This window comes from Neophocaena asiaeorientalis, unplaced genomic scaffold, assembly GCF_003031525.2.
Source record: "Neophocaena asiaeorientalis asiaeorientalis breed wild unplaced genomic scaffold, Neophocaena_asiaeorientalis_V1.1 scaffold406, whole genome shotgun sequence".
In the NCBI taxonomy this organism is placed as follows: domain Eukaryota; kingdom Metazoa; phylum Chordata; class Mammalia; order Artiodactyla; family Phocoenidae; genus Neophocaena; species Neophocaena asiaeorientalis.
Window position 1 is genome coordinate 862,898 of NW_020173381.1, and position 62,380 is coordinate 925,277.

Genomic DNA, 62,380 nt, shown 5'->3' on the forward strand with positions numbered 1-62,380 from the left:
GACCTGGAAGATAAAATAGTGGAAATAACTACTGCAGAGCAGAATAAAGAAAAAAGAATGAAAAGAATTGAGGACAGTCTCAGAGACCTCTGGGACAACATTAAATGCACCAACATTCGAATTATAGGGGTCCCAGAAGAAGAAGAGAAAAAGAAAGGGACTAAGAAAATATCTGAACACATTATAGCTGAAAACTTGCCTAATGTGGGAAAGGAAATAGTTAATCAAGTCCAGGAAATGCAGAGAGTCCCACACAAGATAAATCCAAGGAGAAACACGCCAAGACACATATTAATTAAACTACCAAAAATTCAATACAAAGAAAATATATTAAAAGCAGCAAGGGAAAAACAACAAATAACATGCAAGGGAATCCCCGTAAGGTTAACAGCTGATCTTTCAGCAGAAATGCTGCAAGCCAGAAGGGACTGGCAGGACATATTTAAAGTGATGAAAGGGAAAGACCTACAGCCAAGATTACTCTACCCAGCAAGGATCTCATTCAGATTTGATGGAGAAATTTAAAACTTTAGAGACAAGCAAAAGCTAAGAGAATTCAGCACCACCAACCCAACTTTACAACAAATGCTAAAGGAACTTCTCTAGGCAGGGCACACAAGAGAAGGAAAAGACCTACAATAACAGACCCAAAACAATTAAGAAAATGGTAATAGGAACGTATGTATCAATAAGTACCTTAAATGTAAATGGCTTAAATGCTCCAACCAAAAGACATAGACTGGCTCAATGGATACAAAAACAAGACCCATATATATACTGTCTAGAAGAGACCCACTTCAGACCTAGGGACACATACAGACTGAAAATGAGGGGATGGAAAGAGATATTCCATACAAATAGAAATCAAAAGAAAGCTGGAGTAGCAATTCTCATATCAGACAAAATAGACTTTAAAATAAAGACTATTACAAGAGACAAAGAAGGACACTACATAATCATCAAGGGATCAATCCAAGAAGAAGATATAACAATTGTAAATATTTATGTACCCAACATAGGAGCACCTCAATACATAGGGCAAATGTTAACAGCCATAAAAGAGGAACTGACAGGAACACATACTAGTAGGGGACTCCAGCACCCCAATTTCACCAATGAACAGAAATAAGGGAACACAAGCTTTAAATTATACATTAAACAAGATGGAGTTAATCGATATTTATAGGACATTCCATCCAAAAACAACAGAATACACTTTCTTCTCAAGTGGTCATGGATCAATCTCCAGGATAGGTCATATCTTGGGTCACAAATCAAGCCTTGGTAAATTTAAGAAAATTGAAGTCATATCAAGTACCTTTTCTGGCAACAGCGCTATGAGATTAGGTATCAATTGCAGGAAAAAATCTGTAAAGGATACAAGCACACGGAGGCTAAACAATACACTCCTTAATAACCAAGAGATCACTGAAGAAATCAAAGAGGAAATCAAAAAATACCTAGAAATAAATGACAATGAAAACACGACGACCCAAAACCTATGGGATGCAGCAAAAGCAGTTCTGAGAAGGAAGTTTATAGCAATACAATCCTACCTTAAGAAACAGGAAGCATCTCAAATAAGCAACCTAACCTTACACCTAAAGCGATTGGAGAAAGAAGAACCAAAAAGCCCCAAAGTTAGCAGAAGGAAGGAAATCGTAAAGATCAGATCAGAAATAAATGAAAAAGAAATGAAGGAAATGATAGCAAAGATCAATAAAACTAAAAGCTTGTTCTTTGAGAAGATAAAGAAAATTGATAAACCATTGGCCAGACTCGTCCAGACAAAAAGGGAGAAGACTCAAATCAATAGAATTAGAAATACAAAGGGAGCAGTAACAACTGACACTGCAGAAATACAAAGGATCATGAGAGATTACTACAGGCAACTATACGCCAATAAAATGGATAACCTGGAAAAAATGGGTACATTCTTAGAAAAGCACAACCTTCCAAGACTGAACCAGGAAGAAATGGAAAATTTAAACAGACCGAACACAAGCACTGAAATTGAGACTGTGATTGAAAATCTTCCAACAGACAAAAGCCCAGGACCAGATGGCTTCACAGGCGACTTCTATCAAACATTTAGAGAAGAGCTACCACCTATCCTTCTCAAACTCTTCCAAAATATAGCAGAAGGAGGAAAACTTCCAAACTCATTCTTCGAGGCCACCATCACCCTGATACAAAAACCAGACAAAGGTGTCACAAGGAAAGAAAACTATGAAAATGACTATACTACCCAAAGCAATCTACAGATTCATTGCAATCCCTATCAAATTACCAATGGCAATTTTATTGAACTAGAACAAAAAATCTTAAAATTTGTACAGAGACACCCAAGACCCCGAATAGCCAAAGCAGTCTTGAGGGAAAAAAATGGAGCTGGAGGAATCAGACTCCCTGACTTCAGACTATACTACAAAGCTACAGTAATCAAGACAATATGGTACTGGCACAAAAACAGAAATCCAGATCAATGGAACAGGATAGAAAGCACAGAGATAAGCCCTCACACATATGGTTACCTTATTTTTGATAAAGGAGGCAAGAGTATACAATGGAGAAAAGACAGCCTCTTCAGTAAATGGTGCTGGGAAAACTAGACAGCTACATTTAAAAGAATGAAATTAGAACACTCCCAAACACCACACACAAAAATAAATTCAAAGTGCATTAAAGACCTAAATGTAAGGCCAGCCACTATCAAACTCTTAGAGGAAACTGAGACAGAACACTCTATGACATGAATCACAAGAAAGATCTTTGTTGACCCACCTAGGAGGAATCAGACTCCCTGACTTCAGACTATACTACAAAGCTACAGTAATCAAGACAATATGGTACTGGCACAAAAACAGAAATCCAGATCAATGGAACAGGATAGAAAGCACAGAGATAAGCCCTCACACATATGGTTACCTTATTTTTGATAAAGGAGGCAAGAGTATACAATGGAGAAAAGACAGCCTCTTCAGTAAATGGTGCTGGGAAAACTAGACAGCTACATTTAAAAGAATGAAATTAGAACACTCCCAAACACCACACACAAAAATAAATTCAAAGTGCATTAAAGACCTAAATGTAAGGCCAGCCACTATCAAACTCTTAGAGGAAACTGAGACAGAACACTCTATGACATGAATCACAGCAAGATCCTTTGTGACCCACCTCCTAGAGAAATGGAAATAAAAAGAAAAATACACAAATGGGACCTAATGAAACTTAAAAGCTTTTTCACAGCAAAGGAAACCATGAACAAGGTGGAAAGACAACCCTCAGAACGGGAGAAAATATTTCACATGATGCAACTGACAAAGGATTAATCTCCAAAATTTACAAGCAGGTCATGCAGCTCAATATCCAGAAGACAAACAACCCAAGCCAGAAATGGGCAGAAGACCTAAATAGACATGTCTCCAAAGAAGATCTACAGATAGCCAACAAACACATGAAAGAATGCTCAACGTCACTAATCATTAGAGAAATGCAAATCAAAACTCCAATGAGGTATCACCTCTTACCAGTCAGAATGGCCATCATCAAAAATCTACAAACAAGGGCTTCCCTGGTGCCACAGTGTTGAGAATCTGCCTGCTAATGCAGGGGACACGGGTTCGAGCCCTGGTCTGGGAGGATCCCACATGCTGCGGAGCAACTAGGCCCGTGAGCCACAACTACTGAGCCTGCCCGTCTGGAGCCTGTGCTCTGCAACAAGAGAGGCTGCGATAGTGAGAGGCCCGTGCACCGCGATGAAGAGTGGCCCCTGCTTGCCACAACTAGAGAAAGCCCTCGCACAGAAACGAAAACCCAACACAGCAAAAATAAATTAATTAATTAATTAACTCCTAACCCAAACATCTTCTTTAAAAAAAAAATATCTACAAACAATAAATGCTGGAGAGACTGTGGAGGAAAGGGAACCCTCTTGCACTGTTGGTGGAATGTATATTGATACAGCCACTATGGAGAACAGTATGGAGGTTCCTTAAAAAACTAAAAATAGAACTACCATACGACCCAGGAATCTCACTACTGGGCATATACCCTGAGGAAACCATAATTCAAACAGCGTCATGTACCACAATGTTCATTGAGGCTCTATTTACAATAGCCAGGAGATGGAAGCAACCATGTGTCCATTGACAGATGAATGGATAAAGAAGATGTGGCACATATATACAATGGAATATTACTCAGCCATAAAAAGAAAGGAAATTGAGTTATTTGTAGTGAGGTGGATGGACCTAGAGTCTGTCATACAGAGTGAAGTAAGTCAGAAAGAGAAAGACAAATACCATATGCTAACAAATATATATGGAATTTAAGGGAAAAAATGTCAAAGCCCTCGCACAGAAACGAAAACCCAACACAGCAAAAATAAATTAATTAATTAATTAACTCCTAACCCAAACATCTTCTTTAAAAAAAAAATATCTACAAACAATAAATGCTGGAGAGACTGTGGAGGAAAGGGAACCCTCTTGCACTGTTGGTGGAATGTATATTGATACAGCCACTATGGAGAACAGTATGGAGGTTCCTTAAAAAACTAAAAATAGAACTACCATACGACCCAGGAATCTCACTACTGGGCATATACCCTGAGGAAACCATAATTCAAACAGCGTCATGTACCACAATGTTCATTGAGGCTCTATTTACAATAGCCAGGAGATGGAAGCAACCATGTGTCCATTGACAGATGAATGGATAAAGAAGATGTGGCACATATATAATTTTTATAAAGCAGAAACTCACACACCATTGTAAAGCAATTATACTCCAATGAAGATGTTAAAAAAAGAAAAAGAAATTTCCTGGTGATTCCTTCCACATATTGCCTGCCATATACAAGTGTATCTGTATATTCTTTTTATTTCCCTCCCACAAATGGAAGCCATGGTTAAGACCACAGACTGTGGAGTCAGACTGGCGGTTTGGATCCCCAGCTCTCCTAATTACTGGCTGTGTGCTCTTCAGCAAGTCACCTAATCTCTCATGCCTCAGTTTCCTAATTTAGGAAAGAGGGATAAATAATATTATTTACTGCGTAGGGCTGTTATGAGAATTAAATGAGTTGCTAGATGCTAAGCACTTAACACAGTGTATGGTACATAGTAAATGCTATATAAATGTTAGTTTCAATTTTTTAAAATTTCATTGAGATATATTTTATGAATCATAAAATTCATCCATTTCAAGTGTATCCAGTGACTTAATCAATCATAGAACATTTTCATCCCCACAATGACGTCCTTCATGTTCATTTATAGTTAATCCCTGTTTCAACCCCTAACCCTAGGCAACTGTGAATATACTTTGTCTCCATAGATTTGCCTTTCCTAGACATTTCATGTAAGCGGAATCATACAATATATGGTCTATTGTTTCTGACTTGTTTCACTTCACAAAATGTTTTTGAGGTTCACCCATGATTTAACATGGATGTAGTATATTCCTTTTTATGGCTGAATTGTATTCCATTGTATGGATATACCATATTTGTCTATCCATTTGCCAGTTGGTGGACATTTAGATTGCTTCCAATTTTTGACTATTATGAAAAATGCTGCAGGAAACATTTCCATACAAGCCTCTGTGTGGACATATGTTTCCATTTCTCTTGAATAGATAACTAGGAGTGGAATTGCGGGGTTGTATGGTTGTTTTATGTCTAACATTTGACAAACTGCCAAACTGTTTCCAAAGTGGCTGTGCCATTTTACATCCCCATCAACATCCAGCGACGGACGGTTCCCACTTCTCCATATTCTCGCCAACATTTGGTATCGTCTGTCTTACAATCATTCTAGTGAGCACAAAATGGCATTTCACTGTGGTTTTAATTTGCATTTTCCTAATGATTGTTGATGTTAAGTATCTTTTCATGTGCTTATTAGCCATTCATAAATCTTCTTTGGTGAAAAGTCTGTTCATTTCTTTTGTCCATTTAAAAAACTGGGTTGTCTTCTTATTAACTTGTAAGAGTTCTTTGTGTATTCTGGATACAAGTCCTTTATCAGATATGTGTTTCATAAATATTTTCTCCTAGATTTGTTTGCTTTTTCATTTTCTTAATGGTGTCTTTTGAAATACAAAATATTTGAATTTTGATGAGGTCCAATTTATCATATTTTTTTCTCTTATGGACCATAGTTTTGGTGTCACGTCTGAGAAATCTTTGCTTAACCTGAGGTCCCATAGATCCTCTTATATTTTCTTCTAAAACCGTCATATGTTTTTAGCTCTTACATTTAAGTCTGACTGGTTTAGAGTAAATTTTTGTGTATGGCCTGAGATAAGGCACTAAGATAATCTTTTTACGTGTGCATGTCCAGTTATCCCAGAACCATTTGTTGAACATTCTTTCCCCCAGTGAATTGCCTTGATACCTCTGTCAAAAGTCAGTTTACTTTAAGCATTAGGATTTGTTTCTGAACCCTTAATAATGTTTCATTGATCATTATGTTTATCCTTATGCCAGTACCACACTATCTTTCTTGATAACTATAGCTTTATGTTAACTTTTGAAATTGGAAAGTGAGGGTCCTCCAACTTTTTTCTTTTTCTCAAGATTATTTTAGATATTCTGGATTCCTTACATTTCCATATGAACTTTGAGCTCTCCTTGTTAATTTCTGCAAAATTCTGCTGTAATTTTGTCAGGGACTATATTGAATATATAAATCAATTTGGGGAGAATTACTGTCTTAACAATACTGAGTCTTCCAATTCAAGAACATGGAATGCCTGTCCATTTATTTAAATCTTCTTTAACTTCCCTCAGTAATGTTTTGTAATTACTAGTATACATGTCTTGTGCCTTGTTTGGTAAAGGTATTTCTAAGAATTTTATTCATTTGATGCTACTGTAAATAAAATTACATTCTTAATTTGAGTTTTGGATTGTTTGCTGCCTGTGCACAGAAATGCAGTTAATTTTCTTTACTGATCTTGTATTCTGTGGCCTTAATGTACTTCTGCTTTGTTTTGTGTATTCCTTAGGATATTCTATATACAAGATTATGTCATATGAAATAGAGATAGTTGTACTTCTTTCTTGCCTTATTTCCTAGAACATCCAGTACAATGTTGAACAAAAGTGATGAGAACAGGTGTTCTTATCTCTTTCCTGATCTTAGGGAGAATTTTCAGGCTTTTACAGCTAAGTATGATGTAATGCCCTTTATCAGGTTAAGAAAATTCCCGTCTATTCCTAGTTTGTTGAATGTTTTTATCATGAAAGGGTGTTGTATGCTGTCAAATGCCTTTTCTGCATCTACTCAGATGATCATGTGGTTTTTGTCTTTTTTTTCAACTGAGGTGATATCTTACATTGATTGATTTTCATGTGTTGAACCAACATTACATTCCTAGGTTAAATCCCACTTAGTCACGGTGTATAAACCTTTCTATATATTGCTGGATTCAGTTTGCTGGTATTTTATTGAGGATTTTTGTGCTATATTCATAAGTGATATTGGTCTGTGGTTTTCTTGTGAAGTCTTTGTCTGATTTGGGTAATACTCGTCTCAGAATTAGTTTTTCGGTGTTTTCTCCTATAAGTTTGTGAAAGGTTGGTATTAATTCTTCAAACGTTTGATAGAATTAACCAGTGAAGCCATCTGAACCTGGGTTTTTCTTTGTAGAAAGTTTATTGATTACTACTTCAGACTCTACTTTTTATAAATCTCTTTAGATTTTCTATTTATTTTAAAGTCAGTTTTGGTAGTTTGTGTCTTTCCAGGAATTTGTCTATTCATGTAGGTTATCTAATTTGATGTCATACAATTGTTTATGGTATTCCCTTATTTATCATACTTTTTTCCTGTAAAGTTGATAGTATGTGTGGTCTTTCATTCCTGATTTTATTCATTTGAGTCTTCTCTCTTTTTTCCTTGGCCAGTCTAGCTAAATGTTTGTTAATTTGTTGATCTTTCCAAAAACCCAACTTTGGTTTTACTGATTTTCTCTATTGTTTTTCTATTATCTAAGGCAATTAGTTCCACACTAATCTTTTTTTCTTTTAAACAAAATTTTATTGGCATATAATTGTTTACAATGTTGTGTTAGTTTCAGGTGTACAGCAAAGTGAATCAGTTGTACATATACATATATCCACACTTCTTTAGATTCTTTTCCCATATGGGTCATTACAGAGTATTGAGTAGAGTTCCCTGCACTATACAGTAGGGTCCTTATTAGTTATCTATTTTATATATAGTAGCGTGCACATGTCAATCCCAATCTCCCAATTTATCCCTCCCCACTTTTCCCCCCTGGTAACCATAAGATTGTTTTCTACATCTGTAACTCTATTTCTGTTTTGTAAATAAGTTCATTTATACCATTTTTTTAGATTCCACATATAAGTGATATCATATGATATTTGTCTTTCTCTCTCTGACTTACTTCACTTAGTATGACAATCTCTAGGTCCATCCATGTTGATGCAAATGGCATTATTTCATTTCCTTTTATGGCTAAGTAATATTCATTGTATATATGTGCCACATCTTCTTTATCCATTCCTCTGTCGATGGACATTTAGGTTGCTTCCATGTCCTGGCTATTGTGAGTAGTGCTGCAATGAACATTGGGATGCATGTATCCTTTTGGATCATGTTTTTCTCCAGATATATGCCCAGGAGCGGGATTGCTGGATCATATGGTAACTCTATTTTTAATTTTCTGAGGAACCTCCATATTGTTTTGCATAGTGGCTGCACCAATTTACATTCCCACCAACAGTGTAGGAAGGTTCTCTTTGATCCACACTGTCTCCAGCATTTATTTGTAGACTTTTTGAGGATGGCCATTCTGACCAGTGTGAGGTGATAACTCATTGTAGTTTTGATTTGCATTTCTCTAATAATTAGTGATATTGAGCATTTTGGCTATCTGTATGTCTTCTTTGGAGAAATGTCTATTTCAATCTTCCACCCATTTAAAAATTTTTAAAATTTATTTTTGGCTGTGTTGTGTCTTCATTGCTGTGTGTGGGCTTTCTCTAGTTGCGTCGAGCAGGAGCTACTCTTTGTTTGCGTTGCATGTGCTTCTCATTGTGGTGGCTTCTCTTTTTGTGTAGCATGGGCTGTAGGCACATGGGCTTCAGTAGTTGTGGCACACCAGCTCAGTAGTTGTAGCTCATGGGCTCTAGAGCTCCGGCTCAGTAGTTGTGGCACACAGGCTTAGTTACTCTGAAGCATGTTGGATCTTCCCAGACTGGGATCAAACCCGTGTCCCCTGCATTGTCAGGAGGATTCTTAACCACTGCGCCGCCAGGGAAGTCCTTCTGCCCAGTTTTGATTTTTTTTTTTTTAAATTGAGCTGCATGAGCTGTTTGTATATTTTGGAGATTAATTCCTTGTCGGTCACTTCATTTGCAAATATTTTCTCCCATTCTGTGGGTTGTCTTTTCATTTTGTCTATGGTTTCCTTTGCTACACAAAAACTTTTAAGTTTAATTCAGTCCCATTTGTTTATTTTTGTTTATCATTTTCATTACTCTAGGAGGTGGGTCTAAAAAGATCTTGCTGTGATTTATGTCATAGAGTGTTCTGCCTATGTTTTCCTCTAAGAGTTTGATGGTGTCTGGCCTTACATTTAGGTCTTTAATCCATTTTGAGTTTATTTTTGTGTATGGTACTAGGGAGTGTTCTAATTTCATTCTTTTACATGTAGCTGTCCAGTTTTCCCAGCACCACTTATTGAACAGGCTGTCTTTTCTCCATTGTATATTCCTGCCTCCTTTATCATAGATTAGTTGACTATAGGTACATGGTTTATCTCTGGACTGTCTATCTTTTTTCATTGATCTATGTGTCTCTTTTTGGGCCAGTACCATACTGTTTTGATGATTGTAGCTTTGTAGTATAGTCTGAAGTCAGGGAACCTGATGCCTCCAGCTCCATTTTTCTTTCTCAAGATTGCTTTGGCTATTTGGGGTCTTTTGTGTTTCCATACAAATTGTAAAATTTTTGTTCTAATTCTGTGAAAAATGCCATTGGTAATTTGATAGGGATTGCATTGAGTCTGTAGGTTGCTTTGGGTAGTATAGTCATTTAAATCTTTGCAGTGTTATATCATTCCTTGGCTTGCTTTGGGTTTAGTTTGCTCTTCATTTTCTAGCTTGTTAACGTGAAAGTTTAGGTTATTGATGTGAGATCTTTCTTCTTTTTAAATTATAGGCATTTAAAGGTATAAATTTCCCTGTAAGCACTACTTTAGCTGCATCCCCTAAATTTTGATACTTGTGTTTTTATTTTAATTTAGATCAAAGTACTTTCTAGTTCCCTTGGAATTTCTTCTTTGACCCATGAGGTTTTTAGAAATGTGTTGTTTAATTACCAAATAGTGTTGATTTCCTTGATTTCCTTCTTTTGTTGATTTCTAATTTAACTCCATTTTGGTCACAGAACAGCCTTTGTATGATTTAACTCTTTTTAAGTTTGTTAATACTTGTTTTGTGGCCTAGCATAAGTCTATCCTAAACAATGTTCCATGTGCACTTGAAAAAATATGTATTCCACTGCTGTTAAGTACAGCGTTCTCTAGATTTCTGTTAGGCTGATTTGATTGATAGTGTTGTTAGTCTTCTATATCCTTGTTGATCTTCTGACTAGTTTTTCTACCCATTATCGAATGTGGGATATTAAAATATACAACGATTATTGTTGCATTATCTACTTCTCCCTTCAGTTGTATGTTTTAGTGTCATGTATTTTGAGACTCTTTTGTTAAGTGCATGTTATCTCTTCCTGATGAATAGACCCTTTTATCATTATAAAATGTTTCTCTTTGATTCTAATTACAATTTTTGTCTTAAAAGCTCTTTTGTCTACTATTAATATAGCTATTCCAGTCTTCTTTTGTTTACTGTTTGCATATCTTTTTGCATTACTATTTGTATATATTTTTCCATCTTTTTACATTTAAACTATTTGGGTCTTTAAATATACTTGTAGACAGTATATAGTTGAATTATGTTTGTTTTTATCCATCCTGTCAATCTCTGTCTTTTAACTGGAAAGTTTACTTCATTTATGTTTAATTTAATTGCTGATAAGGAGGGGCTAACTTCTGCCATTTTGCTATTTGTTTTCTGTATGTCATATCTTTTTGTACCTCTGCTCTTCTGTTACTTCCTTCTTTTGTAATAAAAGGATATTTTCTAGTGTACCATTTAAATTACTTTGTTGTTTCTTTTACTATATGTCTTTCAAGTTATTTTCTTAGTGGTAGGTCTAAGGATTACAATTAATATCTTAAAACAATGTAGTTTAGATTAATACTAACCTAATTTCAAAACTATTCAGGAGCTTTGTCCAATATAGTTCCTTTCCTTTTGAGCTATTATTGTCATAGAAAGTACCTCTTTACACATTTTTAGTCTACCAACACAGTTTTATAATTACTTCTTTATGCAATTGTATTTTAAGTAGGGTAGGAGAGGACAAAATTTACCAAAAAGTACATTTATACTATCTTTTATATTTACCTATATAGTTACTTTTATTCATGGTCTTTATTTATTTGTTTGGATTTGAGTCACTGCCTAGTCCTTTCATTTCAGACAGAAGGATTCCCTTTATTATTTACTGCATGTCATGTCTGCTGGTAAAAATTCTTTCAGTTTTTGTTCATCTAGAAATGTCTTAATTTTTCCTTCATTTTTGAAGAATAGCTTTGTCAAATATAGAGTTTTTGGTTGACAGTATTTTCCTTTCAGTTCTTTGGCTATGTCATCCCTCTGCATTCTGGCTTCCATGGTTTCTGATAAGAAGTCCATTGTTAATCTTACTGAGGATCGCTTGTACATGACGAGTCACTTCCCTCTTGCTGCTTTCAAAAATCTTTCTCTTTGTCTTTCAACAGTTTGACTATGATGTATCTGGGTGTATATCTTCTTGGGTTTATCTTAATTAGAGTTTGTTGAGATTACTGGATGTGTAGATTAAAGATTTTCATGAAATTTGGGGAGTTTGTGACCATTATTTCTTTAAATATTCTTTCTACCTCCTTCTCTGACCCCTCTTCTCCTGGAACTCCCATTATGTGTATGTTGGTGTGCTTGATAGTGTCTCACAGGTCGGTGAGGCTCTGTTCATTTTTCTTCATTCCTTTTATTTTCTCTTACTCAGACTGGATAATCTTAATTGACCTATCTTGGGTTCTCTGATTCTTTCTCCTGTCAGCTCAAATCTGCTGATGAACACTTCTAGTGAATTTTTCATTCAGTTATTGTACTTTTCAACTCCAGAATTTCTATTTGGGTTTAAAAAAAATCTCTCTTTTCATTGATATTCTATATTTGATGAGGCATCACTGTCTTACTTGTCTTTAATTCTTTAGACATAGTTTCCCTTAGTTCTTTGAAAATATTTATAACAGCTTATTTGAAGACTTTGTCTAGTAAGTCCAATGTCTGAGATTCCTTAGGGAGAGTTTCTATTGACTGCTTTTTCCCCCTGTATATGGGACATATTTTCCTGTTTCTTTGTGAGTCATACTTTTTGTTAAAACCTGGACATTTTAGATAATATAATTTGGCAGCTCTAGATCACAGTCTCTCCCACCCCAGGATTTTTTTGGTTGTCACTGTTTCCTTAGTCAGTTTGTTTTTGCTGTTCTTTTGTTTAGTGACTTTTCTTGACTACTTCTATTGTATTGCCTCTAGTGCGTGGCCATGCAATTCTCTACTCAGTTTAGCGATTAGATGATGATTCATCAAATATTTCCTTAAGTGTCTTGAATCAATAATTTGTCCATCCTTTTCCTAGCAGGGCATGTTTGGGGTGGGGATCTGTACTGACTGGGGCATGCCTTCAACACTCAGGCAGGCAGTTTACAACTCTGCCTTAGTCTGTACTTCTGGCTTGCATAGAGCCTTAAGGTCAACCAGAGATGGGAGTTTGGTGTCCTCTCAGGTCTTTCCTAGGCATATACACTGTGCTGCACATACACACAGACTTCTAGATCCCCAGGATTATGTCAGAGCTCTTTAAAGGCCACTATTGGTCATATCCTTCTCTAGATCTTTTTTTTTAATTAAAAAAATATTTGTTTTTACAAACCCTTGTGTTGAGGACTGACTTTTACCTAGATCATTTTTATTTTTATGTTTCTGGCGAGGCTCTTGGTTGCCCAAACTCTTATAGTTATCTCAGGCAGCTGTGATTAACCAATTGCTGCTGACTGCATTCAACAAATGCTCTGCAGATAGGGCTTGTCCTGTGGAGCAAGCTCTGAGTCAGGTCAAATAATGAAAACACTCTATGAATGGGACTTTCCAGGGAGCTGTGAGACAGGTTAAATAATGACAATATTCTGGGGATGGGAACTTCTGAAGAGCATCAAACCCAGTTTGCTCTCTCTGGTGGCTGTAATGCTGTTGTTGTTTTCTTTACAGCTACTCTGCTTGTGAGTTTGCTGTTTTTCAAGGCTACTGTGGAACTGGGACGAGGGAAATGGGAGTAGGTCAAGTTAAAAATGCCATAAAGTGTTCTTATAGAGGTTAAACAGTTTTTCTTGATTAAATGCCCCTCAGATTGCTTCAGGCCTTTGGGTAATTTCCAGATTTCTGAAAAAGTTGATTTTATAATTTTGCCAGTATTTTTGTTGCTTTTATGCTAGAGTGGATTTATAGAAGCCCTCACTTGGACATTCTAGAAGTCCTCACTCGGATGTTCTAGAAGTCCCACATGGTTAGCTATTATTTTATTATTCAAGCTTCTCCTGAGCTTTATTCCCATTTAATGATGCCTCTTGATTTTTCTATATCAGGTCATACAGACCTTCTGTATTGTTCAAGAGTAGGGATGAGACATATTTATTTAACAAGGCCCTATCACTGGACCATTTACTTTTTTTCCCCAGTACAATCAATGCCACAAATACTCTTTTGAATTATCTTTTATATATATTGCAGGTATATGTCTTTAGGTTAAATTCCCAACTGATATTGCCAAATTGCCCTCAAAATAGTTACACAAATTACACTATCTCTACTACTATATCAAAGTGCCTTTTTCACATATATGTGCCAACACTGAGATTCCTAATTTTCGCTAATTCAGTAGTTCAGAAAATAGTGCCTCATTTCATTAATTCACTTATTTATTTTTAAATTGGTTTTAATGTTATATATATGATTAAGCAGCTTAGTATAAGGCCGACTCTCTGCTTACCTCATACACATGGTTTGAAAGGTCCTTTGGATTGAAGCTTTGTTATAATGAGCAAGAGGAGAGGAAAAAAATGTTGTAGATGTGGGAGCATCACAGAATATGCCTTATTACCAAGGTGGATTTTCCAGTGGTTTTCAGAAGCTGTCTGGGGATAAAGCCATGAATCAAAACCTGCTTTTGCCATTGTTTCATGGATTTGGATAACTTTACACCATTAAAACGCATTGTGATTGTTGGAAAAACTGAAGTTCTACACCCTGGAATTTGGCAGAATGACGGTGAACGCAGCTCCCTCTTGTAAATTGTTATGAGGCACTGGTAAGCTCTGACTAGAACTTATAGCTGCTTGTGTACATTTAAACTAGCTACTGGTGACCTTTTTCTTCCACAGGTGCAACTAGAAAGAATTGCACATGCTTTGGGCTCACAAATGTTTTGTAGAGGATATGAAAAGAATATTATTATGTCCTGGTTGCTTTAAAAGTATTGTATGAGAAAAGTGTAGAGAAGGAAAGAGTGATGTTTAAAGTGAGGTTACAAAGACAGGGGAAAAAAAAATCAAAGGTCTACAATGGAGGGCCTGATATACCTAAATGCCAGGTAAAGTTCAGAGAGATTTATTATGACAACTGTAAAGAAAACATCTCCCTTGTCTAGGCTGATGTCTTCAATTATATTTATTGTCTTTTGGGCATTAGCATGGTTTCCAAAAGCCATGCCAAGTTTGGTTAATACATAGCTTATTCTTTTACATCTTCCATATATGGCCATTCCCAGACTATGGATATTGTGCTATGAAATCAGGTCAGTATGTAGAGGAACTGAGTTGGGAGCATGCAGGAATTAGGGGTGGAGGGGAAGATGGGCAGCCCTCACTATGCTACCACCATTAACTCTGTGGTGACCTTGGAAAATTTGCTTAATGTCTCAGTTTTCAAATCTCTTGAGTGAGGCAAGGAATTAGCAGGGAATATGGAAGCATTATAAAAGCATTATGGTGGGTTTTACTATGATCACATACTCTTCAGGGAAATTGAACTTGATCAATTAAGCCTCTGATAAAGGGCTATACTTTAAACCTTTTTTCTCCTCACAATAATTCTGTAATTCTGTGCCTTAGTGAGTAAAATAAAAATCATATAATCACATAGAAAAAAAAAGCTAGTACTTTCCCTTTTAAATGTAGATAGTTAATATAACATAGTGGTTTGGTGCATGGGCTTTGGAGCCAGACTGCCTGCCTTCATATCCTGGCTCTGTCACTTACAGAGTCTGTGACCTTGGGCAGTGTCTCAGTTTCTTCATTTGTAAAAGAAAAAAAAATAATAGTTCCTACTTCATACACAGGCTTAATGTGAGGATTAAATTACTTAATATAAGAAAAGCACTTAGTACTGGGCAGATAGAAAACACTCAGTCAATATTAGCTATTATTGTTATTATAACAATAAAATTCTCTCATTTGCCCAAGCATCTAACAAGAGCCAGGAAGGCAAGTAGAGGCAGAGAGTTGGTATGTATGGGAGCAACGAAACCAGAGGCATTCCTACAGTCATACTAGGGAGGTCACGGTTCTGATGATGATGTTGCTGACGTACAAGTCAGGAATTATTCATACTATCAGGGATATGTCAATGTTATTCAGAATGTGTTCCTTGAACCACTTGCATTAAAATCACTAAGGGAGGGAAGAACTGATAAAATGCAGATTCCAGAGCTTCATCCCAAACCTACAGAATCAGAATTTCTTGTCCTTAGAACCAAGACTACACATTTTAAACAGGTACCCCAGAAACTTCTGATGCAGGCTAAAGTTTGAGAACCACTGGATCAGGCTATATTTAGATATGGTTTGGTCAGAACACAGTAAGCAGCTAGTAACACTGACAATAATGTCAAATGGTAGTAATATTTGAATTCATATTGAGCTTGACCCAGGAGCTGCTCTGACTTCATTTGCTTCTGCTCTCAGGCTAATATTTTATGTAATTTTGGAACTCAGGTGGCAAGATATCCTGTTTCTGGGCATGATAAACAAATTTTTAATTCCTAGTTCTATAAGGCTTTTGTCAAATAAAAGTTTGGCTGCTGGCTGTAGCTCTCCATTTTACCAGTAGGGAGCACAGTCAGTCTATTGATCTTAGGCTTGGTGTAAAAAAGAAGTCTGAGATGGCCTCTTCTCTATTTTAGTATGGAAATCTTTTCCTGGGGGTTGGATAATAAGAGAAAAGGGCCATTTCTGTGTGGGGTAGGAATGTGACCCTCTGGGTGCAATTGTTCATTTTTCAAAGATGACACAGAATGAAACTTTTAAAATGAAAAGTTTTATATCTGAAAAATGTGGTCTCCTAGACATGCCACTCTATAAAATGAAATAGAGCCCTTCTTTCATGAGAAACATGTCTTCCAATTGAGTCCTTTGGAATAGGTGTGAAATGTAGAGAAATGTGTAAGAAAAATTATGAGATGTTGAATTCTTCTATTTTTGAAAACACCGTGCTTTGGCATGTAGAGTTAGACACCTGGAGGGAAATACTTGAAAGCTTGATGAAAGATAAATTTCAAATTTCTGTGGTTCGAGGTGTTTTTTCTCAGCTCCTACAGACCATTTAGTTATCACCTAAAAAGAAACTGTAATGACAAGGGTTTGGGGGCTTTGGGAAAAAGCTAAAACACAGATCAGCTTTCCCTCCCCTCCTCCCAATCCCCCAAAGTCAAAATATCTGAGACCATGGTAGCAAAAAACCCTCAAATGAAAACCTTTCTCACTGTTTTCTGTACAACTTCTCATAAACTCAAAGGGAAGGATTTATTCATTAATAAAACGTAGACACTAGGAAAACAAGTTTTAGGAAAAAATTGGACTGAAAATCAAGACAAGTAGAATTTCTGTGAAAAAAATCTCTCAAGACTTGAAGTGGGCTTCATTCTTGAGGTGGCTAAACATAACAGTGCGTCAGAACACTGGGGAATGTTGGTTAATATTTATTGAATGCCCACAATGAATGTGCTGTAGGGAATCAGTTTGTGTTGGTTGGCCTGAAGACTGTGAAGAAGTTTCAAACTAATAAATTATTTTCTTTATTTTTTCTCTGGTGGCCTAAATAGTCATCGTAGTTTCTCTGAATATAAAGGCTTATGCTCCTGGGACTGGTCTATAAATTGGTTACAGCCTTTTATATCTCCAAAGCCATATTCATTGGGATGATGGATGGGATCCACTGATGGGATAAAAAATGAAGATTCAGAAAAATAAGTGTGGATTATCGGCTACTTGAAAGCAAAGGGAAATTTCCCTGGGTGACAGTAAAATAGAACTTGTTTTTTCTGGCTTTAGACTCTCACATCTGCTCTGTATATGATGTGGCATGAAATTTACTCTGCTCTACTAGATACATTTTAATTCCCCAGAATGTAGAAGATGAACTTTCTCTAGTTAGTTTATCTGTCAAAACAAAACTTCTTTGATGAAAAATATTCATTATATAAAGTCCTTCCTCCAAAAACTGATGAGGAGTTTTGAAAAGAAAAACCTGTCCCCATGCTTTTCTTCAAAACAGTGCTCTATTTTGATTCCAAAATAAGAGCTATAGTGGTTTGAAAGTATTTTTCTTCTCTCCTCTTTCCAACCAGTTCTAAATCTCCTTGTACATCTCCTCCACACTTTTTCTGGTAAAAATGAAAAACAAATAAAAATCTTGCAAGAGATAATGGTAAATAGAATTATTGGCTTTGTGACATACTATCTTTGTTTATAATCTACAGGCTACAGCAAGTGCATTCCATTGTATCAACTTAGATATGTGGGGTTAGTCCTCAGCAAAATTGTGAAGTAAGCAAAACTGGTTTTGGCTCTCTCCCTACCCTCAGCCTTTTGACCTGTGGTGTCCTGTGGATGCTTTTTCTTAACATGTTCTTTTGTTTCCCCATTAATATTTTTGGTTCCCTTTACGTATGACCACATTCTTCAGAGAAATAAGTCTCATAGACTTGTTTGTGATCATATGGGAATGGGTCTTCATTTGTTAATGTTTTACCACTTTCTAAGTAATATTTTCATTTAGCAGAGATTTTGAGAGACAGCAACTTAATGCAAAAAGGATGACTTTAATAATAGGGATTCTAGATCCTGTAACAAATTACTTTGTGTGGCCAATATTGGCAACTGCCTCCCCCAGCATGACTTCTCACTTCTTTCTCAGTAACAGAATCATGATTTCATTTGGTGTGATAATGTGCCCAGAACAAAGACTATTACGTCTCCTTTGAAGCTACATTTGGCCATGTGGCTAAGTTCAGGCTGACAACATGTAAGCTGAAATCTCCTTAAAAAGATAGAGGGTGGCTTTTTGTCCTGACCAGCTTCTTTGTGATGACAATCTGGAATGTAAACATGATGACTAGAACTGGAGTTAGCTCAGATCATGAGTTGTCCTTGAGGATGGAAACCATACACTGAGGATAGTACGTGGACTACCTACTTCTACCTTGTTTCAGTTATGTCATTTGGGGATTTTCTGTTATATGCAGCTGAACTTGATTTTAAGGGACAAACATCTTTTGGAAATCAGGGCTTTGTGGTATCTCTTAACAAAATCGGTAGGTTAATTCTGAGAAAAACCTCACTGTTGGCTTTTGAAAGAGATAAGTTCTCGGTCTCTGAGAGAATATGGAGAATTCTTGCTCTCCTGAATCCTTCCGAAAAAAAAAAAATCTGTCTTATACTTTCTTAATTGTTTAGAGGGCACAGATTTTTTTCATTCCAAATATATTGTGAATGAATAGACAAGAAAGAGGATAACCTATCTGCCATGGCACAGTATCTAGCAGAGTGAAATGCTGGGTTCTTCTTATCTTGTTGATCATATTAGTGTAACAGTTACCCTAGATTGACATGGCCCTGATAGAAAGACACTCTCACACAGGGAAGTAGTCTGGAGGAACAGGATATGATTTAGTATAACCCAAACATCAAAAGCTATTATTGGGAACATGGGGGACTTACATCACGGTGGTACACCAGACAGATACACAGGGCTAGAGCAACATTGCTGTGAAGAGGCAACCCCTACCCCAAGGGATGGATTTCAGTGGACACAGTGAATTTGTGGGTCAACATGCCACTTGGGCCCCTTTGCAAAATAAACAAGCTTAAGTCCCTGTGTTCTATTTGTAGCTAGTCACATTGCTGCTTTTCACTCTCTGCTTCAGCAACTCAACCATAACCAGGGCCTGGACTCTAAATCCCCTACCTTTGGCAAATGTCTTGTTCTTGGCTCACTGATGATTGATATGGGTATGAGCTTGAATTGTGTTTTAGTAGCCAACATCTCTGTAAGACCAGCAGAAACACTGCTGTCAGTGGAAAGTTCAGAATGGCAAATGATAGCACCAGCAGGGAAGGATAAATATAAACAATATATTCATATAACTGTTAGAGTTCATCTCAGCACTATGGACTCACTGGTGTTTATTTGTTTGTTTTGGTTGAGGGATTTATTGTGGCTTGGTTGGTTTCCCGTGGTTCAATGCGCCTCTATCTTTCTGAACCTCTTTAGCAAGGACAATAGGTTCGAGTGTCAAATAAGTGCATGGAAGAAAAAATAGGCAAATGGGACCCAAATATCAAAGCAGTAAGTATTCAATGACTATTCACTCATTAGGCTACAAATGCCAGAGTTGATTATTGATCTGAATTGCAGTACTTGGGTAAGTAGCTTTCAGGCAAATTAATTAAAGATACCAGAAGAGACTTAGAAGCAGGATTTTTGAATGAGCCACGGACAATAATTTTTGTGTGTACATTCATACCTGGTTTTTAATATGGAACCACTTTTCTTTCTTGTTAGGGAACAGCATGTTTTCAGCAAAATTAAGCCATGGAATGAAACTTCTTCAAAAAAGGAAAGCCAAAATGAAATCGTTTTTTAAGGGTATAAATAAAATAGATCCACGCATTTCCTGACAGCCTGGATGAGAAGGTCCATATTTATCTCAGTAAGCTTTCAGCGTTAGACTTTAGGAGCCAAAGTGACAGTTTTGGGCTCAGCCAGACAGTGAGCCTTATATATAAAGACTCAAAATAGATTTCCTTTGCCCCTCATCCTGCCAAAGAGCCATTTTAGGTGTGCAGGAAGGCACTGAGCACAATAATGCGTAGTGCCCTTCTGCTGAGTGGGAGCAATGGATAACTTCACCTCACCTGACTCATCTTGATTGGAATTTAGATTCCCAAAGAATCTAAAAGGTGATGTGATAGTTCCTGTGATTTCACAGCAGATGTGGTTTTTTTGCCTTTTTTTTTCTTTTTTATACATGGAGTCATTGAAAATTGAGAAGAAAATGCAAAAAGCCTGCATTTGTATAAAGGAAATAGATAATTGAGCTGTGGGCCATCATCGATGCTTTTGATCATTCTGGGATTAGAGGAATTCTTCATACTTGTAGAAAAAGACTGTGTCAAAAGATAAGAAGTACAAAAATGGATTTAAGTAAGATAAGAACTTTCATTCTGAATTTCAACAGAACTCAAGGCCAAGTTTTTGTAATGACATTCTGAAGAGTCTTATAGCTGTGCTCTCTTTTTCTTCTACCTTCTTCCCTCTCTTCTTTATCATTTCTTACTTTCAACTAAAAAATTAAAGACCACTTACATGCTTTTGATACTGTGCTGGGTTCTGAACAGAGCAAAATGGGAGAGAGTATGGGCCCTTTTTAGAAAAGAACTTGCAGGTTAAACTCATATGTAAATGGTATGTGCGTTGTGATATATTAACTTATATAGGCATAGAATAAAGTAGAGAAGACTGAGGTTTCATGTTTAGGTAAAAGGAAAATGGGATTTTTAAATCTCTTCCAATTAGTGAGAGAAAACTCTGTAAAGGAGGTGGGATGACTGCACAAATAGAGCATGAAGCTAATGTACCTGAGATAAGCAAAGGGAGAGGGTAGGGTAGTAGGAAGTTAAAAGGGATGTGGGATGGTGGTTAAGGGTGGTTTGAGGAAGGACTATTTGATTGCAGGTGAGGCCTGATCTTTAATGTAGTAAGTACCTATTATGGACTTTCAGAGAAGGAAATGGCATTCATAAAATCTATAAGTGAAAAATCAACTTTGTGTAAAAGCATTTATTCTCGTTTCAGTCTGTAGCCGGGGAACTTCAGCAGGGAGGAGGTTGTAACAGCTGTGCAAAGAAATAACCTGTGGCCTGGACCAGAGCATAAATTGAGGGGTGGTTTAAGAGGACAAGCTGGAAGTATTTGGTGAGCGACTGGAGTAGAAGACAGGGATACATTAAGACTGGGAGGGAGGGAGACGCAAGAGGGAAGAGATATGGGAACATATGTATATGTATAACTGATTCACTTTGTTGTAAAGCAGAAACTAACACACCATTGTAAAGCAATTATACTCCAATAAAGATGTTTAAAAAAAAAAAGATCAGAGGAAAAAAAAAAAAAACTACTGCAAGGTCTCTGGCCTGGGAGGTCGGAGCTCCTTTGGCATCATTCCTTGTGATGAGAGGCTGGCCTTAGGGAAGGGTGGTGGAAGGAACAGAGGAAACTCTAGCTTCAGTGGGGTTGGTCTGAGGGAAGTATAAGGCATGATATAAGGAGTCTATCTGCACATGCCTTGAATAAGGGGCAAAAGTCTATGATGGGAGAGCGATACCATACTTTCTTCTTGTCCAACCTGGCCTAGGCCTATATGAAGTGACAGACTCATGTGTTTGGGTTTGTTTGTTTGCTGTTTTGGTTTCTTTTTCCCTAAGTGTGAGATGATGTGATTTTTTTTTTTAGCATGTCCTTGTATTTTCTTTTGAAATTCATGGTCTACTTCATTAAGGGGATCCACATTTTCCCAGTGTGAGATTATGTGGAGGTCAAGGTATCGCATTTGAACAAGAAATGCTTCCTCAGTTAATGTGAGTAGGAACCTTTAGCCCTCACGTGTGACATGAAAACTTCTATAATTCTTGTGTGTGTGTTTGTGTACACACACATGTATATAGCATGCCATATACAACTGCAGTTAGTTGTGTATAAGTTTCTGTATATGGGCTTGTATACTTGGGCATCTTATTTTTCTTGGGCAATAAGGAGTATGCCTTCTACTTCATTTGTATCCCCTACAGAGTGTAGTATATATAGTACAATGTAGACTGCATCAAATTGAGTGTCTCAGGAACTTAAAATTATTGGTCAATCTTAAAAACGAAAAATTTATTTAAAAATGATAGAGAACATTGTAAAGTCATGCAACATCAAATTAATCTCCTATCTTTTACATTTTTCTATCTGAACTACAAATTAATGCCCATTATGATAAATGAAGTATTCCAACATTTTCATATGTCTTCTAAATCATGAGTAAAGAAAGAAAATATTTTCAGTGACGTTGCATTGTTAGATATATTTTATTGTGCTCTCATCCTGTGAAAATTGGTAATCTAAGTATGGCATGTATGTTAATTATGAGTTAATGACTGGCTAATCTTAACTCAGCCTTGGGCAAATCTGCTTCTATTTGCTTCCTCAACTGTTCAGTGGGGGAAAATGACTCCTGCACCACAGGCATCTTGAAGATTTTACTCTTTGAAAATGGAAAGTGCCAGACAGATATTTTCATGATGCAATAACTTTGAAGTTGAGCAATGAAGGGGCTACCTTCCAATGAAACTAGAAGGGGTGACAGATGGGTATAACAAGAATTTTGAAACTAGAACTGGCTGGGACTCCAAGTTTAACATTACCATCTAACCACTTCTTCTCCTCTCTGCTTTGCCCCTTTTCCTATTCCCAAGCAAAGTATCAGGTGATCAAAAACTAGGCCTTACCCTTCTTTTAAGAAAGTGCCATACCGCTAGTTTCTTGTGGTTTTGGAGGAAAAACAAAATCCCGTTTGACTCCTCACTTCAGTAATGTCCTATAATGCCTGTTTCTGTGAATGATATTTATGGGTCCCCATTTTCCAGGTTATTGCCTTGGAAAGTTATGTAACCAGACACTGATCTAAAAGAGAAGTCATACCTGAAGTTTACAAAATATTGAATTTGTCCAAAGTTGAGTTCTTGTTCACAGGAGGAGAGCCTGGGACACTTTTTGTTAGGTTAGCTTTCTCCTTTGCTGAGTCTGAGCACTTGGAATATTTTAGTGTTGGCCTGCTGTGACTCACTGCCTGTCCAGTGGCTTAAGAGATGCTTAAGCAAGTCCACAATATGTCTCTCACATAATTAGACACTGGGGTATGCACAAAAGGACACATTTTTTTTATGCATCAGTTATGGGGTCATTTTGTCATCAGCCCCTATTTCCACTTTCTCAATACAGCCTAGTAAAATACAGTATTTGAGAATCCTTATGCTTTGCCCTTTTCTACTCCCCAAACCTGATGAAATGCAAGTTTTTATTGTTGTCTTCCGTGTGAGATGGATCTGCTCCATTTCAGTTGTAGGGAATATTCTTAACAAACACTTACCCAGTGTGTTCAGCAGCAATCAGGCCATTAATGATGATGTAGAAGTTTATTAGAACATGAAGAGAAGAATTACCTACAAGTAATTCCGGAGTGCTGGCTACCAGGAGCCAAAAGCCTCATAGGCAGAAATTCATTGAATAGCATGCATTTATTATATGTTGGCTGCCAGAAGTTTAAGCACTTGAGCTCAGACTTGCTATTAAACCCTCCCCAGCATGCGGGCCACCCACCAGTTGCAAGGCATGATGACACGACAGATAACCCGCCCTCCTTGGTAGCAGTATGGATACGGGTAGTAACCTAGTAAAGGTTCACAGACGCGGCGGCAGTAGCGGTTGCCTCGACGGCAGTAAATACAACAATAACCTCTCTCATCCAGCATGGGGTCGAATTCTATTCCATTTTCAGTCTGAAAGAAGAAGAAGCCAGTGTTGGAAGGGGCAGGTTCACTAGGAAGAGGTCTGCCAAGCTGGGGAGGAGTATAAGACTATAGGAGTTGGGGACTGGTGAGCAATTAAGTTCCTGAGCCTGATCTTGGAGATACATCAATGGATTAGATCAAGATTGATTTTATTTTTTTTAATTAACAAAATTTTAGAACAACTTTATTGAGGTATAGTTGATTTACAATGTTGTGTTAATTTTTGCTGTACAGCAAAGTGATTCAGTTATACATATATTCTTTTTCATATTCCTTTCCATTATTGTATATTACAGGAGATTGACAAGATTGATTTTGAACAAGTCTTCTAGGGATTCCAAGCTTCTTAAATATTTTTTTCTTAAAACAATGACCATTATCCTTTCAGTGACTTTGATCTGAGGGGTAGTGAGTTTTGTGAAGGCTCTTTGTTTTTCCCCTAACAAGAAAAACGTGAACAGAACTCACATAGTCATTGATTGGGAGTTCTTCCTCGCTTGCTGCTTGTCTGGTGTGACGGGTCTTCACCTTCACTTGAGGGACCACCCACTGCTCATTTTGTTCAATGCCTTTTTTTTCATTGGTAGGAAAGTGAAGGTCTTCACCATCCTCCTCAAAGTCTTGTAACTCTGAAACTAAGGTAATAAACACAAAGTTGTGACACAACTGCTTTCCTTGGGGAACTAGCATTTGGGGATAGAGATTTTCATTGTGTCTTCTCACTGCCATCATTTAGGCGTGAATGAACCACTTTTCCAAGCTCCTGCAGCTGATATCTTATGGAGATCTTCTAAAAGAAATTTGACCATTCCCATGTACATAGACTTCTTTGCTCATTTGGCATCACTTACTGCTTTGCCTTATTAGCATATTAAATTAAAAACTGAGGGCAGGGGACTTTGGTGTCTCCCACAATGATTTTACCCACGGCAGATGGTCAGTAAATATTTTTTTGGTTGCCTGGTTTGATTCAGTGCCCTCTGTCCTCCTTCCTCGTCCCTTCTCTTTTCTGTCTTAAAAAATTTTAAACTTGGTATTTAGAAATTATCTTAGATTTACAGAAGAGTTGCAAAGATAGTACAGAGTTTCTGTATACCTTTCACCCAATTTCCCCTAATGTTAGCATCTTACATAACCATGGTACAATGATCAAAACTAAGAAATTAGCATTGGTACAATACAATTAACTAAACTACAGACTTTATTCAGATTTCATCATGATTACCACTAACGTCCTTTAGGAGAAGAATGTTGAAGCAGAAGTTGTAGTAATTGCACTTAGTTGCTTTTTTTTTGCTGGTTGTGTCTCTGTTGCTGCGAGTGGGCTTTCTCTAGTTGTGGGGAGCGGGGGCTACTCTTCCTTGCAGTGCGTGGGCTTCTCATTGCGGTGGCTTCTCTTGTTGAGGAGCACGGGCTCTAGGCGCATGGGCTTCAGTAGTTGCAGCACTAGGGCTCAGTAGTTGTGGCTCGCGGGCTTAGTTGCTCTGTGGCATGTGGGATCTTCCCGGACCAGGGATCGAACCTGTGTCCCCTGCATTGTCAGGCGGATTCTTAACCACTGCACCACCAGTGAAGTCCCTAGTTGCCTTTTTTTAAGGCCAAAGAGTACCAATAGATGCCCGCATTGGTTAGAGCATTCTTTCTTGGGAAATGTAGTAATCTATGCTGTCCAGAATGAGGGAGGCCAAATTCTATACTAGGTGGGCAGAATAAGATGTCCAGGGACTTTGCCCTCTCTATGGGCTGACTGGAAGTTGAGAGCTGGAGTCTTTTACTCTGGACCTTTAGCACCCAATTACTTTTATACTGGTTCCTAAAATAGCCACAAAGAAATTTGTATTGAAGTGACTGTCCTATCATCCGAGGAGGATGCCACCATTTGACATAGAAAATCCTTCTTGAGACAACAGAGCATTGTTTTGGCTCTTCTCTCCTCTGTTCTTGGGTTGGGTACACAGTGGTTTGAGCCATAGTCTGGTAGCCCGACTGCAATGAATATAGATGTGCAAAGAGAGACAGATTAGCTTTTCACTATCACTACTCACATTAAGGTGGCGTTACCTTTGCTGGGATATTTAAAAGCCTGTCAGCATTAATTTATCTGATTTATAACTTGGCTGTGAAAAATTCCCTCCTCACTGGCAGTCAGCATATACAGTTTCAGGTAAGAAGATATAAGCTGATCATTTGTTTTCCTAGAAGTGTAGTCTCTGAATGCTGGAAATGTTACTGACTTTGGAAGACAGAGGAGGAGGAGGAGAAGGAGGCCATACCTGCTATTAGAGTGGGATTGATCCAATACATGGTCACATTATCACAAATCTCCAGAATTTTGGAATTTTTGAGAAAGTCTCGGTTTTCAATAGGCTTTTCTGCTGGGACCCAAATCACTGACTGTTCAAAGAAAGTTGTGGTAATTTCTTCATTCTGAGAGAAGAAAGTAGTTCAGGGTGGGGATAGGCAGAGAAATTAATAAAACGAGTGAGACATTATGGGATCCTGGAAAATACCATATTTCGAGTCTGAATAATAATTCCAGTCCCAGAGCTCCCAGTGAAGTAGATGCCCTTGGGAGAGTTAACAACTGGTCCCTCCCTCTCCCATCTAACAGTAGGGCTGCTCACTGAAACAGGAGCCTTCTCGGCTACCATTTCCCTTAAAGTCAGGAAGGCTTTCCATCATTTTCTGGGCCTCCCACTGGGCCATGTATGTTTTAATTTGGGCTTCTGGAACCCTGAGTGATTTACATTTGTTTTCTTTCTTTTAAATGGATGTTGTGAGTGCCTGCCTTGTTTTAGGTTTATGACTAGGATTGCAAGCTGAATTTGATCTCAAGCTGAAAAACACTCCTATAATCCAAATTGGTGAAATCACTTAAGTAGCAACAGAACCTAATATTTTGGTTTTACAAGACTGTGTGTTAATGGTATAGTTGTAGTACCAAAGATACTTTGTTTCAAAGTCAGGTCTAACTTGTGACTTCACTGGCCTTACTACTGTTTTACTCCTTTCATTCTAGGTGCTTAGAATTTGTCTCACAGAATGTTTTTTGTTTAGGCAGCCTCTCTTATACTGTCAAGAATGCCCCCTTCTCTTCTGTTTCTAGTGTTGGAAGTAGTTGTCTTGTGTACCTAGCTCTTAATCATTTGTCTCCTGGGCTTTGACATTTTTTTCCCCTACTTTTAATAAGGTTTTTCCTTTTCTCTTTTGTTTCTTTCTAGCTTTATGATTTCAGTGTTTTTATTCTTTGAAATATGGCTTTGTATAATTTTTCTCCTAGTCACTTAAAAGTCTCATCTTAGCTCCTTTGCCCTTGAGTCTGTAAAGACTTGGGATGCATTGAAAGGGACTGTATAAAATGAGGTTGGTACGTTGACTAGCTTTGTTAGCAAAATCAGGGCTATTTATATACCTGCTCTGCATCTTTAACATGTACAAAGTATGGATACAGTGGTGAGGGAAGTGCAGAATAAGAGGGTTTTTGTCATTCAGGACCACAAATTTGTCTCATAAAAAAAATCTGTAGCCTGAATAAAAAAAATAGGATTTTCTTGAAGATAAAGCAAGATGAATACTTGTGGTATTTAGACAATCTGACAATATTAACTGAAGAATAAATTGGGCCAAAATGAGTTTAACTTTTTTTTTTTTTTTTCCATGCCGCATGTGGGATCTTAGTCCCCCTGCAGTGGAAGCACGGAGTCTTAACCACTGGACTGCCACGGAAGTCCCAGCCTTTAACTTTTTCAGAAAAATAAATCTTGTTGTATCAGTTTGGGAAGTCATTGCTGGCTGGCCCTACTCTCTCAAATGCTTACATTATTTTCTGTAAAAAGCAGCATATGATATTGGGTATAATAGCTTTTTATCTTCTTGATTCTCCTTTCATCTTACTTTTGCCCCTAATATCCTGGAAGTTGTTCTGTTCCTCAGATGCATCCAAATTAGGCTTATTAAAAAAAATCTCCAAAACTTTTCACTTGCCATAGACCTTGGGAGCAGAGCATCGTCTTTGGGGGAAATCTTCTTTTTCTTAGAAATTCTAGGAACCAGGGTCTGTAACTTCTCTGGACATGAGGAGACTAATATCATGTCTGTGGGAGCCAGTGACAACCCTGAGACTTGGGTAATGGAAAGAAAAAAGTGATCCCCACACCACCTCACCCCCCAGAATAAGAAAAGTAAAAGAAAAAGATAAATGGGTAGATGAAAATTAACATGGAAAGAGCTGGGCAGGAGAAAAGTGAAAAAGAACCTGGGAGAGACAGAAGAAAATGAAAGAGGTATTTACAGTATATAGAGTGGCCACTGTGCCATTGGCATAATCTCAGTTTAGATTTGCCAGTTAAACACTAAAACAAATCAACCCAACCCAATATTTGTTTCTTCTGGCTACAGTGGAGGTAGGCTGTCATAGATAGCAGCATACCATAATTACAGTCAGGATATTCAGGGAACAATTAAGTCTCCTGGGCCTTACCGATGGCTGTATTTTAGGCAATAATCCTCCATCTCCCACTAGGCCTATAGCGGCCATTCAGCAATTGCATTGGTGTCCTAGGTCAGGGGTCCCCAACCCCTGGGCCTGTTAGGAACCTGGCTGCACAGCAGGAGGTGAGCGGGGGGCAAGCGAGTGAAGCTTCATCTGCTGCTCCCCATGGCTCCCATCGCTCGCATTACCGCCTGAACCATGCCCTGTCCCCAGTCCGTGGAAAAATTGTCTTCCATGAAACCGGTCCCTGGTGCCAAAAATGTTGCAGACCGCTGCCCTAGGTTACCTCACCATGGCCTGGGAGTGTGCTTTCAGAGAATTTGTATTATACTGTAGTTCTCACCTTCTTTACTTTTGTCTTTCCTAGTGATGTGTTAAAGGTGGATTATTCTATTAGCAGCCCAGCATAAAATGGTAAGGTGAATGAACTGAAATCTTTTTTCATTTAATTTTTTATTGAAGTATAGTTGATTTACAATGTTGTGTTCGTTTCAGGTATACAGCAAAGTGATTCAGTTATATTATATATATATATATATATGTATATATATATTTTCTTTTTCAGATTCTTTTTCCCTATAGGTTATTACAAGATATTGAGTAGAGTTCCCTATGCTATACAGTAGGTCCTTGTTGGTCATCTATTTTATATATAGTAGTGTTGAATTAAAATCTTTAGAATAGGTGAATGTCACAGTGTGACAAAAGTGGCAAGGATCCAGGTGGCCTTGGGACTTTTTTTCAGGACTTTATCTTTGGCAGGATTGGTTTTGTTCCTCCGGCTCACCCCTTTTACCATAAATCTTTGGTTTGGAAGCAAATGTACATAATGGTTACCCGGGTATAAAAGTACAGCGTTGGACTTAAAAGCATGAACTTTAGGTTTGTTGAAAGGCCTGAGTTCAAGATCCCAATCTGCTCTGCACTAGCTGTGTAACCTTGGACAAGTCACTTTTTGGTCTGCATCTGAAAATGGGGATGATAATAGTACCTGTCTATAGGGTTGTTGTGAGAATCAAATGAGGGTAAAGCATTTAGTACAATGTCTGACACAGAGTTAGCCCCCAATAAATTATGGCTTTTACTATTACTATTATTTTTCTTACATACCTCATCTATTTCTTCCTCTGGTTCAGAAAATTCAGGAATCACTTTAATCTGAGTTTTGATGAAGCATTTTTGAAGACCTACAAAGTAAATGCCAGTGTATCCCTATAAAACAGACAAAAAATAACAAAACTTCCTGAAATAGCCACAATTAATGAGTTTCATGGTTTGTCAGGGGCCCAGGCTGGCAAAATTTGAATTCAAAGGGAAAGCTTTGTCTTATAAATTAAATGGAGGCTACAGGCTATTTTTAACTTGACTCAAATGTTCTAATATTTTAAATGGGAAGCTTTAGAGGGAAAATATCCAACTTACATTTTTAAAGTCATGTACTTCCAATGTTTCATCAGTGCCATTTCCACTTCTGAATATTTCAGTTCTGGTCACGGGATCAATTTCCATGTAAATCTTCTTCTTCTCTCCATTGCTGTAGAAAGTGTGCTCCATGTCATATGTCTGGGAGAACAGAGGAAAACAAGCTCTAAGATACTCAGTATGTCCCTTCATAAGACACTTTAATTGGGTAATATCTGGAGCACCTTCTTTTTCCAGAGCCTTTGCAGAGAGGTACCATCTCAGCAGCTTGCCGTTGGGAATTCTCTGAGACTCGAGATTAAAGTGAGGTGTTTCTTGGCACTGGAGCTGATATGGGGATCCCTTCAGAGCCAGTATTTTGTATTCAAGCCAAGTTGCTGAACTAATTACTAAGAATTCCTACAGTTTTCTTGGCAGCCTTGACTAAATAGCAAATGATATTTTGCAAGCAGCCTGTAAGGTGTTTTCCACTTGTGGTAAGCAGAGGAATCACCAAAAACCTATACTGCTTCTTTAAGCTACCACTTCCCTTTCTAAGTACTCAGTAGTCACCCACTCACGCGCTGTGAAATTCACTAGGGCTGAGAAAGAGATTTGAACAGATTTAGAATGCTTAGGCATTGCTCTTTATCTTATCCATCCAGGCATTTAATATTGTCTCAAGAGTCTTGGATCTGTACTTTTTAGACTCTGAAAACTCTGAAGACCATTCTCCTTGGTGAACATTAGATAATCGTCTTACCCTGACCTCAATGGCTTCCTTTTGTCCTTTAAGCTCCAGGAAACATTTACTGCCTTCCCCTAACCTTTTCTGTTATGGGCTAACCAAATTCATTCGGTTGATTCCTGATTTTTCTTTTCCAAACCCGATTCAGCTGACTTCGAGTTCTCCAGATTCTCCTGCATATAGAATTCAACAGCTGTGAATTGTAATATGCACTATGTAATATGGAGTCTCCCAAGAAGATCGCCTTGGCAAAGCTGCATATCAGGTTGCTTTTGAGTGGTTGAAACAAAACCCCAGACTCTCTCCTACCCTCTAAAAAAGACAATTTTTCTAAGGGCCAAAAGGACCAGTCCCATAGAGTATCCCAGTCTATTAATAAGCCCATTACTTATAACTGAGGACATGTTTATAGCTAGAAGCAAATAAGTAACCTAAAGGAATTTGTTACCTGTCACAAACCAGGCCAGACCTGATGGTGCCATGTGGAAGTCTATCTTATCCCTGTTGTTAGGAGGCCTTTGGCTATCGAGTTTTTTCATTCTCATTTTTCCTTATGAAAAGCATTTGGTAAACTAAAAACCTGAAAAAGCAAGTCATCTACAGGGTCATTGTTGCTTTCTAATGATACTGTTCCCAGTGGCAGTCTTGTATTGCTTGTGCTGGGTTGGGTTGTTTTTAAATGTCTGCCGGTATCTGTGACTGAATGTTAGTATAACCTGGTCAAATTTTCCCCACCTCAAGTCGAAAAACAAATTGGAACGGTTTGTAGAAGCAATATTACTTCAAGTGTGAAAAGTTGATGTAGTCGCTGAATAGGAAAACAAGAGACAATGTCATTTACCTTTTTGCTGCCTTACAGTGCCTTGGACATGGTTAGAGCTGAAGTATATATTGAACACCTTTTCCCCACCAATAGCAAATTCTCATCTTCCTAAAGAGAGGTTTTGAGCATTGGCAAGGTCTTTTAAGAGACCATATTTTTAAAGGGGAAGGAAAACAGTATTTAGAACTTTCCAGCAACTGCAGAGTTAACACAGCAAGTCTGGCCTGCTTTGTGACAGGTAGAAAATTCCTTTAGACTTGCTATTTGCTTCTAGTTATAAATTTGTCCTCAGTTCCAGCTCTGCAGCCAGCTTGAGAAACTTCTACCTATGGCAACAAATTGAGCTCTCAGTGGGCCTGACCTAAGTAGAGGAGAGAGGCATCTATTTCAGATCCAGCCTTGTCAGATCTCCCAACAGGGGGGAATTTCTTTAGAAATACTATCCATTGTTGAGACAAATGTCGACACCACTAGTCATTGGGGGTGGGGTGGGGTGTTTGTTTCATCAGTAGCACAACTGATGGATTATTGCACGGAAAAATGAGGTTAGAGACTAGGGGAAGTTGGAACACTGCCTACCTGGGCAAAAGGGAAAATACAGGCTGTATTTTCAATCATTGGTAGAAGACTATGGAACCATACTGGTGACATTTAGGATTTCAGTGTACTTCTGTGGAATGAGTTTTCCTGCACTGTTGGCAATGCACTTCACTTGGACACCTTGCTAGATGAAAACTATTGGAAACTGCCAAGCTCAGCAGATCTTGATTATTTTCAGCATTCTTTCAAAGAGGTGTTTTTTTTTTTTTTTTTTTTTTTGTGGAGGTAGGGGAGGAGGGGTCCATTCTGATTGTATTCATTCACTAGCATGTTGCCTTTCTGGTTGTAATGGTAGTGGGCTCAGAATGACTTCATTTATATGTAAAATCTGGGTGGGGGGTAGGGAGCTATATATTCACTCAGATGGAATTCACTATCAAAGGTGCCCTTTTGGAACAGACTGTCCTTTGTCTAGGAAGATGATGCTGGTGGCCCACTTTGGACTGCTTAGGGATGGGTTTGAGCAAATCCAGACATACTGTCTCGTCCGGGTCCCTGTGGAGCACATTGCCTGGGTAATGGCTATGCAAGCTTCACTGGCCCATATGAAGACTGAACTCATGCCTTTGGCTTCAGAAGTACTTTTCTGTCTACTAAGCTCATTGGCTCAGGGGCTGAGGGTCTTTCTGGAGATGAGGGAATAAATGGTTTTGTCCACTCCAGGTGCAAACTAAAGCAGAGAAGGATGACCGGTCTGTGAGAAGCGTGAGTGGGCTCCCAGTAGTTCATCTCAGACTGCCTCCAACTCAGCTTTATTCCAGGAAGGACAGAGTATGATGAGAAGTACACTTCCACCAAACCGGCACATTAGGGCAAGTTAATCTTTGGTGCTTCTAGCTTCCCTTTTCTGTTCTTTTTATATCCTGCCCTCTTTGTACCTTCGTAGCCCTTCCTCCTCTTTCCATCTCCCTCTATTCCTCTGTCTCCTATCTAGACACCTAGGAATCTCATGGTGCTTCAGGTACCTTATATCAAAGAAGAAATCAATCTGACAACTGATCTCACACTAAGGTATTAGTGATGGGTGTTTGTCTGTTAAAAAAAATGAGTGCAATACTTAACTCAAAGGAATGAATTACTAATGGTGGTTTTTAAGCACAATGGCACCAGGAATAAGAGATATATTAAGGGCAAGGGCATCTTTGCTGCAGCACTCAAATGGGTTCCCAGTCCATCCACACATAAGGCTGGTCTCAACTATGAAGGTCCAGAACACTGGCGTTGGACAGGTAAACCAATGGGTGGAATATGACTCAGAAGTAAAACGAGATAGATACGTGGTGAACCCCAAGGAGTGAGGGATGTAAGAAGACCACACTGACAAAACGTGGAGAGAACACAAACTCATTTCTCTTCCCTGCTCAGGAATTCTTTCCTCAGTCCAGTTAAATTCTCCACTCAGGCAGCAAATGAGCCCTAACATCCTCCTTTCACAGTTTGCTGTGTTTTCTGGCCTCAATTTGTGACCATCTCTGAGATCAGAAAAGAAAGATTTTTATAAACAGTAAAGCTGCCTCTGACCTCAGTGTGATGGATCTGTTTCGGGGCAGGTAGCTTTAGCTTGTCCTGAAAGGGATTTGAGGATATTTGGCTTAGGTTTGTTTTTTGAAGCCTATGATTAATCTAGATGTTCTTCTCTCCACCTTCATTTCTTACTGTCTGTTTATGAGGTACACTTTCCAAAGGTGAAATACATGCTCAGAAGAGCTGGCTAGCAGGTGTTAGGCTGGAAGGAAAGGAAGGGAATGCATTGTATTATATTATTACCAACCTAGCCTGTGGGAATTAAAGGGCCTCTGGGTATTTCTTTAACCAACACAGAGCAGACACATTGTTTCTTATGCAAAGTTGGACTCCTGCATCTTCAGTCACCAGTTCTCAGTCCTGAAAAAGAACTGGCATAGGCAGCACAGACATTCCTCTTTTTCAAAAAGAAAAAGAACCCATTTCTTTCATGTCGAACAGCAGTCCCCAACCTTTTTGGCACCAGGGACCGGTTTCGTGGAAGACAATTTTTCCACAGACCGGGGGTGGGGGGAGGATGGTCCAGGCGGTAATTCAACTCCTGCTGTACCACCCGGTGTCACAGACCAGTACCTGCTGGGGGTTGGGGAGCCCTGATCTAGATCCTCAAGCTGGCTTGGAAGTTTCTCCCTACCCACTACCCTCACCACTCCTTATTCTTAAATGCAGCTGAAGAATAGTGAAAAGACTCTCTAGACCAGGTTCTAGTCTTAGCCTCAACTCTGCCACTTACAAGCTGTGTGACTTTGGACAAGTCACCAAGTGTCTCTGGAGGCTCAGTTCCCATCTTTATCTCTCACCCATTGCCAAATGCAATGTTGAATAGTTGACAAAATCAATTTTTAAAAAAATTGAAATGTAGTTGATTTACAATGTTGTATTCGTTTCTGGTGTACAGCAAAGTGATTCAGTTATCCATATATATAATATATATAATAATATATATATTCTTTTTCAGATTATTTTCCCTTATAAGTTATTATAAGATATTGAATATAGTTCCCTGTACTATACAGTAGGTCCTTGTTGTTTATTTATTTTATATATAGTAGTTTGACCAAATCAATTCTGTTCAGATTTGGCTAACACCTGTCAGGTTGAACCGTTGGACTGCTACTACCTGTTGATTTCCTGGGCCGCTTTCCCTACAGTAGCCCCAATCCCACTCTCAGCCACTGAAGGACAGCTCCCTTTGAAGACCTAGGTTTTTTCTGGCTGGTACCAAGTAAGTTGCCCAGCAAATGCCTTAGGAGAATGAAGAGACTGAATACGAATGTGCCCCTAGTAGCCGGAGTCCTACTCTACATAATCGATGCTGCCCCTTGGCAGCTGAGACCAAGAGCTAACCCGTGACAGTGGCTGGACAAGGGTGGACTTTGCTCTTGAAATGGTTTGAGAGGAAAATAAAATGAAGTCTTTTTAAAAACGCTGACGTGGCACCATCTGGTGAAGCTCAGTCCCCCTGCTAAAGAGGTTTCAGCTCCATCTCCGTCTCTTCCCTTGAGGGAATGAAGTGCTTCTCCAGACCCACATTTTACCTATCAAACTGCTGTGTAGGAAAGCCCAGGGAACTCGGGGAAGAAAGTTGTATCTTTGTGAAGAAAGATAAGTGAAGATAAGTGAAAAGATAAGTGAAGATAAGTGAAGAGAGTTGGTCTCTGGCCAACTTAAAGAAATAGGCACAGGAAAGCCCGATCCAGACTTAGCAAGAAAGTGCTTTTTCTGAGCAAAAGATTTTCAGCCTAGAGTGCTGTTGGGCTTGCAGTCTTGAGTAAAACTCTTTTAATGGTCATCTGCAGTTGAGGTGAGGGGGAGGCCAGATGGATGCCCACATATCCTACCCCTTCTCATCTCATCCTGGTAGTATGCAGAGGAGACATCCCCAGGAATCTGAGGATTGCTGTGTGGGCTTTAGGACTTAGTCTTTCAAAATAGCCCTAAAGTCACCAGGCGGTTCCTATATATGGCAGGAAGTGCAGCATTTCATTAATTTAGTTTATTATTCTTCTGCCTCATTCTACAAAGGATTGGAAGGGATAGGCTACAAGGTCTGTGTTACATCTATCAACTATTGGTTTAAAGGCTGGAATTTTTCTGACTTGTTTTCTCTATGTTGGATGAATTAGCTGGGGAGTTGATTTCTGATTGTTTCAGGTTTAATGTGTAATACAGGGAGCTTTAAGCAAGAATGTTTCCCTTGGGAATCTGCTTCAAAGATGTCTGGGCAGTCACTGCCTGAAAGTGAAGTCTTGTGATGCTCTCTCAAAATCTCTGGGACTGAATATGTCCTCTGCTTGGTTGAGAAAGCTGAATACAGAACTCGATGGACTGGACTGGCTTTCATTCAGCTCAAGTGGCTTCTGTATGTGGCTCTGGGTTGGGGATCTGTAGCCTGTAAGGGAGTGAAACAGCTCTCCCAAAGTTAGTCTTCCTTGTTTCATTTTATTTTCATCTCTCTCTCTCTCTCTCTCTCTCTCTCTCTCTCTCTCTCTCCCCCCGCCCCCATTTTAGATCAAGAATCTGGATATTTTAGGGCTTCCCTGGTGGCGGAATGGTTGAGAGTCCACCTGCCAATGCAGGGGACGCGGATTCGTGCCCCGGTCCGGGAAGATCTCACATGCCGCAGAGCGGCTGGGCTAGTGAGCCATGGCCGCTGAGCCTGCGCGTCCGGAGCCTGTGCTCCGCAATGGGGGAGGCCACAACAGTGAGGGGCCTGCGTACCGAAAAAGAAAAAAAAGAGAGAATCTGGATATTTTGTCCCCACCAAGGTGGGAGGTAATAGAAGGAAGAGGGGGGAAATTACTGGCATGGAAATGTCAACACCAGATGTGGAATGTTAAATAAACACTTAATTATAAACAGATGTCAAAAGCAAACTAAAAAGGATGTGTGGCGGAGGCTAGAGGAGCAAATGCTAAGAACTTGGAGAAAGTCAAGGGATGCCAAACACATCACTGTCATCCATAAGCACAGCAGTATCACCGGTTCTCTCCACCAAGGGCCCCAAGAGTCCCCACAGGTCCCACAGGCTTGTAAAGGAAAGTCCAGAAGAGCCTGGGTTTTAATCTGCTAACTGCTGTTTCTTGCCAGGCCATACTCTTTAGGGGAGCCTCTTTAATTTGTGCAAGATGCCTGGATCCTTTTCCTCTGCAAATCTTCTTCCAAGACCAATCTGACTACTCTTCACTTCCCAGCAATCATAAGTCAGCTCTGAGGCAGGCTTATTGGCAGCCCTAGCCATTGGAAACAACAGATGTTCCCTGGGGCTTTTTGTCTAGGAACTAAAGGTAGTGGGCTTAGTGGAGCATCCACATCTCCAGCTGGTTCCTCAGTTTGCAATGGACCCAGCCTGGTCTTGTGGGGGAAGGCCAGGACTTAAATATCAAAGGCAGTAAATTGTAACTCCCCATTGGAACAGAGAACAAACAACCTTTGTTTATGGTGGAAAAACTTGCCCCAGGAGACACCTATTTATCGTCTTTTACCAGATTACTTTGTAATGATTTTGTTCATTTCTGAGAATCCCTTTGCTAAAAATCACATCCTAAAACGGATTACTTCTTGAGAGATTTGGTTCTTGATAAACTTTATTTGGTAGCATACTTCACCTCTTCTGTGCATGCAGTGACTCATTTTTACATTTGGTTTGAGGAATCACAGGGTTGCTCCTTATAATGCATTAAAAAGTGAACTGGAGTGAGAATCAAAGACGATATAATACAGAAGCAGAGGTGACCATGGGCTCTGTTAGTGAGCTTGGCACCTTGCTAGATAAAAGCAAGGTCCCCACCTAGTCATTTATAGTTGCACCGAGACAAATAGCATTGTAAGTTTAGAAAAACACATAAACTTTTTCAAAATAGAATTTGCAATTCCAATGGCTAAAATAAAACTAGAAAAACCATCTGGCCCCTTGTTCAGGCAAACACGTATGGGTGGTCAGAAGGGCTAGCTACCTACTACACCCAGCTAAGAACATTATGGCCATGGAGGATGAAAGGGTTTATTCTCCTCTAACCCATCTGTAATTGTCAAGAGGATCCAAGATTCAATTTGTGGGACAGCATGTTACCTTGGGAATTAGCTAAGTAATAGCAGAATTGGATTGGTATGCATCTTGGCACTCTTAGTCATTTGCTGTTTCTTTCCTGATCTCAATTACTTTGCCCACCTTGCTAGTCTGAATATAGGTGGCTTCTCTAGAAAGATATGTGAACAGTAAGCAGTTCAGAAGCAGAAAGCAGTGGGAGAGATAAGAGGAAGGGCTAACTATAGGCATTGGATGATGCGTGAAATCCTTTCTGGAACAAGGTATAAATAAAAAAGCAAGTAAACAAAGTTTGCTATTCATTCTCCTTCTGACTTAAACTTGATAAGGTAGTCTCTAGTACTAAATGAAAGTGGGTATGGTAGCAGAGGTGAAGAATCCACAGGTGGCTATGCCTTACTTCTCTGTTTTCTTTTGGACACTTGTCCACTTGATTTTCTATTTTCTACACTTCCTCACCCCCTGCCTCTCCTTCCTCATTGATCCATATTCTTTCCTCTCTGCTCCTATCACTCCTTTGACTCCTAATGGTTCATACCAATCCATTATCTTCTTGCATTTTATCCTCCCTCCTGGATTTTTGCCTTTCCCTTCCTACGTCTGTTATCGAATAGAAATGAGCAACCCATGACAACAAATTAATAATAATGGTAGCAACAACAACATCCCACATGCAGAGAGAAAAATGTAGCAAAGCCAGAAAACCATCTTAACCGTTTATAGCTTGTACATTTATTAATTCTCTTTCAAATGGAAATTGTTGGCATGAAGGGACTATGATTTTCTTTGGGTCACATCTAAACTTAGCCACTGTGTGTGAGCCCGGGAGTAACAATAACACTAAGGTACACTAATATCAACTACAATGCAGCCAAGCTTCACCAAATAACCATAGTATCAGAAGCATGATATCTGTGATTAATGACTTGGTGTCACTTTTCTACCTTGTAGCAGTACTATTTCAGTGGGACACCAACGACTGTGGCTCGTGAGAAGCTGAAAAGCTCTAGATTTTTTGGTTCTCTTTTTTGAGTCACAAATAAACATGAATTCAGGTATGAGAATTGCTCCTTCTGAAAAGGAGTTTGCTGCCTGTCCTCACAGCAGATTCATTAAGTCAGAAACATAATCCCTGAAAATCCTTTGCTACCATTTCTCATGGTTTCTTCTTATGTGGTAGTATAATTACTTTTCCATCAGTTTCTGCCCAGATAATTGAAAGAAAGATGGAAAGTATTTTTTCTTACAGTAAAAATTTTGCTTCTGTGAGGAATCTTAACTCCTTATAAAACATAATAAAAGAATGGGTAATTCTACATCTTATCATTACTAACCAAAATGCAGAAAACATATTTTTCCTTTACCAAAATAATTAGGCAAAAAAGAGAGAGCAAGCCTTGACTGAGTTTTTCATACTACCAAAAAATATACACAAAAAGAACTTAATGACTTTCATTTTCAGAGTAATATATATGTCAATCACTAATTAAATTCAATCAAACTCAAAACAGAAACACTGGATAATAATGTTCATTTACTCACTTTTTTTGGTGTCTCAGGCCAGAACTGCTTGCCCCCACAAAACAGGACAATTAGAGTTAGGGCGAGGATACCAAACACCAGTCCACAAATCTTAAGTGATTTACATATCTTCTTGGATTTAGAAGCTTCTGCCTAAGCAAAGAACAGAGAGAATAAAACAATACACAATAGCCCTTAAAATTGCAAGCCATAATTCAAAGTCACTTGATTTCACTTTTTAATGTTCATACTGCAATATGATAAATCTGTGAAGCCATGCTTCTGCTCAAAAGGGAATAAAAATATGAATCAACTTACATTTAGAATGTGACAGTCCTCACAGTTCTCTGGAGGATTCCTTGCCATGGTCTCTCAGCACACAGCACTCTTTCCCTGCTTTGAGAGGACTAAGAGACCACTGCTGAGGTGGAGTTGCAAGTGAGTCGGCTAACAGATGCCAGAGGAGAAGCTGAATTTATATGGCTCAAATATGTCATACCAGAGCCTGAGGGAGCCCAGGGGGCTCCTGTGCTGCAATTTGTTACATAGATATACCCATATATGTATATAACTTCTGTGCACAGAATTCCATCCAGAATGGCAAAGACAGAAGGTTATAATGAAAACTATTGTCCTGGGGGTTGGTTTGGAAGGGGACCAAGCCTAGGACACGTTGAAATTATTTTTCACTATGAACTTAAAATATCAGTGGCAACACACACTGCACACTCCAGAAATAAGCAAACAAAACAAAAAAAGAGGAATGAAGTTCTAATTTCAATTCCATTTGCTCTAACAAATATTTATTGCAGGCACTGTGCTTGGTGTAGGAGATTCAGGAATGAATAAGGTAGTGCCTTCTTCACTATGTTAAAGCTCTTTGAGGACCGAGATCAATAGGTAGTCAACTAATTATAATCAGAAACAAGATTTAAAAGGTTAATTATACGTTTTCTGTCTCTCTTCATTCTCTCTCTCTGTTTATTTTCCTTTCCTAGGCTCTCTTCCTCAATCTGTTCCTTAATGTTGATAATCCTTATGGTTCTATCTTTGATGATCTTCTTATTCTATATATACACTTCTTGGATGATCTCATCCACTCTCACAATTTAAAATATCACCTATATAACAATGATTTCCAAATCTGTATCTATAATTCCACTGTCTTTCGAATTTCAAAGCCATTTGAATATCTCTGCCTCAATGGACCTCAGGAATCTCAAAACTCAACATGTCCCACATCAAACCCTTCTTCTTTTCACAACCCCTTCCCCCAACCTACTTTCTTTCCCATGTTCTTAATCTTGCTTGGTGGCTGAATTAGTTTGCTAGGGCTTCCATAACACAACAGAAATTTATATTCTCACAGCTCTGGAGGCTAGAAGTCCAAGATCAGGGTTGGTTTCTTCTGAGGCCTCTCTCCTTGCCTTGTAGATGGCTTTCCTCATGTTCACATGGTATTCCCCTTCTATGCATGTATATGCCCTAATCTCCTCTTCTTATAAGGGCACCAGTCATATTGGATTAGGGCCTATCTGTACGACTTTATTTTTCCTTAATTACCCCTCTAATGGCCCTATCTCCAAATACGGTCACATTAAAAAATAATGGGCATTAGGACTTCAACATATGAATTTGGGTGGGTGGGAAGGGCACAATTCAGTCCGTAACAGTGGAACCATTACTCTCCCAGTCTCCAAAACCAGAAACCTGTGGTTTGTCCTAGACTCTCCTCTCTTTGTCACACTCCCTTATCCAATCAGTGACCAGGTAGTTTTGATTCTAAATTATTACATCTATCAAAGCCATTCTTTTCTCCCTATATTGACTTTTAAAGACTTAGTTTAGGTTGTCATCTTCTCTGATGAGTCTCAAGTCCATATCTCTAACCCAGGCTGCTCTTAGGGCTCCAGACCCATGGGTCTATCTAACCTGCTAGACATCCCCATTTGGATATCCTAGAGGTACCTCGAATACCACATGTTCCAAATGGAATTAATTATCTCTCCTTCCAAATATACTCTTCTTTCTACATTATCTCTCTCACTAAATGGCATGATGATCAGTTTCTAGAATAGAAACCTCCAAATGATCCTTGATTTCTTCTTCTCTTGCCTATTTAGGCCTCCATGCCTAATCAATTATTAAATCCAGTCAATTTTACCTCTGAATTATCTTCCCAATCTTATTCTCTCTATCCTCAAGTTCCACTGTCTTAGTTGAGGTTCTCATAGTTACTTTTAGTGTTGCAATAGAGTCCTAACAGGTTTTCTTGCCTCCAATCCACTTCCTTCAAGATGATCTTTTCTAGGGCTCAAATCTGAGGATAATCTCTCCCCTGATTAAAATCCTCTGTGTCTATTCATTGTCTATTAAATCAAAGCTACTTATGGTGATCTCATAGGCACTTCATGGTCTTGACTCTGCCTAATCCCTCCAAGCCTTGATTTTGGACAATTTCCTCCATAGATGGAGCCAACTGGGTATCTTACCTGGGCAGAGTCATGGAGCATGTATGTGGGGCTTCATCCACAACCTAATATCTTGAAGAAAAATAATTTTCTAACTGTTGCTGACATGTTCATGCATGAAGTTGATTATGGAAGTTATAAAATATAAATCATGGTTCTATTTGTTCTACAATTCTTTGGCCAACCTTAAGAAAAGAAAAAGAAAGCTATGAGAGCAGTCTTATGAAGAAACCCATGTTTCTTGTGTTAGATGGTACCTCCTCAACAATGTTACACTATGCTTCCAATGCCTTCCTTACACCTTATGCTTTAGTGATTCTGAGAACCCTCTGCTATTTTACTCTACAGGGCATTTTCACATGCTATATTCTTTGCTTGTGTTTCCCTTCCTCCCCTTGTCTACCTGAAAATTCTCATTTAGCCTTCAAAATACTGCCTAGATATTAGCAGCTCCTGAAAGACTTCCCTGATCTCATCTCTGCCGTGTTTTTCTTCTGAGAAGACTTTGAGATCCTTTAAAACATGGCTCATTTGTTAAAAAGATTAAATTAAAATAGAGGTCAAATCAATATGCCATGGACGCATAGAAGGAGGAGTGATTAAATCTGTTTCAGGAGAGCAGGGAAAATGGCAGAAAGCACTCAAAATTTCAGTAGATTGTTCATTTATTAGCAATCTATGTGGCAAGCACTTTTATAGGGGCTAGATATGTATTAAGTAGTGGAGAAGACCAGCACAGTCCCTGATATTATAGAGCTCAGAGTCTAGTTGGGGAGACAGAAGTTAAACTAAAAGGAAAAAATCTTGTAAATAAATAAAAAAATATAAATTATGAAACATCGTAAGAAGGAAATGTTTAAGGTGTTATGAAAGCACCTAAATTGGATTGGTGGGGGGAGTGGTCAGGGCAGTCCATGCTAAGGAGATGTCCCTTAAGCTCAGACCTAAATAATGAGTAGAAGTTAGCTGGTGTAGAGTGGGAAAAGATTATTCCAGGCAGAGGGACCAGCACGTGCAAATACCCTGAAGCAGAAAAGAGGTTGTGTTTGGAGAGTAAAAGGAAAGTCAGTGTGGTGATAATATAGTGAATGAGGAGGAGAGTTGCTTGAGATAAGGCTGAAGAGGTAGGCAGGGACCATATCATACAAGATTGTATCTATTAGGACTGTTTTGGGCTGCATGTAACAGAAACCAAGTTATGGTGATTTAACAAAATAAGAGGTTTATTTTTCTGACATAAAGGAGCCTCAGTGTCAGCAGTTCAGGACTCATACAAGTTTCAGGACCCAAGCATCCATCTTTTTGTTCTATGATCCTTTGAGCATGGCTTCCATCTTTATGCTTCCAAGATGGCTGTTTTACCTCCAGGCAGCAAAAGGAGAGAATGAAAAGGGCAAAAGACATGTGACAGCTAAGTCTGTCTCTTTCCATCAGGAAAGTAATAGCTTTCCTGGAAGCCCTATCCTGCAGATTTCCGCTTATCTATTAGTTAGAACTGGGTTGTATGGCTGCCCCTAGCTATAATGTAGTATGAGGAGGTTTTATTTTCAACTCAGCCTATTACTACTCCTAAAAGAATCCTGGTTTTATTATAGAAGGGGAAACATATTGGGTAGGTAGTTTGCAGTTTCTGCCACAAAGGGTGAGGGGTTTCTTAGTTTATTCTAAGAACAGAGGGAATTCATTGAAGGGTTTTAAGCAGGGGAGATACACAATTCCTTTTATGTTTATTAACATCTCTCTGGCTGTTGTGAGAAGGGTGAATTGTAAGGGAGCAAGAATTTTTAAAGGTTGACCAGTTAGAAGGTAATTGCAAGAGATTATGGTGGCTTGGATTAAGGAAGTGGTAGTGGAGATGGAGAGAAGTAGACAGATTTCGGAGGTATACTTTAGAGGTAGCATGTACTTGGTGATAAACTGGATACACAGGGTGAGAGAAAGGGAGGAATAAAAAAATGATTCATGTATTTCTGGTTTGTGCATTTGGGTGGAGAGTGGTGCTGTTCACTGGGATTAGGAAACATGGAAGACCAGTTTGGGGTGATGAGTATGGACATGTTGAATTTGAGCTGTTTATGAAGCATGCAAGAGGAGATGTCTTGTTGGCAGTTGAACCTATGTGTCTGGAACTCAGAAGACAGGCCCTGGAGTGGATATAGAGATTTGGGAGCCATTTGCCTGTGGATGGTATTCAAAGCTATGGGAGTTGATGATATGGTCTAGAGAATGAGTGCAGAATAGAAGGAGAAAAAAGCTCAAGACTGACAATTGGGGAATCTTCAAGAGTTATTTATTTAAAAATATACTTTTAGAATGGTTTTCACATTTTTATTAAAAAATACATACTGGGCTTCCCTGGTGGCACAGTGGTTGAGAGTCCGCCAAAATACCTCCAAACCTGTACTAACCAGAAATAACCATTATTGTGCCTTAATTTCCTTATCTGAATAAAGGAGGATAAAAATAGTAACTATAAGATTGCTGTGATAACTTACTGAGATAATCCATTTAAAGTGCTTACTTGCAATCTTGCAGATATTAACAGTTCATAAACATTAATTACTAAGATTAATGAACATTATTCTGGACATCACTTTTATTATAAAGGATTGAGAAATGGATAGATATAAAATTTTAATAGAAATAGTATACATGCTCTTTTAAAAAGTATGAAATTGGGCTTCCCTGGTGGCGCAGTGGTTGAGAGTCCGCCTGCCGATGCAGGGGACGCAGGTTCGTGCCCCGGTCCGGGAAGATCCCACATGCCGCAGAGCGGTTAGGCCCGTGAGCCATGGCTGCTGAGCCTGCGCGTCCGGAGCCTGTGCTCCGCAGCGGGAGAGGCCACAACAGTGAGAGGCCCGTGTACCGCAAAAAAAAAAGTATGAAATTGAACAAAAGAAAAATAAATCAAAGTGAAAGTAAAGAAGTTGATAAACTTCAGATAAATGCTTCTCCCCCCCTCAAGAAACAGTAGTCTCTGAAAGGCTATTTTAAAGTTAAAATCAAAGATTTGGAAAATATAAAGAGGTTATAGTTATTATATTTTTATCTCCATGTTTTAATTTTTGATAGTGTTAGACTGATTCCGTGGGTAGTTGGTTAAGAACCTGGGTTCTGAAGACAGCCTGCTTGGATTAAGATCAGTTCTGCCACTTACTAGCTATAAGGTGGGCAAATTATTTAATCTCTATGTGCCTCATTTTTAGAATGGGGATTAAAAAGTGCCTACTTCATTGGGTTGTGAGGAATAAAAGAGGAGTTAATACATATAAAATACTTGGCACAGTGCCTGGTACATAATAAACTATTATTATAAATATGAGGAAATGAGTTATCATTATGAAATATGGTGAAATGCACTTCCCCTCACAACTCATGATTTTTGTTAGCTATATTATTATTTTTACCTTCTCATAGTTTATAACATTTACATTCTGTTCTCCACCTAGAATTCTCTAAGTTGTTTGGTCTTGCTTCTCTGTGTAAATGAATTCAGTGCTTACCACTACTCCTTTTATCACAGCTACTTTATTCCTGAGTTCTTTGTTTTGATATATCTCTTAGTTGTTTAGATTTTATCAGCTACTAGTTCTTTTTTTTTAAGCAGCCCTCATGAGTGTTGCATTTCTTGAATTTTGGCATGTTTGAGAATATCTGTCTGTTGAAGGGCAAACAGATAGGATAGAAAATTCTTGCACACTTTTGTTCCTTCAGGAGTTTGTCGATATTGCTCCATTGTCTATGGCATTGTGGGTTACACTGGTCTTTTCACCATGGTCTCTTCCATTCATCCTTTATCTGGATGGATTTCATTGTAGAAATTCCAGTATTAGAAGTTAACTGATAGAGGAGGACACTGAGGTATCAGAAAAGCCAAGAGAACTGTAGGTTTAACAAAGATGGCAGTGGTGAACTCTGTAAAAAGCCTCTGCAAGGTCAAAAGGCTGTTAAAAATAGGGTTTGGGTGGGTGGGGGGAGTGTGGAAGAGAATCTTGGGCTGCAAGAATAATGTGAGCAAAGTCATATAGGTGTATAATCCAGCTTTGCAAGGTTATAGGGAGGGGAAGGGTACTCAGGGCAGGCTTCCAGGAGAAAGTAACAAAGAAATCAAGACTTGCCAGATGAATAGCCAGGCGAAGATGTCGACAGAGACAGTGTTCCAGGCAGAGGGAAATCATGGACAAAACCTTGAAAATGTGAAAGAGGGTGGAATGTTTGAGCAACTGAAAGAATTGTAGTGTGGAAGGAGTGTTTAAAATTTTTTCCATTACAAAGAGGTACATCCTCACTGGCAAATAATCTATCAAAAGTAGAAAGTAAAAAAATCAAAGTTTTTCTCCACCTCTGCAAGTCCTCAGAATTAACCATGAACACTTTAATGAGCATTATTTTATATCCCTACTCTTCAAGTGAAAATTCACACTCACATATACATGTATGTGTGTATGTGTACAGTATTAATAATCGTAAAAATATATCATCTTACAAAAACATTCATGTTTGTCTGCTACTTGATTTTGCCACTTAGAAATATATCACAGATATCCTTCCTTGTCAATACAAGAACTCTATTAATAGCTGAATAATATTCCATATACAAAGAAATGTACTGTAATTCATTTAATGGTTACCTATGGATGGACATTTACGTTACTTCTAGCTTTTTGAGATTATTAAGAATGCTGCAGTAAGCCCACTAGTACATTGTAAATATCTTTGCCCACTTCTACAAGCACTTCTGTGGGATAGATTCTTAGTAGGGTGTTTTAGTTTCCTAGGGCTGTCGTAAATAACCACAAACTTGGTGGATTGAAACAACAAAAATTTATTCTGTCACAAGTTTTGCCTTTTCCTGGCTTCTCATGGCTCTGGGCAATCCTTGACATTCCTTGGCTTGCGGCTACATCACTACAATCTCTGCCTCTGTCCTCACATGACCTTCTTCCTTCTGTGTGTGGATCCGCATATCTCCAAATCTCCTTTTCCTTATAAGGGTGGCAGTCATTGGATTTAGGCTGAAAATATTACCTCTTTTTATTTTTATTTTTTTTGTGTGTGGTTCGCGGGCCTCTCACTGTTGTGGCCTCTCCCGTTGTGGAGCACAGGCTCTGGACGTGCAGGCTCAGAGGCCATGGCTCACGGGCCCAGCCGCTCCGCGGCATGTGGGATCTTCCCGGACCGGGGCACGAACCCGTGTCCCCTGCATTGGCAGGCAGACTCTCAACCACTGCGCCACCAGGGAAGCCCTTACCTCTCATTTTAATTGTAGTCCTGTTATTATTTCTTCTGTAGATTGCTTGTTAATATCTCTTGTCCAATTCTATTTTTTAAAAATTGGATCATTTTATTGAGATATAATTCACATAACATAAAAATGCACCATTTAAAAGTGTACAGTTCATTGGGTAGTAGAGTCATTTTCACAATGTTTATTCTTCCAATCCAAGAACATGTTATATCTCTCCATCTATTTGTATCATCTTTAATTTCTTTCATCAGTGTCTTATAATTTTCTGCATACAGGTCTTTTGATGCAGGGGAAGAGATATGGGGACATATGTATATGTATAACTGATTCACTTTGTTGTAAAGCAGAAACTAACACACCATTGTAAAGCAATTATACCCCAATAAAGATGTTTAAAAAATTGTGCAATTCAGTAGTTTTTAGTGTATTCAAGAGTTGTACAACCATTATCACTATCTAATTCCAGAACATGTTCATCACCCCAAAAAGAAGCCCTGTATCCATTACCAATCACTTCCTGTTTATCCCTTCCCCTAGCTCCTGACAACTACTAATCTACTTTTTGCCTCTATGGATCTGTCTATTCTGGATGTTTCATATAAATGGGATTATGTGTATCTGACCTTTTGTGTTTGACTTCTTTCATTTAGCATAATGTTTTCAAGGTTTATCCATGTTGTAGCATTTGTAGAAGCATTTCATTCTTCTTTATCGCCTAACAATATTCCATTGCATAAACTTACTACATTTTATTTAATCATTCATCAGTAGATGGAAATTTGGCTTGTTTCCACTTTTTGGTTATTATGAATAATGTTGCTATGAACATTCATGTACAAGTTTTTGTGTGAACATATGCTTTTAAATTCTCTTGAGTATATCCCTAGGAGTAGAATTGCTGGGTCATCTGGTAACTCTATGTTTAACTTTTTGAGGAACTATCTAACATTTGTGGGCAGTGGCTACACCATTTACATTCCCACAAACAATATTTGAGGCTTCCAATATCTCCACATCCTTACCAAGAATTATTTTTGTCTTTTAAAAAAAAATTACAGCTATCCTACTGGGTGTGAAGTGGTATTTCATTGTGATTTCGATTTGCATTTCCCTAATCACTAATAATGTTGAGCATTTTTTCATGTGTTTATTAGCCATTTGTATATCCTTTTAAATGTCTGTTCAAATCCTATGCCCATTTTTAAATTGGGTTATTTGTCTTTTTATTATTGAGTTATAAGAGATTTAAAAATATATTCTAGATACAAATCCTTTGTTAGGCATATAATTTGCAAATGTTTTCTCCCATTCTATGGTTGACTTTATTATTTATTGATCATGTCCTTTGATGCACAAAAGTTTTAATTTTGATGAATTCCAACTTACGTATTTTTTTCTTTTGTTGCTTGTGCTTTTGGTGTCATGTCTAAAACTCCATTGCCAAATCCAAGGTCAAGAAGATTTATCCCTATGTTTTTTTCCTAGGAGTTTTATAGTTTTAGCTCTTACGTTTAGGTCTTTGATTCATTTTGAGTTAGTTTGTGTATGTGGTGTGAGGTAGAGATCTAAATTTATTCTTTTGCACATGGATATCCAGTTTTGTTTTTTTTTCCGTACACGGGCCTCTCACTGTTGTGGCCTCTCCTGTTGCGGAGTACAGGCTCCAGACGCGCAGGCTCAGCGGCCATGGCTCACGGGACCAGCCGCTTCGTGGCATGTGGGATCTTCCCAGACCAGGGCACGAACCTGTGTCCCCTGCATAGGCAGGTGGATTCTCAACCACTGCGCCACCAGGGAAGCCCCAGCAATACTTTTTAAAGATACGGATTGGTGGGTGTAATTACAGACCTACTGAATCACAAACCAAGAAGTTGTACCCTGGAATCTGTATTTTAACAACTTTCCTCAGATCACTCTCATACATACCTAAACTGGAGAAGCATGGCTCTGGAAGAATCACCTTCTTCCAGTTAGTTAAGCTGACTCATTTACTCCAGTGTAACAGAGAAGAGACCCACCTATGCAAAAGAGACACTGATTATAGACATGAATTTATTTGGTTGCCTTTGTGTACATGGGTGTGCAGCCTCATAGAATATTTGCCAAGCGTTAAAACATTCTGTTATGTTACCAATGATGTCATTGATGTTTGGCTGAAATAGTGGTGTCCATTCTCTGCAGATTATTGAATCTTTCACTGGTCAGATTCTGTCTTTCTATACTCTTCACCTCTTAAGGTTCTTGCTTTCAGCCCAACCTATATCCCCTTTGATTGGTAACTACATCAACCAACAAAAAAGGACAGCTTAGGGGTAGAAACTGACCATCTAATCCAAGTCTTCAGGTTCTCTGTAAAATGACGAGCCTATATCAAATGTTATCTAAATTTTTAGGTTGCTAACAGCTTCTCATACTTTTCAGTTTCATACCTCTTTGTATTTTTCTTTGAGCATTGTCTTCTGTCCTGACCAACCAGTTAGTCTCTTATTTCTTCCCTGTTTACTTCGTGTGATCACTCACAGAGTGTGTTCTTTTATTGATTATAGCATCAAGGAAAGCTGGGACTAAAATAACCTTAGCAGGACTTCCCTGGTGGCGCAGTGGTTAAGAATCTGCCTGCCAATGCAGGGGACACGGGTTCGAGCCCTGGTCCGGGAAGATCCCACATGCCACAGAGCAACTAAGTCTGTGTGCAACAACTACTGAGCCTGCGCTCTAGAGCCCGCGAGCCACAACTACCGAGCCCATGTGCCACAACTACTGAATCGCACATGCCTAGAGCCCATGGTCTGCAACAAAGAGAAGCTACCACAATGAGAAGCCCAAGCACCACAATGAAGAGTAGCCTCCGTTCACTGCAACTAGAGAAAGCCCGCGCACAGCAAGGAAGACCCAATGCAGCTAAAAATAAAATTAATTAGTTTAAAAAATAAAATGACCTTAGCAATTTTCTGCTACAATCCTTATTTTCAAGATAGGAAAACTGAAGGTCGGTCATGAAACAACTTGCCCAAAGTAACACAGCTAGTTAGTGATCCATCTAGAACCAGCACCTGGGTCTCCTGATTCCTTTTCCAGGGCTCTTCTCATTGTAGCAGGGATAGTTATCTCCACAGAAGACAAACGAATAATTTTTCATATGTTCTTCAAGCAGGACCAAATCTGGGGTGCAAAAGGAAGAACTGAAGGAAAATAGTGAGTTTCTTTTTAAGCTTAGCCTGTTAAAGAGATTTAGCTTTCAGCCACTATATTAGTTTTCATTTTTTCCCCCCTTCTCTGCCAGAAACAATAAAATGACTGCTGTGGCACTGAGAGCAAAGCAAGGTATTATACTTAAATCTGAGTTTAAATGATTTACAATTGAGTGGGAAGACTGTCTGGGGTACTGGGTTTACCAAGCTATTTCTGAATGCCACAGGCAAGCCATGTGACCCTCATCAAATCACAATGAGTCTAAGTCCCTCAGTTTCTTCATTTTACAGGGCGGACTCTACTCAGAGTACTTAGACAGAGACCAATGAGAAAGCAGTGACAAAAAAAGAAAGAAGTTACTTATATTCAAGGGGTATCAACTCTGGGCAGCTTAGTGACTGTCTTTTACAAAGGATAAGATTGAGGCATAGAAAGGTAAATGGACTCCTCACTGACTCATACTGTAGCTTGATTAATATTCACTTTTGAAAACTTAAAAAAATCTCCAAGATAAGTAGAATATCACATTTTAAAATGGGAGAAAAATCTGGAGTAATAGAAGATGTTTTTCTTCTTACTGATCTTTTTTCTTTCTAAATAAGCCTTTTGGATATTACCAATAGTGTCATTAGAAAGTGAGCATGAAGTAGAGAGACAGGAAAAGAAAGAGATCATTCAAAGAGAATATGACAAAAGAGCAATGATCGTAGGGAGAACAAAAGACCTCAGAAAGACGTGGTAAAGTCAAGTAATTTGGGTGAAAAGAACATGTGGTGCTGTGCAGTAGTAGGTGCCAGGGAGGATAGATGGAAAATAGCATGTGCCCGACCAAAGAGCTAATTTTTTTTAAAACTGAGAACAGTAGGAGATAAACGGGCAGTCTCCAAGGTGCTCTGGAAAATCAATCACAAACATCATCTAGAAACAGCTGACTTAATTCATTCTATTCCTATTACAATAAATCTGACTGGCATATAAAATTCGTGTGCCTGGAAATACTAGCCTGAAAAATTACTTTTGGGCTCTTGCTTGAATTTTTACGTGAATAAAGAAAACTGGGAAACCACCAAAAAACACAGAGAACCCAACTATTTCCTTCTCCAGAGAACATTTCAAGGCCCAGATCCAGCCTAGTGTGTGGATAGTAATTGACTATATAAAATAATTAGTAAATTTCGGTTATCCAAAATGAGGAGTCTGCCTTTTATACATGAAGATACAGAAATTCCACTAGGACAGGTACTTGGAGTGCTTTTTCTCATACTGGGGGTGGTTTTAGAATTGACGCATCCGTACTTTCTCACCCTGCCTCCCTCTTATTCAATGCTAAGAGGCTGGCCACAGAACAGAAAAAATTGAATGGCCCACCCGGGGTTTGGACCCATGCCAACTGATTCTAATGAAAACTCCATTGAAGTGGCTGTAATGGATTCGCAAGCCTTAAATTAAAGCTACTGAAAAAGAACAATACATTTTATAATATAAACTTACTATAAGCCAGCTCCAATTGATGATAAGCAAATCACTTCCGGGTGGTCAGGCTCTTTTCGTGCATGTTGCTGGGCACTTGGTGGGCTCAGCAAGTACTTACCAAGTACTCTAGGGACTTGTATCCCCTCAATTTTGGAAAATTTTCTTGCTCTATTAGATAATTTCATCTCCTTCATTTTCCCTCTTTCTGAACTCTAATTAGGTAGCTATAATACCCCCAGATTTGCCCTCAAATTTTATTATCGCTTCTCTTCTTTTTTTATATCTTTACCTTTTGGTTTTGCTTTTTAAAAAACTACACTTTATTTTTAGAGCAGTTTTAGGGTAACAGCATAAGTGAATGGAAGGTACAGAGATTACCCTTGTAACCCCTGCCTTCACATATGCATAGACTCTCCCACTCTCAAAATCCCCCACCAGAGTGGTACATTTGTTACAATTGATGAACCTGCATGGGCGCATCATAATCACCTGAAGTCCATAATTTACATTAGGTTTCACGCTTTGTGTTGTATATACTATGGGTTTTGACAAATGTAAATGACATGTATCCACCATTGTAGTATTGAACAGAGTAGTTTCACTACCCTAAAAATTCTCTCTGCTGTGCCTGTTCATTCCTCCCTCTTCACTAACTCCTGGCAGCCACCTTTCACTGTCCCTGTAGTTTTGCTTTTTCCAGAATGTCATATAGTTGGAATCATACAATATGTAGCATTTTCAGATTGGCTTATTTCACTTAATAATATGCATTTAAGATTCCTCCATGTTGTTTCATGGCTCATTTCTATTTAGAGCTGAATAATATTCCTTTGTTCAGTTTATTTATACATTCACCTACTTAAGAACATCTTAATTGCTTCCAAGTTTTGGCAATTTTGAATAAAGCTGCTATAAACATCTGTGTGCAGGTTTTTGTGTGGACATAAATTTTCAACTCCTTTGAGTAAATACCTAGGAGTGCAATTGCTGGGTTATATGGTAAGAGTATGTTCACTTTTGTAAGAAAGTACAAAACTATCTTCCAAAGTGGCTGTGCCATTTTGCATTCCTACCAGTGATGGATGAGAGCTCCTGTTGCTGTACATCCTGGTCAGCATTTGGTGTTGTCAGTGCTCTGGATTTTGGCCATTCTAATAGGTGTGTAGTGGTATTTCATTGTTGTTTTAATTTGCATTTCCCCGGTGACATATGATGTGGAGCATCTTTTCATATGCTTACTTCTCATCTGTATATCTTTTTTGGTAAGGTGTCTATTAAGGTCCTTGGCCCATTTTTTAAAATTAATTTATTTTGGCTGCTTTGGATCTTCGTTACTGCGTGTGGGCTTTCTCTAGTTGCGGTGAGCAGGGGCTATACTTCATTGCGGTGTGCTGGCTTCTCATTGCAGCAGCTTCTCTCGTTGTGGAGCATGGGCTCTAGGTGTGCAGGCTTCAGTAGTTGTATCACGTGGGCTCAGTAGTTGTGGTTCACGGGCTTAGTTGCTCCGTGGCATGTGGGATCACCCCGGACCAGGGCTCGAACTCGTGTCCCCTGCATTGGCAGGTGGATTCTTAACCACTGCGCCACCAGGGTAGCCCCTTGGCCCATTTTAAGATCTTGTTGTTTTCTTACTGTTGTGTTTTAAGAGTCTTCGTGTATTTTGGATAACAGAACTTTATCATATATGTATTTTGCAAATATTTAGTCTTAGTCTATGGTTTGTCTTCTCATTCTCTTGACAGTGTCTTTCACAGAGCAGAAGTTTTTCATTTTAATGAAGTCCAGTTTACCAATTATTTCTTTCATGAATTGTGCCTTTGGGGTTGTATCTAAAAGGGCATTACCATACCAAAGGTCATTTAAGTTTCTTCCTGTGTTATCTTCTAAGAGTTCTACAGTTTTGCATTTTACATTTAGGTCTATGATACGTTTGGCTGTACTTTTTGTGAAGAGTGTAAGATCTGTCTAGACTTATTGTTATTATCATTTAAGATTTATTTATTTATTATTTATTTTATTTATTTTTGGCTGCATCGGGTCTTAGTTGCAGCATGCGGAATCTTTGTTGAGGCATGCGAGATCTTTTGTTGTGGTGTGCAGGCTTCTCTCTAGTTGTGGCGTGTGGGTTTTCTCTTCTCTAGTTGTGGCACACAGGCTCCAGGGCACATGGGCTCTGTAGTTGTGGCGTGGACTCCAGAGCACATGGGCTCTGTAGTTTGCAGCACACGGGCTCTAGCTGAGTTGTGTGAGCTTGGTAGTTGTGGCACGTGGGCTTAGTTGTCCCATGGCATGTGGGATTTTAGTTCCCTGACCAGGGAGTGAACCTGCATCCCCTGAATTGTAAGGCAGATTCTTTACCACTGGACCACCAGGGAAGTCCCTAGTCTTATTATTATTATTATTTTGCATGTGGATGTCCAGTTATTCTAGCACCTTTTCTTGAAGAGATTATTTTTGCTCCATTGTATTGTTTTTCCTCCTTTGTCAAAGAGTAGTTGACTATGTGTGGGTCTATTTATGGGCTCTCTATTTTGTTCCATTGATCTGTTTGTCTATTCTTTTGCCAGTGCCATGCTGTCTTGATTACTGCAGCTTTATAGTAAGTCTTGAAGTTGGATAGTGTCAGTCATCCAACTTTGTTCTTCTCCTTCAATATTGTGTTGGCCATGCTGAGTCTTTTGCCCCTCTGTAAAAACTTTAGAGTCAGTTTGTCAATATCCACTAAATAACGTCCTGGGATTTTGATTGGGATTGCATTGAATCTATAGATCAAGCTGAGAAGAACTGATATCTTGAGTCTTCCTATCCATAAACATGGAATATTTCTTCATTTATTTAGTCCTTGATTGATTTCTTTCATCAGAAAGATTTGTGGTTTTCTTCATATATACCTTGTACATATTCTGTTAGATTTATATCTTAGTATTTCATTTTTTGGCTGTAATGTAAATGGTATTATGTTTTTAATTTCAAATTCCACTTGTTCATTGATGGTATATAGGAAAGTGATCGACTTTTCTATATGGATCTTGTATCCTATATTCTTCCAATCATTGCTTATTAATTCCAGGAGGGATTTTTTGTCAATTTTTTGGATTTTCTACATAGACAGTCATGTCATTTGCAAACAATGACAGTTTTACTTCTTTCTTCCCAATCAGTTTACCTTTTATATTCTTTTCTTGTCTTACTGTACTAACTAGAACTTCCAATACAATGTTGAAAAGGAGTGGTGAGGGTATATTCTTGCCTTGTTCCTCACCTTAGCAGAAAATGTTCTAGTTTCTTACCATTAAATATGATATTAGCTGTAGGTTCTTTATAGATGTTCTTTATTGAGTCACCCTCTTGTCCTAGTTTGCTGAGAGTTTTCATCATGAATGATTGTTGGATTTTGTCAAATACTATTTTGCATCTATTGATATGATTTGATTTTTCTTTTTTAGCCTGTTGATGGATTACATTAATTGATTTTCAAATGTTGAACCAGTCTTGCATAACTGGGATAAATCCCTCTTGGCCATTGTGTAAAATACTTTCTGTACACTGTTGGATTCAATTTGTTGTTATTTTGTTGAGGATTTCTGCATTGATGTTCATGAGAGATATTGGCCTGTAGTTTTTTTTTTTTCTTGTAATATTTTTGTATTACGGTGTTGCTGGTCTCATAGAATGAGTTAAGAAGTATTCCTTCTGCTTCTATCTTCTGAAAGAGATCATAGAGAACTGGCAAAATTTCTTCCTTTAATGTTTGGTAGAATTCAACAGTGACCTCTGGGCCTAGTGCTCTTTGGTTTGGAAGGTTATTAATTATTGATTCAATTTCTTTAGTAGATATATGCCTATTCAAATAGACTATTTCTTCTTGTGTAATTGTGTCTGTTTTGTTTTATAAATGGAAGATTTCCTCTACTTTATCTTCTAATATTTTGATTAAACTTATTATTTGTATTCTTAAATTCAAAAGTGTCTTCTTGTTCTTTGTGCTTTTTTTCTATAGAATTCTGCTCTTGTACTATGGATACAATAATTTCTTAATTTTCTGAGGAAATTAATATTAGCTTTTAAAAAGACTTTTTTAATGGAAGGGAATCACTTTGAAAATTGTCAAAATATGGGGAGAGAGAATGAGAATTGAGTAAAATGGTAGAATATGAAGTTAGTCTATAGGAATCAATCAATATCTTTACTACATACAAGCAATCCATTAGAAGATGCAATGGAATAGAAGAACATTTTTACAACAGCAACAAAAAAGAAAAAACACTTAGCAAAAATTGTGCAAAACATATGAGAAAAACACCACTGAAAGATAATATACCTGAAGAAATGAAAAGACATGCTCTATTCATGGATAGGAAAGATTCACATTGTAAAGATATTGATTCTCTGTAAGTTAATTTATAAACTTAATGCAATCCCAATAAAGTGTCGGCAATTTTTCTTGAAGAGAATAAACAAGCAAAAATAACTGGGACTCTATGAAACAGAAAAATCAAATATTGAAACATATTATAAAACCTCAAGTGTTAAAAGTGTATAATGTTGGTGAATGGATAGACAGCCCGATGAAACAGAAACAATTCAGAAACAGACCCAAATAGATATGGGAATATAGTATAAGGCATCTCAAATCAATATGGTAAAGGTGGAATTCTGGGGAAAGTGATGTCACCAAGATGGCAATATAAATTGTTTTTGACTTCATTTCTTCTCACAAAAAGAACAACTAACAACTATTGAAGAACAAAACACCATTGAGAGAATCATAGAACACTGAGGTGAGACTGAAGCACCTCCCTGCACCACAGAGATCAAGACAGACCGCATTAGAAGGATAAGAGAAGCAACTACACATTTACTGCATTGCCCCTCCCCCAAGCCAGTGCAACACCATGTGGAGAGGTGTCTTCTGACCTCCAGTTCCTCCAGTGGGAAAAAAAGTTTGGGGGATAACTAGCTCTTCTCCTGCAGCAATGTGGGTCATTTTGTGGGAGTTCCTACTCTGATCTCACACCATGGGGATTGCAGGGGAATCTGTGGGACTAGGAATCGAATTGTGATGGAGAAGAAGTGGGGGGGGCTTACAACAGCCAGCACACAGATCTTGGCAGACAAAGTTCACACCTGCAGTGCCAAGTAGTAATCTCAACCAGCAGCATTGCTCATCTGTAGAACCAAGTTCGTGGTGCATTCTGACCAGAGAACTTGGTGGGGTGCAGATATACCTAATTCAATCATCAAACAAGGAATTTTGCTGGCTCTAGAGCCTGGTTTGCCCATGACCAGGCAAGGAACTGAATCACATCCCCATCTGCTGTGGATAGTGTCTTCCAGCCCCATTTGACCAGAAAGGCTTGGTGAAAAATCTTGAAAGTTGTGCAACCCTTTGGCACTTGAGTCTAGATGTGGGTAGGCAGAGCCAATAGTTTTCAGAGCAAAGCCAGTGGCCGTGTTCAGTAAGAGAACTTGGGGTGCAGGTCAGCTGAGTTAAGACAACAAACAAAGAGCTTTACTGGCTTTAGAGCTGATTCTCTCACTATGCCCAGGAAGGGAAACTAATTCATAGCCCCACTCATTGCTGAATATATCCTTTAGCATGTCTGACCAGGGAACCTGACCAGAGCACATGGGAAGCTGCACAGCCCATTCAATAACCCTATGTACAATGACAGTTGTACATGGAGCAGACCCCATGGTTTCCCCTGTCTGCAGAGCAAAACCAGTGGCCTCAACTGACAGGGAATTTAGTGCACACTCTAGCCTGATTTGTATCCCCAAACAATGTACTATACAGGCCCCAGGTCACATTCTGCTGCCCTGCCAAAGCAGGGAAGCTAATTCATAGCCCCATCTGCTAGTGAATATAGTACCCAGTCCTGACCATCTAGTAATCCTGACCAGAGAGTCTAAGCAAATTCAGAGCCTATCCTACACCTTCAATTGGGTAAGGAACCAAGCCAGCAGTCCTAGCCAATTGCTCTCAGACAGTGGCCACCCCGATGCCCATCCTCAGGGCTTGAACAATTGCCTCACCCCAATATAGACCGTAATAGCAGGCTCCACCTGCCTAAGGACACTACCAGCAGACACACCCAGAAACCTAAATTAACTGACTGGTGAAGAATAGTCTTTGCCAAAGTAAACCTGCAAAGTCTGGAAGAGGAGCTTGATTACTCAAATGTAATGATATCAACATTAGGAATTAAGAATCATGAAAAATCAGGTAAATATAATACCACCAAAGGAAACTAATAAAGCTCCAGTAACTGATCCTTAAGAAATGGAGATCTATGTACTGTCAGATGAAGAATTCAAAATAATCCTCTTAAGGAAGTTTCGTGAACTATGAGAAAACAGACAGACAACAAATGAAATTGGGAAAACAATGCATGAACAAAATAAGAAGTACAACAAGAAAATAGTAACCATCAAAAAACAAACAAACAAACAAAAATCCTAGAGTTGAAAAATATAAAAACCAAACTGAAGAAATTGATAGAGAGTTTCAAAAGTAAACTCAATCATGCAGAAGAAAGAATCAGCCACCTGGAGGATAGGATATTGGAAATTACCCAGTCAGAGGAACAAAAAGAAAAACGAATGAAAAAGAGTGAAGAAAGTTTACAGGAATTATGGAACACAATGAAAGAAACAATATTTTTATTATGGGAGTTTCAGAAGGAGAAGAAAAAGAGAAAGGGACAAAAAGTGCCTTTAAAGCAATAATGGCTGAAAACTTCCCAAACCTGGGGAAAGAAATGGACATCCAGATCCATGAGGCCTGAAAGATCCCAAATAGTTTGAACCTGAATAAGACTACACCAAGCACATTATAATCAAATTGTCAAAAGTCAAAGACAAAGAATTTAAGAGCAGCAAGAGAAAAAAGAGAAGTTACCTACAAGGGAATGCCCATAGACTATTGGCAATTTCTCAAGAGAAACTTTTCAGGCCAGGAGAGGATGGGGTGACATATTCAGAATACTGAAAGAAAAGAACCGTCAACCAAGCAAAGATTCCTGAAAAATATAAAAATACACCCAACTTCATTCATCATCAGAGAAATTTAAATTAAAACTTTTCTGAAATACCAAATCTTACCTACCAGTTCGGCAACAATCCACAGTTTAGTCTATTGATGAGGCTTTGAGGAGAAAGGGCACAACTCCTTGGAGGAGAATCTGGGAATATATACCATACTTACAGATCTATTTTTCCTTTGACCTAACAATCCCACTTTTGGGAATCTATCTTATAGATATCCTATAGATACATATGTAAAAAATACATATGTACAATAAAATGCATACAAAACAAACCCTTTCAGGCAAAAAAAAAAACCCACCCACAAATAAACAAGCAAAACCCAAATGCAAAAAAGCCAAAAACGATACTACAACAAAAATGAAGATTATCATGTACTCCTATGGAGAGATCTCCAGGATACATTTTTAGTGAAAAAAGATTTTTAAGGCAAAAACCAGCAGTCTACTATCTTTTGTGAAATAAATAGGGAAAATAAAAACATTCATATTTGCTTATATCTACCTAAAGAAATATTAAAAAGGCAAACAAGAAGCTAATAAAATGATTTCCTGTTGGAGACTGGGAATGGAAAGGAGGTGGATGGAGGCAAGGTTGAGAGTGAGACTTCTCAGAGAATCCCTATTTATATTGCTTTGACCTTTAAATCATGTAAATATATTGTTAGTTGAAAAATAATAAAGATGGATAATCTTTTATATGCATTATCTCAATTTCCTCCTGTTTCCCTTTACTGTTTCCTTGTTTGGACTTTTGGTATGCTGCTATATCACTGAATGATCCTGAGATGCCAGAGTCTGAAATGTATTTTCTATAGGCCTTTTCATTTCTCGAGAGAAAAATTCATCTTCTTGGGAGCTAGATGCTTGGCTACTGGCATCCTGTGGGCAGGGGAGAGGGAGTTGAGGGGTTCCTTATTTAGTGTGCAGACTTTCACTTCATCCAAGTGGTTTCAGCTCCACATCCACTCCTGCCCTCCACTAGGTCTGCTTTGGTTTAATTTTTCCATAGAATGATTCTTTGGTTGTGGGCGTAATTGCCTGGAAGCTTAGGTGGTGATTCAATCACTTCATACATAGATTTTCAACTAATTACCCTGTATTAGCCCCATACCTCACCTTAGTTTTCTGAGGTGTTTGAAATCTGTAAGCCCTGGTCCTGTAAATGTTCTTCAGGGTGAATAATTTCCATCCTCCTCCTCCTCCTCCTCCTTCTCCTTGTGGCAAATATACATAACAAAATTTACGATTTAAACCATTTTTAGGTGTACAACTCAGTGGCATTTTAAGTATATTCACATTGTTGCACAACCATCATCACTATTCATCTCCAGAGCTTTTTCATCTCCACAAAATGAAACTCTGTATCCATTAAAAAATAATTCACCATCTTCCCCTTCCCCCAGATTCTGGCAACCATCATTCTATTTTCTGTTTCTGAATTTGACTGCTCTAGGCACCTCATATAAGTAGACTCATACAACATTTGTCCCTTAGTGTCTAGTTTATTTCACTTAACATAATGTCTTCAAGTTTCATTCATGTTATAGCATATGCCAGAATTTCCTCTCTTTTTAAGGCTGAATAAGATTGCATTATATGTATAGAGCACATTTTGTTTATCCATTCATCTGCTGATGGACATTTGGGTTGTTTCCATCTTTTGGCTATTGTGAATTATGATACTATAAACACTGGTGTATGTTCAAGTCCCTGTTTTCAATACTTTTGGGTTTATTCCCAATAGTGGAATTTCTGGATCATGTGGTAATTCTATGTATATTTTTTTGAGTAACTGCCATACTGATTTCTGCAGCAGCTGCACCATTTTACAATTCTCACCAACAGTGCACAAAGGTTCCAATTTCTTCACATCCTTCCCAACATTTGATACTTTATGGGTTTTTTAAAATAATAGCCATCCTAATGGGTGTGCAGTGGTATCTCATTGTGGTTTTGATTTGAATTTCCCTAATGAGTAGTGATGTTGACCTTTTTTTGTGCTTGTTGGCTGTCTGTATATCTTCTTTGGAGAAATGTCTAAGTCCTTTGCCCATTTCTTTAATTGGGTGGTTTCAGTTTTTGTTTATGAGTTATAGGAGTTCTTTATATATTTAGAATATAAGTCCCTTATCAGATATATGATTTATAAATATTTTCTCCCATTCTCTGTGTTACCTTTTTACTCTATGGATAGTGTTCTTTCATGCACAAAAGTTTTTAATTTTGATGAAGTCCAATTTATCTATTTTTATTTTGTTGCCTTGTCTTTGGTGTCATATTCAAGAAACCATTGCCAAATCCAAAGTTATAAAGCTTTTCCCTTGTTTTCTTCTAACACTTTTATAGTTTTAGCTCTTATGTTTAGATCTTTGATCTATTTTGAGTTAATCTTTGTATCCGATGTAAGGGAAGGGTACAGTTTCATTCTTTCATATGTGGATATCCAGTTTTCTTAACACCATTTGTTGAAAAAATTGTCCTTTCCCCACTTAATCATCTTGATACCCTTGTCAAAGACCATTTGATTTTATATGTGAGAGTTTATTTCTGGACTTTCTCGGTCTACATGTCTGTTGTTATGCCAGTATTACACTGTTTCAATTACTGTAGCCTGTAGTAATTTTTCAAAATCAGGAAGTGTGAGATCTCCAACTTCAACTTTTTTCAAGATTTTTTTGACTATTCATGGTCTCTTGAGATATTACATGAATTTTGGGATGCATTTTGCTATTTCTGGAAAATATACCATTGAGTTTTTTGATAAGGATTACAATTTAATCTGTAGATCACTTTGGGTAGCATGGACATGAGCAATATTAGGTTTTCCAACCCCTGAACACAGACGTCTTTCAGTTAATTTGTGTCTTTTCTAATTTCTTTCAGCATCATTTTGTAGTTTTTAGTATACAAGTCTTTCACCTCCTTGGTTAAGCTTATTCCTAAGTATTTTATTCTTTTTCCTGCTGTTGTAAATGGAATGGTTTTCTTAAATTCATTTTCAGATTGTTCATTGTTAGTGTATAGAGAAACAATTGATTTTTTCTGTGTTGATTTTATATCCTGCAACTTTGCTGAATTTGTTTATTAGCTCTTATAGACTTCTAGCTATGTGGTCTTCATTATGTTACTTAATCTTCTGTGCCTCAGTTTCTTCATCAGTAAAATGAGAAAAATGATAGTGTCTAATTCATAGCCTTGATGTGACGATTATATGAAGTAATTCATGTGAGCACTTAGAACAGTATCTGTCTCATAGTACTCATTCAGTAAATGTTAGATATTATATATTTTAAATTGTATAGAGAAAATGTAAGTAGGACAAAAAAACTATAATTTCACAAGTATCATTGCTTAAGATGAAGCAAAGAAAGAAAACTGAATTGATTAAAAGAAAAATATTGAGTGAACTATAGTACAGGTAATTAGACACAGCAAAAATTGGGAAGGTGATAGATGACTGAAGTTTGGAAAACCATAGTCCATAACAAAGATCTCTACCCTTTGAAAGCAATATGTTGTAAAGCTTTAAAATTAAGGTTTTTTTTCCTACTTTCCTTATCAATGTTTCAAAGGACTTAGTCCTAAGTTTTCACCAGAGCTTCCCTTTCTCCATCAATTAATGTAAGAACTAACTTACTGGAAAAAGCATTTGAACTGAAAATAAAGATAGACGCTCACGACTATGACTGCTTCT

At 38.2% G+C, this 62,380-nt stretch overlaps 1 protein-coding gene across 1 annotated transcript; it reads right to left on the reverse strand.

The window, feature by feature from the left end:
- Window positions 1-23,705: 23,705 nt before the first annotated feature.
- Window positions 23,706-39,661, reverse strand: TNMD (tenomodulin). Its single transcript, XM_024746540.1, has 7 exons — window positions 39,572-39,661; window positions 39,275-39,406; window positions 30,011-30,151; window positions 29,699-29,800; window positions 26,370-26,523; window positions 24,565-24,731; window positions 23,706-24,084 (listed from the first exon to the last, which is right to left on the reverse strand). Exons 1-7 carry the CDS (start codon window positions 39,617-39,619, stop codon window positions 23,875-23,877), a joined length of 954 nt encoding a protein of 317 aa, XP_024602308.1. The 5' UTR covers window positions 39,620-39,661; the 3' UTR covers window positions 23,706-23,874.
- Between the last annotated feature and the right edge of the window lie 22,719 nt (window positions 39,662-62,380).

What these genes read in the sequence shown, in the direction of transcription:
- TNMD (XM_024746540.1), bottom strand. Translation starts at nt 39,619, where the DNA reads ATGGCAAGGAATCCTCCAGAGAACTGTGAGGACTGTCACATTCTAAAT. An exon ending in GGCCTGAGACACCAAAAAAA is followed by an intron (nt 30,152 to 39,274) that starts GTGAGTAAATGA and finishes CTGTTCTCCCAG; the next exon opens with ACATATGACATGGAGCACAC. An exon ending in AACTCCCAATCAATGACTAT is followed by an intron (nt 24,085 to 24,564) that starts GTGAGTTCTGTT and finishes TTCTTCTTTCAG; the next exon opens with ACTGAAAATGGAATAGAATT.